The sequence below is a fragment of the Arachis ipaensis genome, chromosome B1 (assembly GCF_059453495.1).
Source record: "Arachis ipaensis isolate K30076 ecotype BB chromosome B1, ASM5945349v1, whole genome shotgun sequence".
Taxonomy (NCBI): domain Eukaryota; kingdom Viridiplantae; phylum Streptophyta; class Magnoliopsida; order Fabales; family Fabaceae; genus Arachis; species Arachis ipaensis.
Window position 1 is genome coordinate 26,516,723 of NC_142436.1, and position 72,089 is coordinate 26,588,811.

At 37.6% G+C, this 72,089-nt stretch overlaps 2 protein-coding genes, 1 non-coding gene and 1 pseudogene across 3 annotated transcripts; 1 reads left to right on the forward strand and 3 right to left on the reverse strand.

Moving 5' to 3' along the window:
- Positions 1-7,680: 7,680 nt before the first annotated feature.
- On the reverse strand, positions 7,681-10,149 carry LOC107627824 (uncharacterized). The gene is made up of 4 exons (XM_016330646.3): positions 9,941-10,149; positions 9,455-9,626; positions 8,273-8,343; positions 7,681-8,187 (listed from the first exon to the last, which is right to left on the reverse strand). Exons 1-4 carry the CDS (start codon positions 10,097-10,099, stop codon positions 7,978-7,980), a joined length of 612 nt encoding a protein of 203 aa, XP_016186132.1. The 5' UTR covers positions 10,100-10,149; the 3' UTR covers positions 7,681-7,977.
- Positions 10,150-21,890: 11,741 nt separating this feature from the next.
- On the reverse strand, positions 21,891-22,754 carry LOC148576024 (uncharacterized; annotated as a pseudogene).
- Positions 22,755-42,484: 19,730 nt separating this feature from the next.
- Positions 42,485-43,339, reverse strand: LOC107648715 (uncharacterized). Its single transcript, XM_016352537.1, has one exon. It carries the CDS (start codon positions 43,337-43,339, stop codon positions 42,485-42,487), a length of 855 nt encoding a protein of 284 aa, XP_016208023.1.
- A 12,461-nt stretch (positions 43,340-55,800) lies between these two features.
- On the forward strand, positions 55,801-55,904 carry LOC148576025 (small nucleolar RNA R71). Its single transcript, XR_015903804.1, has one exon. It is a non-coding gene; the product is annotated as a small nucleolar RNA R71 (small nucleolar RNA).
- The last annotated feature ends 16,185 nt before the right edge of the window (positions 55,905-72,089 follow it).

The window sequence follows — 72,089 nt, forward strand, 5'->3', positions numbered from 1 at the left end:
TAACTCAATTAAGAAATATAAAACAAGGCTGGTGGCTAAGCATTGTCATCAAGTTGAAGTGATTGATTACTCCCAAATATACAACATTCTACCAACCACTATTAGAATTGTTTTATCAATATTATTATTAAAAGGGTGGCCCTTGCGCCAATTTAATTTCAATAATACCTTCTTAAATGACAATTTATGAATGTTTATATAATGCAGCCCCAAGACTTTTTTACATCTGATTCTACTATTATCTGCAAGTTAAATAAGGTCTTTTATGGTCTAAAACAGGCTCCCAGGACCTAACTCACTACTCTTCGAGACACACTTTCTAATTTTGGTTTTGTTAACACCACGACTGATCCCTTTCTCTTTGTTCGTTTTATAGCTACTTCAACTTCTTTTTTACTTGCTTATGTTGATGACATTCTCATCACAGGTGACACTACCAAGGAATTGGAATCTTAATTTCACAACTATATGCTAAATTTTCACTCAAAGATGTTGGTCAACTGCATTTCTTTCTTGGTCTTGAGTTCAACTTTTTAAAATCTGATGATCTTCGTGTCTTAACAAGCAAATATATACATGATTTATTAAAATGTGCTAACATGGATAAGTCTAATTGCATGCCTATACCTATGTTGCCCTCCGTGAAATTAACATATCAAGGAATTAAACTTTTTGATGATATACTTGCTATCGTTTCATTGGTAGTAGACTTCAATATGTCACTCTAACACATTCTAAAATTGCCTTCTCTATAAATAGAGCTAGCCAATTCGTGCATAATTCACTGCTTCAACATTGGAAGGCTGTCAAATGAATCCTTTGATATTTGGCAGGTATGACAAATCATGGAGTTCTTCTTGCTTTTGCAGATGCAGATTGGGCAAATGACCTTGATGATAGAAGATCCACCACTGGCATATGTATTTATTTTGGAAGCAATCTAACTTTTTAATGTAGCAGAAAACAACAATCTGTAAGCACTGAGGATGAATACAGGTGCTTGGTTGATGCTACAATTGAACTTTTTTTTTATCTAAAAGTTACTTACAGAACTCAGAATTCAATCTCCATTAGCTTTAATAATTTATTGTGACAACTTAGGTGTAGTATTCCTGTCTGAGAATCCAGTTTTGCATAGTAGAAGTAAGCATTTCGAAGTTGACTTAAATTTTGTAAGGAAAAGAGTCACTAAAGGTCAACCACACATTGTTCATATCCCTGCACATGCTGAAATTGCTGATGTATTCACCAAGCCACTTCTAACATCTACTTTCATTGGTTTTCTTAGAAAACTAAGGGTGTCTCAATTATCACCCATTAGTTTGAGGGGGTGTAGAGAATAGAGATGCAATAGCTATAACTTAAGCTATAAATACAACGTATTTGATATTAGTCAAATCAATAGTCATAATTAATTCATTTCTAATTCAATTTTTCTCAAGTACTTTCGAGTACTCTTCTTCTTCTTTATTTCCTGACATCCTAAAAACTTGTTTCTATAAAATTGGTTTGCTAGGTTTATGAAACTAACACCAATATTCTAATCTTTCACAACTCTTGAACCATTCTCACATCGAGTTTGCATTACGTCTGCTTGATCTTTATCATTTTTGTTGGAGAAATTAGTTTACAATTTCAAAGATGATACGATTGCAATTGTTGTACAAAATTGATACATGTTTTGAAAAATATTTTAGTAAATGATTTTTTAACAAAATTAAATAAAGGGTTAAGTACGATTTGATTCCTAAGGTATAGACTGAAAATTGTTTTTGTCCCTAACCTTTTTTTGTACACAAAATCGTCCCTAAGGTTTAACTTAGTTTAAAAACCGTCCTTCTTCACCAAAATACCCTTCTCCTTCTTCACCAAAATACCCAGTTTTTATTCTTCTTTTTCTTTTTCTCGAGCAGCATCTCTTCCTTTTTTTTCTTCTCTTCATTATAGTACCAGCAACAACAACAATAAAATCAAAAGTAAAACCAATGTAATAAACATAAAAGATAAAATAAAAAATACAAAGCTCAAAGAATTGATTTTGTTTTCTCAGATATACAAATCTCAGAGAATTGTGGTACTGTACATTGCAGCTTGTTTTCTCTACTGATAATAGGGGTATACCTAGGTCGGCCCACACCGGATGGTCCTAACCCAGACCCGACCCAAAATATATAGCAGGCCTACTTTTTAGACTCTAACCCGACCCTAGACCTGATGAAACCTATACACCTTCAGGTCGGATGAAAACTGGATAAAAATTGGGTGAAAACTGGGCCTTTAGCATGTGGAAATCTCCAAATCTCCAACCATTATTTTACAATTTACATAGTAAAATTTTCTTAAAAAATTATAACAAGAACCAACTATTCTCTAAAATTAAAGCATAACCACAATCAATACTAATATTGTCTAATAACACCAAACAGTTAAGTCACATACAAATAACACAAAATATTATGCGTTAGTCTAAAACATAGAACTTTAACTTATAATCTTTATAACATAAAACATTAACCACAGAAGAATAGTCATCATCCATTAATTGCTATTAATGTTGTCAACTTGTTCCTTGTGATATGGATGCATTGTAAAACCTACATAACATATAAAATTACTCATTTTTATATAAGAGATTATTACTTCAAATAATTAAGTCACAATAACAAAAATATTATAAATGTACCTTCAACAATCCTCTGACTGCTATCAAATTGATCAAACTCTTGATCTCCAACTCCTTGTTTAGAAGGGCACAACTAACTTTGAATGCATATCAAAGCTTCAGCCATGAATAGTGACAAAGAGCTGCAGAAGACATAAGCACACGTCCGCCAGTGCTAAAGTATGATTCAGAAGCAACGGTTGAAACCGGAATACCTAAGACGTCACGAACTATGAGAGAAAGAATCCTATATTTTGAAGCATTTACTTTCTACCAAGCCAGTATATCAAAATTCTCATCTTCCACAGTATCATTGGCCAGATATTTCTCCACATCTGACTTGCTATCTGCATTAGCCTTCTCTCTTTTTTATTTTTTTCACATATTCACTCAATTTTTAAAAACTTCCTTGGCACCAGTTGAGACTTTAGTATGGTCATCCAAGACATCTCTAGATGAACTTCCACCATCCTCCCTTCCTTTATCATTTGCAACCTCCTTTTCATAAAACTTATATAAGGTCTCCAATGTAAGTTTAACAAAATCAGTCATACTAGTAGACACTTACTTGTCATAAACATTCTCCAAACACCAACAGAGATAATCTAGTTTGTAACGAGGATCTAATACAACAACAATAAGTAACAATAGGTTAAATTTGTCAATAGGTCTCCAATATTTATGATATTTATTCTTCATAGAACATGCCATAGTTCCTAACAATTCAAAATGATTTTGGCTCCAAGATGTTAATTGAGAAGCAATAGATGCAATTTCATGAAAATATTTGTTTGATGTAACATGAAAAGAATATGAGAAACTCAAAGTTATCTCGTAGAAGATTCTCAAAAACTCAATGAATAATCTAGCATGTTGCCAATCAAGTGATATAGGTGGACCAACTTTCCTTTTTCCTCCACTATCCTCTCCAAACCATTTAAGAAAATCAGGTTCTTGATCATAAAGTCTTTCAAAAGCTTTTTCAAATTTCTCAGCATGTTCCAAAATTAGATAGGTAGAATTCCACCTAGTTGAAACATCCAAGCACACAAGGCTTTTAGATTCAATCAACTCTACTTCAATGTAGTCTTTAAATTTTTTAGTCCATTGAGAAAAGGACCTAACATACCTGACAGCATTTCTAATGCTTTCAATTGAAGTTTGTTGCTCTTTAATTTCTTCATTCACTATCAAATTAAGAACATGATCACAACATCTCACATGCATATACTTTCCTCCACACACCAACCCTTTTCACAAGCATTTCTCAAATTTTCTTCCTACTGTATCACCTCTGTGGTTCTCAATCTGACAGAAATTTATAATTCTCTTTTGTAACTTTCATTCTTAATCAACGAAATATACAATCAAGCTCATATAACTATAATTCTGATTTGATGTCCAGTAATCTGTTATCAAGCAAACCTGAGCACATGACTTTGTCAACCATTCTTTTAGCTTTTTCTTCTCATCTAAATAAAGTTGAAAGCAATCTCTTAAGACCGTCACCCTAGATGGTACCATAAATATTAGCTCAAATCGATTTAGCATTTTGCAAAACCCAATCCCCTTAATAACTTTAAACGGCATTTCATCAAGTACAACGAACTCAGCTACAGGCTTCTTACAATCTTCCAAGTTATAACCCCTTAAAGGCTTTACATAGTTCCCCTTCTTCATCAATTTTAGGCATATAATCATGAAGTGCCCCTGCTCCCCCACTTTAGTAAATATCCACTTATGAACACTCTTTAAGTTCTTATTTAGAGAATTTGTGCCATGTTTAGTAGGGTGACAACTATATTTTTTCTGGCAACGAATACATTTATCCTGGTGCTGTCCCTTTGTCTCAGTCAATAGAAGTTCAGTAAAATGCTGCCAAACATACGATTTTTTTCTTTACGAACAACTTCTAGATCTTTATTGTTTGTATCTTTGTTTTTTTCATCTACTTGTGGTGTACTAGGTATAGTAGGAGTTGTGGAGGCATTAATAGTAAGAGCAGGAGCAGGAGCAGCAAGACTTTCACCTTCAATTTCTATTGCTTTGTTCTCTTCGGTGATTGGTGGAGAAACACAATTATCTCCTCCTCCCATTGTTTGTATCCTAATCAGAAATTCCAATAATCAAATCCCTAATCAGACATTTTAATCATCAAAATCTCTAATCAGAAATTATTATCCAATAATCAAATCCTTAATAAAAAATTTAAAATATTAATTATTTACCCGAGCTTGAGCAGGGGCCAGAGAAGAGAAGAAGAAGAAGACCAGCGGCAAAAGCAGTCGGCGTCGTCGTTCAGGTCTTGATGGTCAGAGAAGCTCCGTTGCCGTTTGCAGTTGTCGTCGTCGTCGAGGGACGTCGTCACCGGTAGGCGAGAACTAGTGCACCACCGTTGTGACTTCAAGGCTCGGGAGCGGTGATGGGCGCTGTCATGGTGGCTCATGAGAGATAGAGAGAGGGCTGAGAGGGAAAGAGTGGAACGGTTGGTGAGAGGCACAGAGAGGACTGCAACGGGAAGGCTGACGGGGCGCCATGACGGCCTGAGGGGAAGATATGAGAGGGGACTGTGGCAGGGTGTGTGGAAGAGGGCTTGTGAGATGTGAGGTGTGACTACATGAGGCTAATGGCTCATGGTCGTGGCTATATGAACGTGTGCCCTAGTTCATTGTTAATGATGATTCTCACTGGGTCGGGTCCGGGTGACCCGAGGTATGGCATGGCCCCGGTTTCATCCCTCTCTCTAGTTTTATTTTTTTTTCTCGAGTCAGCCACGAGCCACTTCGAGTTCAGGCCATCATGCTCCAAAATCTTTCGGGCCCGGGCCGGACCGGGCCATGTACATCCCTAACTGATAAAGCACCAGAAGATCAAAGAAATCAGAACACAAATAATCAGAAGAACAAAACACAAAGAGATCAAAGAAATAGAAGAACAATAAAATCAGAAGAACAATGAAACACAACAACAGTGAGATCAAAGAAACAGAATCAGAAGCACAAAAAGTCAAAAACAATGAAATCATAATCAGAATCAGAAGCAAAAGATCAAATCAGAGACAGAAAAAATTAGAAGCAGAAGCAGAACGAATCAAAAACAAAATCGGAACCCTAGGAAGGACCAATGACGAGGAGGAGCAGCGAGGACGCGAAGCGGCGATGAGGACCAGAAACACCGGCGGCAGCGGCGAGCCCGACGGCGACGAGGCAGACCTCTTCCTCTCCTGGCCGTGCGTTTTCTCTCTCTTCACGAGCTATTCGAATGCGGCAAGGCGTGGGGGCAAGGCTCGCGCCTCCTGTCTTCCTCGCGAGCTCTCTCTCCCTCTGGTTCTGATTTCCGATGACAACGGTGGTTCCAAGCCTCGTCGGCACTGTCTCCCTTTTTCCCCTCTTCCTTTCTTTCTTTCTTCTTCCCTTCCCCTCCTCCTCCTTCTTCCCTCCCCCTCACAATTCCCTTTCCCCTCCCCGTTCTCTTTCTTTTCTTTTCTTTTTTTATTTATAATTTTTTTTGGTTAGGGATAATTTGGTAACAAAAATTAAAATTTTGACAAAAAGGACGATTTTAAAATTAAGTTAAACCTTAGAGACGATTTTATATGCAAAAAAAGTTAAAAACAAAAACAATTTTCGACCTATATTTTAGGAACTAAAATCGTACTTAAACCTTAAATAAATCTTACGTGGTAGTTTAAATTTGACTATTATTCGCTGATAATATGTAATGTTAATGAACATATATGATTGATTCCGTTAGCTACAGAAGAAAATTTATCATGGTACAAGAAGAATCGAAATGGATGGTCAATAAGAAATTAAGAACCACACAGATCCATGTTGAAACTTGGGGACAAGTAAGTCTATTAACATTTTTAGAAAAAAAAATGTAAGAAAGCTATTTATACATACGTGTTTTTTTTTTTTTTTTATATAGAATTGTATTTGTTTTCACATTTTGAAATAATCACCTACTCAACAATCGGGATACTGGTCCACCATCAACAGAAATTATCCTCAAGTATGACTAAATCTTACTATCTATTCTATAAAATATTATAACACTTCTAGTATTTTTTTTTCATCCAAATTATACTATACCTTGCTAAAATTCTTATTAGCTTAAATATCAGAATCCTTTTAGATACTCTCACTAGTCACTATTGTCTAGTCGAGAACGGAGAAGTAACATTAAGCGGTTAAAAATTCTCTTAGGTCCATTCTCTCATCTTTATTTCAGATACTACCTCTGAATAGTTTATTACTTTTTATACAAGAAATGTTGTATTTTATTTTATTCATAAAAATTAAATTTGTTTTGGTATGCATATTTTTTTTTATTCCAATGTTAAGCTTGATTTTATTTATTTATTTATGGTCATATAAATATACTCACACACCCACTCACACACACTAACCTAGCCACTACTCCTAGGATTCTTTGGGAAAGCTTTGATGGCTAGATCTTTTACGTCTAAAGCCTAAATTCTTTTTGCTATTTTTTTTTTTTGGTGGTCTTGTCTGAAGCCTTGTTCCAACCAACACGATAATCCTATTTAGTTTTGTCTTGGTGAACAATTCCTTGGTTTTTTTGGGCTTGGTGAACAATTCCTTGTTTTTTTTTTGTTTATGGTCAGGAACAATTCCTTGTATATATTTTTGGACGGAGGAACAATTCCTTGTTAATGAACCTAGAGAAAGCCGATGCCAAACATTGGTTTTGGATGAGCCCATAGAGACTAGTTAAATAGACTCATAGCCTCAAGATAAAAAACTATTACTTACAAGGCTTACCAAAACATTGACGACCCATAAATAAGAGTAGAATAAGAAGATATGATTTACATATCATTTCTTTTCTAACTATGAAATATTATCTCATTAGTTTATTTAAATAAATGTCGGAATTTAATTCAATTTTTTGCATGTCATGGATCCTGCGGAAACAAAAAAAAATAATAATAATAATAAAATAACTGCTTTTTGTTTTGATTCCTCCAAATTTTTCTTTTGAATTTAGGCTTGCAAAAATTAAAGGTTGATTATTTTAATCCAGAATGTCAATTTGTTCCATTGAGTTCTGACGTGATATATTAATTGTCCATGCGCGAAACTAGGATCTTGGCCCTCATACATGGTAACTGTTACACTATTACATTCATTCAATTGGTAATGTGTAGGAAACCTCCATTCTAAATTGTAAAGTTGAAAATTCAGCTGCATTTAATAGTTCTCAGTTATCAACTTCACATGAAGCTGTACAACAGAAACACCAAGTTAAGTAACATGATCTTTTCTGAAGACCATTTCAACGATGATACATTACCGACGCAGTTCATTCGCCATGGAAGGCAGCCACCTCTCCCCTCTAATCTTTTTCAAATTGTTAACTCTTTCCTCCTCTCTCTTGGCTTTAGCTTTTGCTGCTGCGACTTTGGCTTCAAATTTAGCCAACGATTTATTGTTCGCGTCATTTGCTGCGGCAATTAAATCTTTCCCTTCGACAGCAACAGATTTAACCCGCCTTTTAAACTGTTGACTCAGTCCATATAAGACAAACAGGCAATAAGACAAAAGAGACATGTATGTATAGATTTTAAGATTTTAACTACTAGACCTTCTTTGATTTCTCATCAATATCATCTCCAGGAAGTAATCTGGGTCGTTTCTTTGGTGGTTCGGGTTCATCTGCAGGCACATATATACATATAAGCCTAAACCTTAAACCGTAAACTACATACAAAATGCAATGCAATTGTCAATATTGGAAATAAATCACAAATTTGAGTATTATTATTTTTATCATTAAACATCATAAAGTGCATCAGTTTCTCAGCATGCTAAAGACAAAAATCGGCATGGTAACGATAAGGGTGGACAAACACATCATTAATTAGTTGCAAAAGTGGACGTTCTGCTAAGGTGGGCGACCCACATGTTTTCGATCTTCAACTTCAAGTGGTGTTTGTAAGCAACTTATGATTAGACTGTATTCAATTTGCCTTGAAGTGAAATGCTGAGATGGTAAGATGAAAAATAAAAGTGAGAGAAAAGTGGTTTGTTTATTGACTTAGTGTTAAACAAGGATTTTATAATGTACTAATATAAGCATAAAAAGTTTTAGTTTTCCTGTTTAGATGTTAGATTGAATTCATCGCTTCAAATTTTTGTTTTAGATCCCTAAACCAAGTAATTTAGATGAAAACATGAAAACCAGTATGAACCGAACTATAACACTTGTAAAACTTACATAATTATATGATCCACTGGTTAGCAAGTACAATGATTGTGGTTCAGTTGGGCAACAAGTTGAGGCAGACCAAATAAGAAGCCATAATAGCAGAGGCCCTAGGCATGCATGCTAGTACTTGCACAAAACTGACACTTGACAACTTCTCAGAAACTCAATGCTTAACTAACTAACAAAATAGATAATTGATTGTCATGCAACATCACAAAACAAAACAAACAATAAAAAGTTCAAAGAAAAAAAAAAAAAGAAAAGAAATTGAGAACGACACAAGACTATTATCATTTGAAATTTTTCTGATGGGGTCAACAAAACAATAGATTGCAGAGTACATCCTGGGGATCCACCTTCTCAACCATTAGAATCAGGTGCGTGTTCTATTTTCTGAAAAAAGTTAGTACTATTATTATGAAATGCAGCTTTTTTGCAACATTACAGATATTAAATAATTAAAGATAGAAACCATAAATATATATTGAAAATTTCAAAACCAACCATGAATAGACAAGTAAGCCACTAGAAAAGGGGTCATTTGATTCAGTGAGTTACCAAAATGATCAAACACTATTCCTGGTTGGCGAACATGCTTGAACAAGCGAATGCCAGGTTCTCTTCCTTCTTCTTCTTGGTTGATCTTGGGATCTTCATCATTCAGAACAGGGTCAGGTTCCTTCACTATCTCTATAGTCTCTTCCAACATGTCATGTAGAAGCTTTTGTGCCTGCCACGAGTATCATCATCACCATAAGACCAAGAAAAAGGAACTGGGAAACGTGGAACATAACACCCACTCATTAGAGTTTTCTTTCAAAAAAAAAATAAATTCCTAAGCCGACATATTAGATATAAACCATTCCTATATTTTTATCTAAATTTTAAAAGAAAAAGACAAATAAATGAAAATTCCTAATTTCTTTATTACGAAACAAATAAATTCCTCTAACCATTGTAAATAAGAGAAAGGACATATATGTCCTCAGCTTGCAAATCTGAGTTTAGAAACAGAAAGAAACGAAGGTGGTGCAGGCTACGAACCTGGAGTTGGTAGTGCTTAAGGTGTGGGGCTCTGGGCTTGCGTTCTTGGGGAGCATTGGGATTGGGGTAAGTGGTGGTTCCGGCAATGGAATTGATGGCTGCTCTCCATGCCGCATCACCATCTTCTTCGCCACTGCTGCTGCTGCCTCCTGCTTCCATCCAACTTCAACTTTCCTTTAGGAATTAGGACACTGCAAACAATTCTCTTCACCTAAGCATAATTGGGCTTTCTTTTTCTAGGGATACCACTTATTGGGCCTTATTTTTAATGTTTTTTTAAGAAATCTAAAAGACAAAGAGGGCTTAAAACATAGAGGGTATTTTAGTTATTACCTATTAGATGGAGAAAACCATCTTCAGACCATAAATAATTGACAAAATAATCTTCCGGCCCAAATACTATGGGAATGTGGTTTAGTGGCTCATCAGTCATCACCAAACTCATAAACTGACAGATCGTAAGTTTTAGGCTCTGTTTGAAAAATTTTAAACGTAATTTTTTTTATTTATAAAAAATAATAATATTAATATTTAATACAATTTTTAAGATTAAATTATAATTTTATAAAAAATTATTTAAGTATTTATAAAAAAATAAAAAAAATAACTTTTTTATAATAAAAAAATTTTTATTATATTTTTTTTAAAATAAAAATTTTTAAAATTAAAAAATAAAATACAAAATAATTTATTTATAAACTATTTTTAATATAAATAATTATTATTTAAATTATTTTTTTTAAAAAAATTTAATTAAACTATTTACTTAAACTAGATCTTAATCTTTTTGGGAGTTTCTTGTGGCAAAGCAAGGAGAGCTAATTGGAAATTTCCTTGAGATGGGTTGCTGACCTGGTCACTTTTTAATTTTTTTTTAATACTTGTGAGAATAAAATATAATTTTTTATCAATAATTTTATAAGTGGAACCAAAAATAAATATAAAAAAAATAATAAAAAATTAAATTAAACATCTAATTTTTTTTTATTAGAGAAGATCTGCTCCCCTATCTAGGTTTCCGATTCATTTTCTTTCACTTTGTGAACTTTCTTTTTAGTTCATAAGGGTTTCCTTACTTGGTTATGATTTAAGTTCATAATTGTGTACCTTATACCAAATTATCTTTCCACATTTCATAATTACTAATTAAACTATAGATGTTTTCTGTAAAATGTTGCCATACAAAATAGATATATTATATATTCAAATGAAATTATGTCTAATTTATAAATGTATTTGATTAAACTTTATGATAACTTGATAAGTAATTCAACCAATGATCCATGGTTTCATCGATTATCTCAATCGATTTTAAGAACTATGTGTAGAATTTCTCAAGGGCAAGGAGCTGCTCCCCAAAAGGAATTTGGGTGTACATAATACACTTTAGATTTTTCCAATGGAAAAGATGACAAACAGTAAAATTATTTTCTCTACATTTTTTTATTTTTGTGTCAGGAAATGTACAATTGTGTATTGATTAATTGGTTTAGTAGAATCATTTTGTCCCAAGTATTAATTGGTTTAGTAGAATCGTTTTGTCCCAAGTGATTTTTCTTTTCCTCTTCACTGGAAATTACAACTTGCAATCATGGTCTATTTCTAGCTTGTCAGAATTTCATAATTTGCTTCTGAAATTTAGTTGATGGACTCATGAGAAAGTGATGTTATGTTTACGCCACTTTTTACTACTATTTTTTTTTCTAATTCTTTTGAAATAATTATTTTTTCTTTGGTCTCTTCTTGTATTGGGTGGATGCTCGCAAAACCAATAATCTAAAAGTTACTTCTCATTGATTAATTCTATGATATTAATTACATTTTAAGATATTGAATACATTATAAACTTGAAAAAAAAATCCGATAAAGAAAGATAATTTTAATAATAAAGATTTTTAATTTGTAGACCTTTTATCCAATATATTATCTATTATTTATTACATTATTTATTATCTATCTATTTATTATATTAAAATTAGGTTTATACACTTAATATGAAGCATATATAACATAATGCTAAGAGTATTTTTTAATTTATTTTATTTAATTCATTAAATTCATTTTATTATAATAAATTAATTTATTATAATTTATTAAATAATTTAATTAAATATTTAAATATCACATAATTTATTATAATTTATATAAATCAATTAATTATAATTCATTATATCAGATAATTAATTGATTAATTTATAAAATGTATAATAAAGTTATAAATAAGGGTAATTCACCTGGATGAAATAAATGGAATTCAAAATTACACATATATCCTAAACTAGAATTAGTTATACGCCATATCTTAAATATTTCTATATAAATCGAATCAAATTGACTTGATTTATATTATTTTCATGTAATCAAACTAACTTGATTTGATTTACTATGTGTATCATGTACCAATAATAAATCAAATCTTTATACATAGTAAATCAAATTAAGTTAATCGTTTATTTAGTTTTTATTTACTTTAAAACATAAATGTTGATAAAAAAAAAACCTCCATTTGAATTCAATAAAATATAAAAAAAATCTAAACGAATAAAAATAGAAATTTAATTTTTGTGTTTAAGTTCAAATTTTAAAAAATTTATATTTTTACAAATTTATAAATTCAAAACAGAAGAATAAACTATTTCTAAAAAATTATTAAAAATTAATTTTTGACTCATTAGAATATAAAAAATCATTACTAGGACTTTTAATGTTAAAAAAATTATTATAAAATATAGTCCTTTAAAATAGCATATGAATTAAAATTTAAATTTTTTAGAAATAAAAAATAACAAATAATTATATAATATAAAAAATTAACTATATTTATAAAATATATAATTTAAAAAATAATTAAAAAAATTATATTAATTAAATTATTATTTAATTTATAAAATTAAGTATAAACTTACGATTTGATAACGTTAATTACTTCTAACTAAAATTTAAATTTTTCAGCGTATAACGTCCTTGTCCTATTTTTCAGTGAGTGTCAGTGTTTCTAATTTATTTTAACAACATTAATAAAGGCGAAAATATTTTCAGGCATAGTTATCAAAATCGAACCGGCAATTGACCCGGTAAAGTTATTGGATTATTAGGTTAATGATTCAACTGATGGATTAGTAGTCGAATTGTTTAACCCGATAATAATTAATAAATATATAAAATTATAATACAATATTTATTAAAAAATAAAAATTAATATTTAATATTTCATATTATTTAAATTTAAATAAATTATATATAAATTTCATTAGCTTATTACTTTAATATGATATATATATAATTTATATAAATTATTAGCCTTTAATTTAATAGGTCTAATCTAAAAAAAAGTTACATATAAATAAAATTAATCTTACACATATGAACTAGTGTATGGTTGTAGCTTTAGAGCATTTTCATGTGAACTTTGTTATTATATATTTTATTATTAGCTTATAAATCTCAAAGAAAAATGTCTAGCTTTGTGGCAAGAGTGTTGGAACCTTTGTGACATTTACTTTTCTAAAACTTTAATGTTCTATATTCGAACAATTTGCAAGTAAAAGTTTTATTTTTAAAACAAAAAAAGCTCAACACATAAAGGTGGAGCATTTAGAAAGTCCAGAGTTACAATACAAACACTAGAAAAGAAATCATAGTTATCTTTGACATTGCCATCAACGACTAGACGGAACAAAGTCAACCCACTCTTTGTAGCTCCTAATCCACTTGGTAATAATTTCCGCAACGCCTGTTTCTTGATTCCTGAAAATTCTGGCATTCCTTTCTAATCACATATTTTAAATGATAGCAAAAAAGTCAATCAGCCACCTGTTACGTTCGTCTTTTCTTATAGGAGCTCCTGTCCAGCTCTCAAAGTTTTGCTTAATGGTTCATGGAATAGACAAAAGTTTATTATAGGCGTATAACTAAGTACACCACACCTGCCACGTAAAATCACAGCCAATGAATAAGTGGAAATCATTGGGTTTTCGGTCGAACCGGCCGGTCCGATCTGGTTCTAATAATTATGTTTTCAGGTGTGACATTTACTTTTCTAAAACTTTAATGTTCTATATTTGAACAATTTGCAAGTAAAAGTTTTATTTTTAAAACAAAAAAAGCTCAACACATAAAGGTGGAGCATTTAGAAAGTCCAGAGTTACAATACAAACACTAGAAAAGAAATCATAGTTATCTCTGACATTGCCATCAACGACTAGACGGAACAAAGTCAACCCACTCTTTGTAGCTCCTAATCGACTTGGTAATAACTTCTGCAACGCCTGTTTCTTGATTCCTGAAAATTCTGGCATTCCTTTCTAATCACGTATTTTAAATGATAGCAAAAACGTCAATCAGCCACCTGTTACGTTCGTCTTTTCTTATAGGAGCTCCTATCCAGCTCTCAAAGTTTTGCTTAATGGTTCATGAAATAGACAAAAGTTTATTATAGGCGTATAACAAAGTACACCACACCTGCCACGTAAACTCACAGCCAATGAATAAGTGGAAATCATTGGGTTTTCGGTCGAATCGGCCGGTCCGATCTGGTTCTAATAATTATGTTTTCAGGTGTGACATTTACTTTTCTAAAACTTTAATGTTCTATATTCGAACAATTTGCAAGTAAAAGTTTTATTTTTAAAACAAAAAATGCTCAACACATAAAGGTGTAGCATTTAGAAAGTCCAAAGTTACAATACAAACACTAGAAAAGAAATCATAGTTATCTCTGACATTGCCATCAACGACTAGACGGAACAAAGTCAACCCACTCTTTGTAGCTCCTAATCGACTTGGTAATAACTTCTGCAACGCCTGTTTCTTGATTCCTGAAAATTCTGGTATTCCTTTCTAATCACGTATTTTAAATGATAGCAAAAAAGTCAATCAGCCACCTGTTATGTTCGTCTTTTCTTATAGGAGCTCCTATCTAGCTCTTAAAGTTTTGCTTAATGGTTCATGGAATAGACAAAAGTTTATTATAGGCGTATAACAAAGTACACCACACCTGCCACGTAAACTCACAGCCAATGAATAAGTGGAAATCATTCTCAGTTTCTTTTTTATATAAAACATAAATCATATCCCTGTGATCAATAATGCCCAATCTAATCAATATTTTCTTAGTATTGACCCTACCAACTAACACAAATCAGGTGAATAGCTCAACTCTTAGTGGTACTAGTCCTCTCCATATAGATCTAGTGAAACTATAACTCATAATGTCCTCCGGGAGAGTCTCAGCTTGCAAAACCTGCATAAATGAGTTAGTAGAATAAATTTCTGATCTATCAAATTTCCATACTATTCTGTCCTCCCTCTCACTTGTTAACCTGACAGATTGTAGAACTCTATGAAGTTGGTTAACTAATTCTAACTCCCATTGAAAATAGTACCCTTTTCCAATGAAAGTTCCATATCCACTCCAACCCATCCTAGAACCAACAGTCTCCTATTACAGATCCGACTTGGTTCGAAATCGAGAAAAGCTATGAAAATACATCCTGCAACATACTACATGGTAGCCAATTATCTTCCTAGAAACGAATTTTTCTATCATCTCCTAACTCTAATGATAACCCTCTGACCATCTTATCTCTCGTTTGCTGTTTTCTTATCTGTAACTGACAAATGTCCCTCCACGAAACTTTATTTTAGGAACTGGCTGACAAAAAAAAAAGAACATTTGGATTCAAGTTATTGCAGGAGCACACAATTTTCTTTTATAATGGGCAATCCTCATTTGAAAACCTCCACCATCACTTGAACAATAATGCTGTATTCTAGAACACTGTATCGTCCACGTTCAAACCCCCAAAAAACGATATAGTCCTTTAATTATGAATAAAGAAATAGCAATAGATAACGTTGAAAGAGACCATATAAACAGGTTAAAGAGAAATAAAGAATAAGAAACATTGAATAACTACAAAGAAGTATGTTACATATGTTGTTTAATAGTTTTTTATTTATTATTTTTAATAATTTTTCGTTGGTGAGTTAATGTGTCGAGATTTTTTTATTTATTTACCATATGTTATATTATTTGTAAGTCTTACAAAAAAAAAACTATAAGAATTTTTTTTAGTACTAAAAAGTAAAAACAATATAATTGTTTAAAATAAACATATGAAAAAATAACAAATTCACTACAAATTATATATTTATTTTTTTGAAACTAATAACAAAAAAAAAAAAAAAAATCAAGTCAATTCTTTTTATACATAAAAATTTGAGCCAAATAAAAAACTTCTTCATAATAATTTGTAATTTGATTAAAAGTCATTGTAAACATAATTTTTTCTTTATTTATAAATGGTTTTTATTTTATTTATGCTCCAGAATAAAATTATTTTCTAAAAATATATATAATTATAAAGTAAAATAACTAAATTTACATAAAGTATGTGAGATTGGCATGGAAATTTTTTATAATTTTAGTTTATTGGCTACTAATTTAAATTGCATAAGCACGATGATATATAGTGTTCCCTGGCTGACGTTCAATGCCAGCTCTGCTGCCAGGATGGGCGTTAAATGCCTAGTGAGGACTTTCTCACTAGCATTCAGTGCCAGGCTTGCTGCAAGGTTGGGCATTGAATGCCCAGTGATATGCTCTTCACTGGCGTTCAACGCCATCATAGTCTCTCCAGATTCGGCCTCAGCCTCTATGCTGATGGCCTTGTATTCTTCTCTTGGGTTTACTTCAGTGTTACTAGGAAGAGTGTCAGGAGGAGTCTCAGGGATCTTTTTGCTCAGTTGACCAATCTGTACCTCCAAATTTCTGATGGAGGATCTTGTTTCAGTTATAAAACTATGAGTGGTCTTAGAGAGGTTGGAAACCAGAGGGAATAAGTCAGAAAGGCTCTGCTTAGGGGTTTCCATATGTTCCTTGATTATTATTGAAGCCTTGCTGAGGCTTCTGTTGATCCTTCCATGAAAGGTTAGGATGATTCCTCCATGAAGGATTATAGGTGTTTCCATAGGGTTCTCCCATGTAATTCACCTCCTCCATGGTGGGTTGATCAGGATCATAAGCTTCTACTTCAGAAAAAGCTTCCTGAGTACTACTAGCTACACCTTGCATTCCAGTCAACTGTTGAGAGATCATATTGACCTGTGGTGCACGAAATTGTGATCTCTAAAATGGCACCAACAACTTGGTACGCACGAATGTAATCTCAACTCTTTGTCACAACTCCGCACAACTAACCAGCAAGTGCACTGGGTCGTCCAAGTAATAAACCTTACGTGAGTAAGGGTCGATCCCACGGAGATTGTCGGCTTGAAGCAAGCTATGGTCATCTTGTAAATCTTAGTCAGGCAGATTCAAATGGTTATAGGATTTTGATGATTAAAATATAAATAAAATATAAAATAGGATAGAAATACTTATGTAATTCATTGGTGGGAATTTCAGATAAGCGTATGGAGATGCTTTGCTCCTTCTGAATCTCTGCTTTCCTACTACCTTCATTCAATCATTCATACTCCTTTCCATGGCAAGCTGTAGGTTGGGGATCACCATTGTCAATGGCTACCGTCCGTCCTCTCAGTGAAAATAGTCCAAATGCGCTGTCACCGCACGGCTAATCATCTGTCGGTTCTCGATCATGTTGGAATATGATCCATTGATCCTTTTGCGTCTGTCACTACGCCCAACACTCGCGAGTTTGAAACTCGTCACAGTCATCCCTTCCCAGATCTTACTCGGAATACCACAGACAAGGTTTAGACTTTCTGGATCTCAGGAATGGCCGCCAATAATTCTAGCCTATACCACGAAGGTTTTAATCTTAGATTAGAAACCCAAGAGATACACATTCAAGCTTGTTTGCATGTAGAATAGAAGTGGTTGTCAGGCACGCGTTCATAGGTGAGAATGGTGATGAGTGTCACATAATCATCACATTCATCATGTTTTTGTGTGCAAATGAATATCTTAGAGAATAAATAGGCTTGAGTTGAATAGAAAAACAATAGTACTTTGCATTAATTCATAAGGAACAGCAGAGCTCCACACCTTAATCTATGGGGTGTAGAAACTCCACCGTTAAAAATACATAAGTGAAAGGTCTAGGCATGGCCGTGAGGCCAGCCTCCATTGTCTAAACGTTCCCAAGATGGTCAAAAGACCAAAAATGATCCAAAGATGAAAAGATAATAGCAAAAGGTCCTATTTATAGAGAACTAGTAACCTAGGGTTTACAGAAATAAGTAAATGATGCAGAAATCTATTTTCGGGCCCACTTGGTGTGTGCTTGGGCTGAGTGTTGAAGCTTTCACATGTAGAGACTTTTCTTGGAGTTAAACGCCAGCTTTGGTGCTAGTTTGGGCGTTTAACTCCAGCTTTTATGCCAGTTCTGGCGTTTTGACGCCAGAATTTTTATGCTGACTTGGAACGCCAGTTTGGGCCATCAAATTTCGGGCAAAGTATGAACTATTATATATTTCTGGAAAGCCCAGGATGTCTACTTTCCAACGCAATTAAAAGCGCACCAATTGGGTTTCTGTAGCTCCAGAAAATCCACTTCGAGTGCAGGGAGGTCAGAATCCAACAGCATCTGCAGTCCTTTTTCAGCCTCTGAATCAGATTTTTGCTCAGGTCCCTCAATTTCAGCCAAAAAGTACTTGAAATCAAAGAAAAACACACAAACTCATAGTAAAGTCTAGAAATGTGAATTTTGAATAAAAACTAATAAAAATATACTAAAAAGTAATTAAAACATACTGAAAACTACCTAAAAATAATGCCAAAAAGCGTATAAATTATCCGCTCATCACAACACCAAACTTAAATTGTTGCTTGTCCCCAAGCAACTGAAAATCAAATAGGACAAAAAGAAGAGAATATACTATAAATTCCAAAATATCAATGAAACTTAGCTCCAATTAGATGAGCGGGACTAGTAACTTTTTGCCTCTGAACAGTTTTGGCATCTCACTTTATCCTTTGAAGTTTAGAATGATTGGCATCTATAGGAACTCAGAATTTAGATAGTGTTATTGATTCTCCTAGTTTAGTATTGTTGATTCTTGAACACAGTTACTTTATGAGTCTTGGCTGTGACCCTAAGCATTTTGTTTTCCAGTATTACCACCGGATACATAAATGCCACAGACACATAACTGGGTGAACCTTTTCAGATTGTGACTCAGCTTTGCTAGAGTCCCCAATTAGAGGTGCCAGGATCTTAAGCACACTCTTTTTGCTTTGGACCACGACTTTAACCGCTCAGTCTCAAGCTTTTCACTTGACACCTTCACGCCACAAGCACATAGTTAGGGACAGCTTGGTTTAGCCGCTTAGGCCAGGATTTTATTCCTTTGGGCCCTCCTATTCACTGATGCTCAAAGCCTTGGATCCTTTTTACCCTTGCCTTTTAGTTTAAAGGGTTACTGGCTTTTTCTGCTTGCTTTTTCTTTTTCTTTCTTTTTCTTTTCGCCATTTTTTTCGCAAGCTTCTTCTTTTTCAGTGCTTTTTCTTTCTTCAAGAATCAATTTTATGATTTTTCAGATCATCAATAACATTTCTCCTTTTTCATTATTCTTTCAAGAGCCAACAATTTTAACATTCATAAACAACAATATAAAAAATATGCACTGTTCAAGCATTCATTCAGAAAATAAAAGTATTGCCACCACATCAAAATAATTAAACTAGTTTCAAGGATGAATTCGAAATCACGTACTTCTTGTTCTTTTGTTTTTAGATCATTTTTCATTTTAAGAAAGGTGATGGATTCATAGGACATTCATAGCTTTAAGGCATAGACACTTAGACACTAGTGATCATGTAATAAGACACAAACATAAATAAAACATAAAGCATAATTTTCGAAAAACAGAAAAATAAGAACAAGGAAATTAAAGAACGGGTCCACCTTAGTGATGGCAGCTTATTCTTCCTCTTGAAGATCTTATGGAGTGCTTGAGCTCCTCAATGTCTCTTCCTTGCCTTTGTTGCTCCCCCCTCATGATTCTTTGGTCTTCTCTAATTTCATGGAGGAGGATGGAATGCTCTTGGTGCTCCACCCTTAGTTGTCCCATGTTGGAACTTAATTCTCCTAGGGAGGTGTTTATTTGCTCCCAATAATTTTGTGGAGGAAAGTGCATCCCTTGAGGCATCTCAGGGATTTCATGATGAGGAATTTTCTCATGCTCTTGTCCATGAGTGGGATCTCTTGTTTGCTCCATCCTTTTCTTAGTGATGGGCTTATCCTCATCAATGAGGATGTCTTCCTCTATGTCAATTCCAGCTGAATTGCAGAGGTGACAAATGAGATGAGGGAAGGCTAACCTTGCCAAAGTAGAGGACTTGTCCGCCACCTTGTAGAGTTCTAGGGATATAACCTCATGAACTTTTACTTCCTCTCCAATCATGATGCTATTGATCATGATAGCCCGGTCTATAGTAACTTTAGACTAGTTGCTAGTAGGAATGATTGAGCATTGGATGAACTCCAACCATCCCCTAGCCATAGGCTTGAGGTCATGCCTTTTTAGTTGTACCGGCTTCCCTCTTGAATCTCTCTTTCATTGAGCGCCCTCTTCACAAATGTCTATGAGGACTTGGTCCAACTTTTGATCAAAGTTGACCCTTCTAGTGTAGGGGGGCGTGCATCTCCTTGCATCATGGGTAAGTTGAATGCCAACCTTACATTTTCCGGACTGAAATCTAAGCATTTCCCCCGGACCATTGTAAGCCAATTCTTTGGGTCTGGGTTCACACTTTGATCATGGTTCTTGGTGATCCATGCATTGGCATAGAACTCTTGAACCATTAAGATCCCGACTAGTTGAATGGTATTGGTGAGAATTTCCCAACCTCTTCTTCGAATCTCATATCGGATCTCCGGATATTCACCCTTTTTGAGCTTGAAAGGGACCTCAGGGATCACCTTCTTCTTGGCCACAACTTCATAGAAGTGGTCTTGATGGACTTTTGAGATGAATCTCTCCATCTCCCATGACTCAGAGGTGGAAGCTTTTTCCTTCCCTTTTCTCTTTCTAGAGGTTTCTCCGGCCTTAGGTGCCATAAATAGTTATGGAAAAACAAAAAGCTTTAGCTTTTCCCACACCAAACTTAGAAGGTTTGCTCGTCCTCGAGCAAAAGAAGAAAGAATAGAGTAGAAGAAGAGGAAATAGAGGAGATGGAGGGGGTTTAGTGGTTCGGCCAAGGGGGGTAGTGGTGTGTATGTTGTATGAAAATGAAGGTGGTGAGTAGGGGTATTTATAGAGTAAGGGGGAGAGAGGGTTCGGCTATGTAGGGGAGGGTTTTGGGAGGGAAATGGTTTGAATTTGAATGGTGAGGTAAGTGGGGTTTAATGATGGATGGATGTGGGTTGGTGAAGAGATTATGGAGAAGAGGGTAGGATTTGATAGGTGAGGGATTTTTTTGGGGAAGAGGTATTGAGGTGATTGGTGAAGGATATTTGGGGAAGGGTGTTATGGGAAGGTGTGAAGAAGAGAGAGAGAGATGAGGTAGGTGGGGATCCTGTGGGGTCCACAGATCCTGAGGTGTCAAGGATTTATCATCCCTGCACCATGTTGGCATGTAAACGCCCCCTTGATTGCCAATCCTGGCATTAAACGCCAGGTTGCTGCCCATTTCTGGCGTTTAACGCCAGCTTTTCTCCCTTTTCTGGCGTTAAATGCCAGCTTTGTGCCCATTTTTGGCCTTAAACGCCCAGAATGGTGCCAGACTGGGTGTTTAACGCCCATTCTGCTACCCTTACTGGCGTTTAAACGCCAGTAAGCTTCTCCTCCAGGGTGTGCTATTTTTAATACTATTTTTCATTCTGTTTTTGCTTTTTCAGTTATTTTTGTGGCTTCACATGATCATCAACCTACAAAAAACATAAAATAACAATGAAAAATAAATAGATATAATAAAATTGGGTTACCTCCCAACAAGCGCTTCTTTAATGTCAATAGCTTGACAGTGGACTCTCATGGAGCCTCACAGATACTCAGAGCATGATGATGGCCTCCCAACACCAAATTGAGAGTTTGAATGTGGGGGCTCTATTTGACTCTGCATTGAGAGAAGCTTTTCATGCTTCCTCTCCATGGTTACAGAGGAAGATCCTTGAACTTTAAACACAAGGGTATCCTCATTCAAGTGAAGGACCAATTCTCCTCTATCAACATCAATCACAGCTTTTGCTGTGGCTAGGAAGGGTCTGTCAAGGATGATGGATTCATCCATACACTTTCCAATGTCTAGGATTATAAAATCAACAGGGATGTAGTGGCCTTCAACCTTTACCAAGACATCCCCTACAAGTCCATAAGCCTGTTTTCGTGAATTGTCTGCCATCTCTAGTGAGATTCTTGCAGCTTGTACCTCAAGGATCCCTAGCTTCTCCATCACAAAGAGTGGCATGAGGTTTATACTTGACCCCAGGTCACACAGAGCCTTCTCAAAAGTCATGGTGCCTATGGTACAAGGTATTGAGAACTTTTCAGGATCCTGTCTCTTCTGAGGTAATCTCTGCCTAGTCAAGTCATCCAGTTCTTTGGTGAACAAGGGGGGTTCATCCTCCCAAGTCTCATTACCAAATAACTTGGCATTTAGCTTCATGATTGCTCCAAGATACTTAGCAACTTGCTCTTCAGTAATATCTTCATCCTTTTCAGAGGAAGAATACTCATCAGAGCTCATGAATGGCAGAAAGAAATTTAATGGAATCTCTATGGTCTCTGTATGAGCCTCAGATTCTCATGGTTCCTCATTAGGGAACTCCTTGGATTCCAGTGGATGTCCATTGAGGTCTTCCTCAGTGGAAATCACTGCTTTTCCCTCCTCTATGCATTCGGCCATGTGGGACGTGTTTATGGCCTTGCATTCTCTCCTTGGGTTCTCTTTTGTATTGCTTGGGAGAGTACTAGGAGGGAGTTCAGTGACTTTCTTACTCATCTGACCCACTTGTGCCTCCAAATTTCTAATAGAAGACCTTGTTTCAGTCATGAAACTTTGAGTGGTCTTAGTTAAATCAGAGATTATGGTTGCTAAGTCATATTGGCTCTGCTTAGAATTCTCTGTCTGTTGCTGGGAAGATGATGGAAAAGGTTTGCTATTGCTAAACCTATTTCTTCCACCATTACTGTTGTTGAAGCCTTGTTGAGGCCTCTGTTGGTCCTTCCATGAGAGATTTGGATGATTTCTCCATGAAGGATTATAGGTGTTTTCATAGGGTTCTCCCATGTAATTCACCTCTTCCATTGTTGGGTTCTCAGGATCGTAAGCTTCTTCTTCAGATGAAGCTTCTTTGGTACTGCCTGTTGCTGCTTGCATTCCAGACAGACTCTGAGAAATCATATTGACTTGCTGAGTCAATATTTTGTTCTGAGCCAATATGGCACTCAGAGTATCAATCTCAAGAACTCCTTTCTTCTGATTTGTCCCATTATTCACAGGATTCCTTTTAGAAGTATACATGAATTAGTTATTTGCAACTATTTCAATGAGCTCCTGAGCTTCTGCAGGCGTCTTCTTCAGATGAAGAGATCCTCCAGCAGAGCTGTCCAATGACATCTTGGACAGTTCAGACAGACCATCATAGAAGATACCTATGATGCTCCATTCTGAAAGCATGTCAGAAGGATACCTTCTAATCAATTGCTTGTATCTTTCCCAAGCTTCATAGAGGGATTCACCTTCCTTCTGTCTGAAGGTCTGGACTTCCACTCTAAGCTTACTCAATTTTTGAGGTGGAAAGAATTTGGCCAGAAAAGCACTGACCAGCTTTTCCCAAGAGTTTAGGCTTTCCTTAGGTTGTGAATCCAACCATATTCTAGCTCTGTCTCTTACAGCAAAGGGAAAAAGCGTAAGCCTGGAGACCTTAGGATCAACCCCATTGGTCTTGACAGTGTCACAGATTTGCAAGAATTCAGCTAAAAATTAATGAGAATCTTCCAATGGAAGTCCGTGAAACTTACAATTCTGTTGCATCAGAGAAACTAATTGAGGCTTAAGCTCAAAGTTGTTTGCTCCAATGGCAGGGATTGAGATACTTCTCCCATAGAAGTCGGGAGTAGGTGCAGTAAAGTCACCAAGCACCTTCCTTGCATTGTTGGCATTGTTGTTATTTTCGGCTGCCATGTCTTCTTCTTGTTTGAAAATTTTTGTTAGGTCCTCTACAGAGGTGATTTAGCTTCTCCTAGCTTTCTCTTCAAGGTCCTTTCAGGTTCAGGATCAGCTTTAATAAGAATGCCTTTGTCTTTGCTCTTGCTCATATGAAAGAGAGGAGAAGAAAGTATGGAATCCTCTATGTCACAGTATAGAGATTCTTTGAGGTGTCAGAGGAAGAGAAGAATGGAAGGATGAGGTAGAGAAGAGAGAATTCGAACGTATCAAGAGGGAGAGAGTTCGAATTGCACATTGAGGAGGAGTGTTAGTCCCTTAAATAGAAGAATATGAGAATGGGGGAAGAATTTTAAAAAAAAATTTTTAATTAAAATAAATTTTGAAAAATTGGTTGAGGATTTTCAAAAATTAAAATTGAGAAAGTAGTTAAGTGATTTTGAAAAAGATTTTGAAATTAGGAATAAAAAAGATATGATTGAAAATTATTTTTGAAAAAGATGTGGTTGAGAAGATATGATTGAGAAAATATGGTTTTAAAAAGATATGATTGACAAACAATTAAAAAGATTTGATTTTTAAAATTAATGTCTTGGCTAACAAGAAATTTAAAAGATATGATTCTAAAATTCAATTATTGAACCTTTCTTAACAAGGAAGAAATTTTTGAATCAAATCACTAATTGTTAGCAAGGATTTTCAAAAATAGTAAAAAAAATGGAAAGGATTTGATTTTGAAAAGATATGATTTGAAAAAGATTTGATTTTGAAAAATTATGAAAATTTGAAAAAGATTTGAATTAAAAACAAAATCTTCCCTCCTGTGCCCTCCTGGCGTTAAATGCCCAGAATGGTATTCATTTTGGCGTTTAACGCCCAAAATACTACCTTTTTGGGTGTTTAACGCCCAGCCAGGTACACTGGCTGGCGTTTAAACGCCAGTTTTCCTTCCTCGCTGGGCGTTTTGAACGCCCATCTTTTTCTCTGTAATTCCTCTGCTGCATGTTCTGAATCTTCAACTCTCTGTATTATTGACTTGAAAAGACATAATTTTGAAATTTTTTTTGGATTTTTAATGATGAGGAACAATCAAAATGCAACTAATCATGGAAAACTAAGATCAAATAAACAATGCATGCAAGACACCAAACTTAGAAATTTTCATATTAGAGACACTAACAAATTGAAAATGCATATGAAAAACAACAAGAGACACCACACAGGAGAGTTTAAAGATCAGAACAAGGAAATCATCAAGAACAACTTGAAGATTAATGAAGAACAAAATTCATTCATTCGAAAAATACAAGGAATTAAATAAAACATGCAGGACACCAAACTTAAAAATAAACACTAGACTCAAACAAGAAACACATATTATTTTTTATTTTTATGATTTTATTTATTATCTTTTTTTTTTGTATTTTTTTTCGAAAATTATTTGGAAAAATAAAATAAGAAATTCAAAATTCTTAATGAGAATTCCAGGAATCATGCAATGTTAGTCTAAAACTCCGGTCCAGGAATTAGACATGGCTTACTAGCCAGCCAAGCTTTCAGTGAAGGCTTCGGTCCAAAACACTAGACATGGACAATGGCCAGCCAAGCTTTAGCAGATCATTACATTCAACAGCAAGATTGATAGAAATCAACAAGCTCTTGTGATGATAAGTTAAAACCTCGGTCCAAAAGATTAGACATGGCTTTACAGCCAGCCAGACTTCAACATATCATCATGAAACTCTAGAATTCATTCTTAAAATTCTGAAGGACAGAATAGAAATTTTTTCGAAAATAAAAAATAGAAAGCTTAAAAATAAAATAAAATTACCTAATCTGAGCAACAAGATGAACCGTTAGTTGTCCAAACTCGAACAATCCCCGGCAACGGCGCCAAAAACTTGGTGCACGAAATTGTGATCTCTAAAATGGCGCCAACAACTTGGTACGCACGAATGTAATCTCAACTCTTTGTCACAACTCCGCACAACTAACCACCAAGTGCACTGGATCATCCAAGTAATAAACCTTACGTGAGTAAGGGTCGATCCCACGGAGATTGTCGGCTTGAAGCAAGCTATGGTCATCTTGTAAATCTCAGTCAGACAGATTCAAATGGTTATGGGATTTTGATGATTAAAATATAAATAAAATATAAAATAGGATAGAAATACTTATGTAATTCATTGGTGGAAATTTCAGATAAGCGTATGGAGATGCTTTGCTCCTTCTGAATCTCTGCTTTCCTGCTGCCTTCATTCAATCATTCATACTCCTTTCCATGACAAGCTGTATGTTGGGGGATCACCGTTGTCAATGGCTACCATCCGTCCTCTTAGTGAAAATGGTCCAAATGCGCTGTCACCGCACGGCTAATCATCTGTCGATTCTCGATCATGTTGGAATAGGATCCATTGATCCTTTTGCGTCTGTCACTATGCCCAACACTCGCGAGTTTGAAGCTTGTCACAGTCATCCCTTCCCAGATCCTACTCGAAATACCACAGACAAGGTTTAGACTTTCCGGATCTCAGGAATGGCCGCCAATAATTCTAGCCTATACCACGAAGGTTTTAATCTTAGATTAGAAACCCAAGAGATACACATTAAAGCTTGTTTGCATGTAGAACGGAAGTGGTTGTCAGGCACGCGTTCATAGGTGAGAATGGTGATGAGTGTCACATAATCATCATATTCATCATGTTCTTGTGTGCGAATGAATATCTTAGAGAAGAAATAGGCTTGAGTTGAATAGAAAAACAATAGTACTTTGCATTAATTCATAAGGAACAGCAGAGCTCCACACCTTAATCTATGGGGTGTAGAAACTCCACCGTTAAAAATACATAAGTGAAAGGTCTAGGCATGGCCGTGAGGCCAGCCTCCATTGTCTAAACGTTCCCAAGATGGTCAAAAGACCAAAAATGATCCAAAGATGAAAAGATAATAGCAAAAGGTCCTATTTATAGAGAACTAGTAACCTAGGGTTTACAGAAATAAGTAAATAATGCAGAAATCCATTTCCGGGCCCACATGGTGTGTGCTTGGGTTGAGAGTTGAAGCTTTCATATGTAAAGACTTTTCTTGGAGTTAAACACTAGCTTTGGTGCCAGTTTGGGCGTTTAACTCCAGCTTTTATGCCAGTTCTGGCGTTTTGATGCCAGAATTTTTATACTGACTTAGAACGCCGGTTTGGACCATAAAATCTCAAGCAAAGTATAGACTATTATATATTGCTGGAAAGCCCAGGATGTCTACTTTCCAACGCAATTGAGAGCGCGCAAATTGGGCTTTTGTAGCTCCAGAAACTCCACTTCGAGTGCAGGGAGGTCAGAATCCAACAGCATCTGTAGTCCTTTTTCAGCCTCTGAATCAAATTTTTACTCAGGTCCCTTAATTTCAGTCAGAAAATACCTGAAATCACAGAAAAATACACAAACTCATAGTAAAGTCCAGAAATGTGAATTTTGAATAAAAACTAATAAAAATATACTAAAAAGTAATTAAAACATACTGAAAACTACCTAAAAACAATGCCAAAAAGCGTATAAATTATCCGCTCATCAACCTGCTGGGTCAAGATCTTATTCTGGTGGATATTGTTGTTTTGCCAACCCCTAGGCATTTTCTATTTGGGGCCTTCCTCTTTGGTGGATGGTGTACATCCAACACCAAACTTATGTTTGGTCTTAGGAGGGATTGAGTTGATTTCAATCAAGGGGGGAGGCCTGAATGCTGAATCTTTTATGTAAGTGCCTCCCTTGAGAACCTTCTTTTCAGAATTGCTGCCTTTTAAATAGGCCACATAGGGGGTTTTCTTCTCCAATACCTCTACAAAAGAGATATTGAGTTGCAGCTTCTTGGAGGTTACTAAGAGATGATTCAGTTGCTCATCTTCAGGCTCTCTCTGCATGTCAATGAGAAGTGGCTCTTGGGGATCTTTCATCTCTGTAAGGGCGTGCTCAATGGCATCCTCAAGATCCTCCTGGTTCTCGATTGCCTTCAGTCCCTTAGTAGTAGGCTCCTGAGGTTCGGCCTCCTTGGTGAAGACTACTGTCTCATCTTCTTTTAAGGTCTCCTTTCCAGAGAGCATCAGACTCTATGTGAAGGCCCTACAGGGATGCACCTCCTCAAACAACTCAGTGGGGGAAGTATTAACCAGCTCAGGTGTCCACTGGTCGTAGGTGTAAGTGTCTCCTTGAGGGTGGTCACCACCCATAGCACTAGGATCACTATAACTCTCAGCAGGGGGTGCGGTTATAGTTTTCCTGTCTAGAACTTCTGTCCCGACTGGGGTCTGAACATTTGTTACTAACTTAGCCAATCTTTGCGAAGGAGAAAACCTGTTCAGAAATTTGTTAACAACCTTATCCTAGTTGTTCACACTTCCCTTGGGTACATTATACCACCAATCTTTTGCTCGATCTCTCAGCGCAAATGGGAACAGTTTTAGCTTGTGGAATTTAGGGTCCACTCTATTGGTGTCTGCAGTGTCACAGAACTGTAGGAAGTCAGAGATGAATTTACTGGGGTCTTCTTGTGGGTGTCTGTGAAATCGGAACTTCTGCAACACTAGGGCGATCATTTGTGGGTTGATTTCAAAGTTGTTAACTCCAATGGCAGGTATAGAGATACTTCTGCCATAGAACTCATAGGAGTAGTCACCAAGAACCTTTCTCGCCTCTCCTTCATGTTCGGCCATGTCTTCAGCTTCTTTCTCAAAATTTTTTGAAAGGTTTCTTCCGGAGTGTTGTGCTTTAATTTGTTGTAAGCTTCTCCTTAAATTCCTTTCAGGTTCAGGATCAAGATTAAAGAGAGGTTCTTTATCCCTGTTCTTGGTCATAAACAAGAAAAGAAAGAAAAGAAAGAAAGGAAGCTTCTATGTCTGATTTGAGTATAGAAAGCTTCCAGTGAGATGTGAAGAAAGAAGAGGAAGATAGAAAAGTGAAGATGAAAGAAGAGAGACGAGAAGAGTTCGAATAAATAGAAGTAAATAGGAGAAATAGAAAAGATAAATAAGAATTAAAATTTTTTGTTTTTGTTTTATTTATTTATTAATTTCAAAAATTAAGGTTAATTAATTAAAAAGAATTGAAAATTAGTTATTGATTTTCGAAAAAGAAGAGAGAGATATAAAAGGGAATTTTCGAAAATTAGGAGAGAGAAGAATTAGTTAGGAAGTTTTGAAAAAGAAGAAAGAGAAGATAAGTAACTAATTAAGAAAGATTTGAAAATAAGATAAGACATAAGATTAGAAAAGATTTCAATTTTAAAAATTGAAATTAGAAAAGATAAGATAAGAAACTAAAAAGATTTGAAAAAGATTTGATTTTAAAATTTGAAATTAGAAAAGATTTGAAAAAAATTTAAAAGAAAGATAAGATTTGAATTTTGAAATTTGAAATTTGAAATTTAAATTTTGAAATTTTAAATTTTGAATTTTGAAAAAGTCAACAAGATAAGATAAAGATTTGAAAAAGATTTGAATTTTGAAAAGGTTTGATTTTGAAATTTGAAATTTGAAATTTTGAAAATTGAATTTTAAAATTTGAATTTGAAATAAGATAAGATAAGATTTATGAATTTTAAATTTTGAATTTTTGAATTTTAAAGAAAGATAAAAAGATAAGATAAGATTTTGAAAAAGATAAGATTTTTGAAAAGATTTGATTTTGAAAAGATGTGAATTTTGAAATTTAAAACTAAGATAAGATAAGATAAGATAAATGATTTGAAATAAAATCTGAATTTTTAATTAAAATTTTTGAAAATTTAATTAAAAGATAAGAAAAGATATATTTTTCTTTTGATTTTTGAATTTAATGAGGAAAAAGAAAAACAATAAAAAACACCAAACTTAAATTTTTAGATCTAACGGGAGGGTGTGCAAAATTTAACAAGAAAAACACAAAGAGATACCAAACTTAAAAATTTTAAGATCAAAACAAAAAGAAAAACAAGAAAACTTTGAAGATCAAGAAGAACACCAAGAACAAAACTCAAAAAATTCAAAGAACACAAGAACATGCAAAAACACCAAACTTAAAATTTTTGAAAACCAAACACAAAATTTTCGAAAATTATAAAAGAAAAACACAAGAAGACACCAAACTTAAAGATTGACACAAGATTCAAACAAAGAAATTATTTTTGAAAATTTTTTGAAACAAAGACTTAAAGAATTCGAAAATTTCAACAAGAACAGAAACAAAAGACTCAAACCAAAAAACAAAGATTAAACAAAGAAAAGAATTTTTTTTTAAAAAAGTTTTTAATTTTTTCGAAAATAAAGAAGAAGAAAATAAAAAGAAAAGCTAACAAAATTAAAGACAATACCTGATCTAGGGAACAAGATAATCCGTCAGTTGTCCAAACTCGAACAATCCCCGACAACGGCGCCAAAAACTTGGTGCATGAATCCCCACGCTTTGTACAACTAAACCAGCAAGTGCACTGGGTCGTTCAAGTAATACCTGAATGAGTCAGGGTCGATCCCACGAGGATTGTGGTTTGAAGCAAGCGTATGGTTATGTTGCAGATCTTAGTCAGGCGGATAGAAGAGTTGTTGGATTTGAATGTATAAAAGGGAAAAAAGTGTATAAAATACTTTGTGAATTAAATTATAATCAGGGATAGGAAGATGGTTAAGGCAAGGAGATGCTTTGTCCTTCTGGATTAACTCTGGTATTACTGTCTTCTTCAATTATCAATGATTTCTTCTATGGCAGGCTGTATGTGATCAACACCATATGGCCGCGGTCGCCAATCTTCTCTGCTTTAGATCAAAACACCATATGGCCGCAGTCATCCAATATGAACGGGGTTGAAGCTCTAGCAGTCTATTTCCTTGGTGATCCTACTCAAAACGCCACAGACAAGGTCGAATCTTCCGGATCAGAGAATACTGCGCCTTTGGGTTCTAGCCTCTACCATAGACACCCTAATCTCTCCATACCTCGGCTGAAATGGTGTCTCGAGAAGTCCCCAACGAAGTCATGGATTAGCCGTCTAAGAGATGTATAATCAAGCTGGCGGTTCAATACTTTCTAGTCACGTATTCACACGAACCTAAGAAGACATGGGTGGTTGTCAGGCACACAGTCTTAGTATGAGGAATGGAGTTAATTGTCACGGATCATCCCATTCATCATGTTGAAGAACGAATATACATCTTAGAATTGAATCACACACGGATTGAAGAGAATCAGTAATACTTTTATTAATTCATAGAACTCAGCAGGGCTCCTCCCCTCAACCTAGGAGGTTTAGAAACTCATACTGATAGAAAATACAATGATAAATAAAATATGGTGTGCGTCCCTTCATGAGAGGTGTAAAAGTTCTTTAGATACTAAACTAATAACTAAGGATTACATAAGAAATGGTAAAATAGTCTTTAAATCCACTTCTGGGGCCCACTTGGTGAGTGTTTGGGCTGAGTTTTGATGAGATCCACGTGCTAGGAGGCCTCTAGGGCGTTGAACGCTGGCTAGGGGGTCCTCTTTGGGCGTTTGGACGCTGGTCTCCTCCTTTGGGCGCTGGACGCTTGGAATGGGGGCAGGATGCTGGCGTTGAATGCCAGTTTTGGACCTTCTATTCTGAGACAAAGTATGGTCTATTATATATTGCTGGAAAGCTATGGAAGTCAGCTTTCTATAGCCATTGAGAACGCTCCATTTGGACTTCAATAGCTCGAGAAACGCTCTTCCGAATGCAAGGAGGGCAGATCCAAACAACATATATAGTGATTTCTCTGTCTCTGAATCAGACTTTTACTCCAGCTCCTCAATTTCAGCCAGAAAATACCTGAAATTATACAAAAACATAAAAACTCAAAGTAGAATCTAAAAATATGAATTTAACACTAAAACCTATAAAAACTTAATAAAAATCAAACAAAACACGCTAAAAACTATATGAAAACAATGCCAAAAAGCGTATAAAATATCTGCTCTTCACCCCTATAACGGAACATCTTTGGTTTGAAACCGAAAAAGTCTTGGAAAAGTATCTTTTAGAGTACCACTTTATAGCCAGATGTCCTCCCAAAACCAAATCCTTCTACCGTCTCCTAGTTCCATAAACAAACCTCTAATCAATTTTTTCCTTAAGTGATGTTCATCGATTTATAACTGACATATATCCTTCGAATGACCCATTTATAGGTATCGGTTGACTAGTTAGCATCTCTGAAGAATTCAAGTTATTGCATGAACACACAATCTTTTTCTATAATGGACAATCTTCTTTCGAGAATTGCCACCACCACTTAAACAAAAGAGACGTATTTTGAATCACCATATCACCAATGGTATCCCAGTTTTCCTATCCTCCTTACTCCACAAGAAACTCCTCTGCAATGAAATTAGCTTCTTCACCACAGATTTAGGCATCTTGTATAAACTAAGATAATACATAGGCAGGCTATTAAAAACAGACTTAATTAGAACCAACCTACCAGCTTTATTAAGAGTTTTCGCTTTCCACATGCTAAGCTTTGCTTCCACCTTGTTTATCATTGATTTCCAAGTCTTGGCAAGTCTTGGATTCGCTCCTACAGAGATACTAAGATATTTTACTAGTAATGATGCGTTCTTGCATCCTAACAACCTTCACATCTTTCGTGTCCATTCATGCCCACAATTAACCAGAATCAGGCTAGACTTATCAGAATTAATACTCAACTCTGATATCATCTCAAAACATCTCAACAGCCTTTTGTAGTTCCTGATAGTTTTCTCATGTGGAGAGTAGAACAGAATAGTATCATCTGTAAATTGAAGATGGGACAATTTAATATTATCCCTTCCAAGCATCAGAGGGAAAATACGCACATTCCTTACTGCCTCCCCAACCATATGATATAGCACATCCACCACAAGCACTAATAAAAATGGAACTGTCAGAACCTTTAGCTTCTCAGTAAAATGAACATCCCCTAAACCCCTCCATTCCTCCTTTACCATTCTTAGAAAACTTTCATGTGTGAACTAAGAATCTAAACTCTAAAAAGTTCTCGAACCCTCTCCTACCCTAGTATCCTCCACAACCAACAAGCAACTCCTCTAACCACTCCAAGCTCACCGGCACTTTATCAATACGACTATATGACTAACCCCTGAACCATGTAAATAGACGATCATTTAGCACCAGATCCACCAATTCTGTATCATGAACCCAAGTTTTAAACTCTTCTGCAGAAGCGATCAACATGGTAGCTCCTTTCCTTTCCTTCACTCGTAGATATTCATTAAAAATCACCCATATAGTTAAAAGGTACTTGACATATTCCTGACGAAAAACTCAATTCTTCCCATACAATTAACTTTTCTTTCCTCACATGCGCACCATATACCAGACAAAAAGCACAATTAAAATTATGTTTTATCAACACTCCTTCAATACACAGCCATCTAACCCCTTTTTAACAATTACTTATCCTAAACCATCCCATCCCACATTAATACAAACCACCAGAAGCACCTTTTGAGCCCACAAATTCCCAGCATACTGCATCACTCTCCCATATTTAGGTCACATCAAATTTAGTCACCACCTCTTTTTTTGTCTCTATCAACCCCAATATATTCAAGTTATATTAATTTTCTTCTAAATTTTTTTATCATACTCAATTTTTCAACACCCTCAACCCCCTAACATTTCATGAATAAAAATCATTTAAAATCATTATTACACACCTTTTTCCATTTTTCAGGCAACTTCTCCGTACTTTTTCCTTATGTTTTGCTTGTCTTCTTTTTTGTGCAATCTTCTTATTCTGTGCTTGAAGGATAGCCATGATATCATCTTCATCATTGTACTGCACCGCTCCAAATTCCACTACCAAATTACAAGCCTCCCAATTTTCATTCATGTCCTCCTCCCATTGATTCTATTTTGCTACAGATTCAGCTTCACTTCCTTCAACATTACCCTTCACAACCAAAGTGGTGCCACCACTCATCCTCCCGAAATCCCTATGCAACCGTCGTTGTCTTTTGTCGTCACCGAAGAGGAGATTGAATGTGTCTTATCTCCGATAGTTGCACCGTTAGCCTCCCGACAACCAACATTCTCTGTCGCGGCTAACTCCTTCGGACGCTCGTCAACTAGTTCAAGCCACGGCATCAACGAGATGCACCGAGCCATAGCTGGCCGCACATCACCATTGAAGATCACTAATGTGCAGTCGTTGTTGTTACTGCTATCCAGAGAAGAACTCTGTTGCTCCATTGATTGTGAAACCCGGTCCACACCCAACCAAGCCTTCCCTCCAACACCTGAGCTTTTATTTTGTTGGCCCAATACACACTTACAAGTGACATTATGATGCCCAGCTTTCTTGGGCTTACTAGCACCCAAAAGCCCTTTATTGTTGCTTGTTATTTCCATCTCAGCCATTACACGGCTTGAATCATATTTTCAAGATACTATTTTTTTCGAATAATCATCAGCACTAACTATATGAGATCCCACTAAATCAGCCTTTTTGTAGGTGATTTAATTGCAGATTGCACCATTCGCTGATTTGAATGAAATTTACTCCACTCATTCAAACCATCGTATAGAATTACTACCCTGCCCTTGATCTGTTCTTCCTCCCTAGCCTCCTACATCACCAACTCCGCCGCTGCATCCCATCCCGGCAACAACAATGTTCTCTTGCTGCCACCATCTTCCCTGCTACTAGATTTACGTAATGCGATTCTACTAGCAATCTCCCGTTTAATACCTTCCACAGAGTCCATATTCAAGAACCGCGTTGAGTCATAGACCTACGTGCCAACTTCCTTGACAAACACATCGAATCCACTTGTACCTAATATGACGTGTATCCATTCGTTAATAACATCCAACATGAATGTGTCAATTAGAATTCGTCCATCACTAAACAATAAACAAGATTTTGCTACTTCGTCACACTTTACAACCTCCCCCCCATTGTTCACCAATCGTTCGAAAAGTATCTTCTGATCAAGCATGTAGTCGTACCCCAAAGCACTCCAACCACACCTTCTTACTGTCACTGTGCTCGTTCTTCTCCCATCTTCACACGCTATGAAAATTTTCAATAGGTCATTCATTTTGAAAATGAGTGCCTTTTCTATATTTCAAAGGCTATCAAAAGTCCACAGAGCTTTGTACGCTCCCATCTTACAAACTTGAATCACATTAGGCCATTCCTTGCGTACCCTATCATTCAACTTGCCAAAGTCTATAGCCTTTGTCGTTCCACCAATTATACCCTTTTGTAACTAGTGCAAATTATCTCTTACCACTGAAACTTCGACCAACTTTGTCCAACCATTCCCATGTGAATCCGTCATGTTTTCTGCCTTATTCCTTAATACAACACGTCCTACACCTGGTGAAGGATTTTTGCTACTTTCTAATCTTTTGTCATCAGTGTGTTCCTTACAAATATTAACTTCCTTCTTCTCTTGAATTCCATCACCCCTCCTATATTTAGCCTCTCCCACATAGACTTCATTTTCTCTCAAAGTCATACGATTCATTTCTTCAATTGCCTTCAGAGCTCATCCCTTAGTGGTATATTGTACAAAGGAAAATAAATAGATCTTTTCATTCCTCTGCTTCCGTGATAGATATATGCCATTAATCTGCCCCGTACAACCAAACAAACTAGATAATTATTTTTTCAAAATATCTTCCGGTAAGTTATCCACAAAGACAGTGAATAATTCCTTCTCCAGTCGATGATACTCCTTTCGGTTTCAAACCCTTTGATTCTTTCCAAGGGGTTGTCATTGCCTATCTCTAACCCACCCGGTGTTTCTCCACCCCCTCTCTCTCACTCTCTCTCTCGCTCTCTACCTCTTATCGTTTATTTTTCTATTTAACTTTAAACCCTCCTACAACTTAGTGAGTTACTTGAAAAATTAATAGAGTTATTTGTTATTTATTTATGATATTTTGTCTCTTGGATTAATTTATCTGCTTAACCACAAGTAGTTGATTTAATAGTTAATTTTGATGTGATGTATTGTGTCGCTTGGATTAATCGTGACTTGGCTCACACACAAGCCATATGTAGCCAATTCATTAATTTGATTCTGATGTGCCACGTTATTAATTGAGTTAATACTAGTTAATTTAGTAATTAATTTAACAGTGATATGATACTTGGAATGACTTTAGCAGTTGTTCGGTATGTCGGATACCGGACGGATCGGGTGGGTATCCCGGTCAACAAGGGGGAAATCGTCTGGACGTACGTCTCCGGGTAGGAGGGTAAGCGAGGTCCCGAGCTCTTCAGATGTGGAAGGGGGGTGTCACCTGCAAAGACACTCCGACACCCAAATCAGTGAAGTGTGCAGGCAAAAAAGGGGGTGATTGGTATGTGACGTACCTTGGGGAAAGGGTAGCTCCTTCCCCATATATACTGTGTCAGAGGTGGGCCCTGCAGGGACAGGCCCACCTTCTTTGAGGCCTCCCTTGCACAGCTGTGGCGAAGCTGTCAGGAACGCGTGTTCGGGTCAGAATCTGAGCGTTTCACCCCCGACCGTTCGGGTCGGGTGCTGCTCGGGTCGGGCCGGCCCGTAAACTGCTTGGGCCAGGCCATAACAGTGCCCCTGACGCGCCAGTAATGACCGTGAGGATAGTTGGTGGCGCGTTATCTCCTTTCTCGTGTGGCGTCGCTAGGCCGGCCGTCCGTTGGGTGGACGTGCCTCTTGTGCGCGTGTCTGTTCGTTGTTGGAACGACCGTTTATCGCCTCGTTCTTCGCGCAGGGCATTTAATGCTCATAATGGGCTGGAAAATCCCGTATGCAAAGACTATTTTGCCCTCAGGTCTTTCGCGCTTCCTGGGTGGCAGTTTTAAATAGTTTTGCTTTGATATTTCCCTTTACACTCTTGCTCCTACTTTCTCATTCTTCTTTACCCAGAAAATCCCACAGCATCCCAGAGCTTCGTTCTAGCATCTCTGTGCATATTTCCTCCTTCCTTTTCAGTTGTCGCAACCGATTCAGGTAATCTTTGATCCTCTCTCTTTTCTGCTTTATTGTCGTACGTTTACTACTTGCATTAGCTCCATGTTCTTGCTGTTTTTATTTGATCCTTGTTGCTAGATGGCTTTCTAGTGCCAAGTAAATGCGTTAGGGGAGGGGTACCATTCCAGGGTAGGCTTTTAGGTGGCTTGCATGATAGGTATAGCTTTAGCCATGCTTGGTCTTAACTGTTGAATAGGATGGACATAGTTTCTGGGTTTTTCCTGGACTCCCGACCTCATAGACTAATAGAGTGGTACCCCCACTATGGGTATGCCTCGCGTCATTTTTCAGGCTTCTGCTTCGGCCGTGAACTATGACTCCTATGCTTGGATGACCTCCGATGTGAAGGACTCGCCGAATTAGATAGATCTGGAGGAGTTGACGGAGTTTCGACAAGCCGGGTATCTGTGCGGGGGGACAGACGAGGAGGCCAATTATGACTTCTTCGTTCCTGCCCCCATGAGCGGCTGTATGAGATTAATTTTTGCTTGCCCCGGGTTGCTGTCTGGATTTGGTTTTACAAAGCCATGTTCACCCAGGTTGGCGTTCGCATACCGTTTTCCGACTTTCAGATGTCACTTCTTAATCGGATATCCGTGTCGCCGTCGCAGCTTCATCAGAACAGTTGGGCTTCTATCCGCTGTTTCGAGATGGTTTGTGAATATCTTGAGTTGCCGGTGTCGGTGGATGTCTTTCTCTTTTTCTTCAACCTTACCAACCCTTCCAAACAAGGGAAAGCGAGGAAAGGGTTCCTGTCTTTCCAATCTGCCCAAGGTCGGAGGGTATTTGGCTTGTTCGAGGACTCCTATCATGGGTTCAAAGACAAATATTTCAAAGTTCGTCCCGTCAAAGGTCGCCATCCCTTTTGGTTGTCGCTAGAAGGAGAACGCCTCATCCCGACGTATTGGAGCTTCGGGGCGGGGTCTAACACCTTCATTAAGGTGACCTACAGGGGGATGTCCCCTGTAAACAAGAGAATTGTCGATGTGTTGTTTGCAATTTTTGGAAGGAACCCTGTGAACCCCTACCTCCTTATGGGTGAACGGGAGGCCGACAGGAATTATATTTGTGAGCTGTTTTGTCTTGTACTTTTGCCTCGTTTATTATTTAATTTGCTCTTGCCGACTTCACGACTAACGTATTTGTTTCTCTATTGTAGTGGAGATGTCTGCTTCGGTAACCGGGCTCGAAAGTTTAGTCAAGACCTTCTTGGAGGATAGCGACGAGGAGAAGGCTGACGAGAAGGATGCCGGGAAGTCGGAAGGCCCTACCGAGGAGAAGAAGAATCAAGCTGTACCTTCTCCACGGGACGCCGAGATGTCTGATAAGAACTCTGTCAGGGTGCGAATTTCTCCCGTTCTCGATGAGGCGGCCGTTGTTGGGCACTCGTCTCCTTCTTGTCAAGAGGATGATGACTTGAAACTTATCCCCACTCCTAAGAGGCGAAGGGCATCCTCCAGCCCGGAAGGAACCCTTACCGTGATGGAGAGGAATTTTAACGCTGCCGCCTTCCTTGACTCCCAGCTGATACCTGGCACGGAGGAACACTTCCATGGCTCCAAATTGGCAGGCTAGGCAAGGTGGATGTATCGTACTCTGCTCCGCGGGGCTGTGATAGCTCGGAAAGCCGAGTTTGAGTTGTCGGGGATGCAGGCGCTTCGGAGGAAACTTGGGTCTTCTGTCAAGGCGAACAACGATTTCAAAGTTCAAGTCGAGTCGCTCCAGGGGCAGCTGTCTGAGGCAGGGGAGAACTCAAGGCTGCTGAGGAGAAAGCTGCCTCTGCTGAGGAGAAGTTGAAAACCTCTGATGAGATGTGTCCCATTAGGTCGAGCGGGAGATGACTCTTGAGAGCCAGTTGAATACCGCGCAGGCTCGGGTGGCTGCCTTGGAAAAGGAACGTGACCAGGCCGTCTCGTCGGCTAGAACCGCTCAAGCCGAGGTCAAAGAGCTTAAGAGGAAGCACAAGGCGACCAAGGAGCAAAGAAAGAACGCGATCTTCATGACTGAGGAGGCTCTTAAGGCTCAGGTGAAGATCGTGGTCCCAGACTTCGATACGTCGGCTATTGAGGTCTTCAAAACGATTCAGGACGGCAAGATTGTTGACATGCCCCGAAAATGAACTCTTGTAACTTCGGTTTTTGTATGGATTTGTTGAAAACTTTGTTGCAACTATTAATTTTTATACTTTAGTGGTCGTCTGGTCGGCTTATGGTTATTGCCTAGTCTTGCTTGGTAGCATTTTCGTTTTTGTTATCGTCTTTCCGGTGTAGACTTATTGTGTGTCCGTTTTTGTTACCGTCTTTTCGATGTGGACTTATTGTTTGTGTCCGTTTTGCCGATTATGTTGGTAACTCGATTGAAATCGTCATGGTCTTATTATCACGGCCGTTTGTTATGGCTATGGCTCAGTTGGCTCCCGGGGTGATCAGTCCCGGGTTGCCATTTAAGAACGCGATGGTGTGGGATACATATCGGGTGATAGTAGATGAAAGAATTCAGATAAGTAAAAAGTAGTCGTTAGCTAGACAAATCCATGAACATGGTAGGCGTTTGATAAAAGTAAATCACTGGAATTTAACATTTGATAAAAGTAAACATCTATCTAGCTCGCCGGGCCGCTTGGCCGGTGTGCCCAAGCTACGAGTAGAATCTCCTCAAGTTACCTGCATTCCATGTTCTCGGGATTTCTTTGCCGTCGAGTCTTTCCAGCTTGTAGGCGCCTTTGCCAAGCACCTCTTTGATTCTGTAGGGACCTTCCCAATTTGCCGCCAGCTTTCCTTCTCCTGGTGTCAGCAGCCCTATGTCGTTGCGTCGCAAAACGAGGTCATTCTGTTCAAACTCCCTTCTGAGCACTTTGGTGTTGTAGCGCAGCGCCATTCTTTGTTTTAGTGTTGCTTCCGACAAGTGAGCCATTTCCCTGGCCTCATCCACTGGGTCCTTCTCAACTGCCTCTTCCACTCCTTACAGAAGTAACCGCGGGCTCGGCTCACCGATTTCCACTGATATCATCGCGTCGACCCCGTATGTTAGGCGGAAGGAAGTTTCGCCTGTGGAGCTTTGCTCGGTTGTGCGGTAGGACCATAGAACGGAGGCAAATTCGTCGGCCCAAGCCCCCTTTTTGCTGTCTAGCCGTTTCTTGAGGCCTAGCAAGATGATTTTGTTTGCGGATTCTACCTGCCCATTCATCTGGGTTGCTCTACCGAGGAGAACTTCTGCTTTACACCCAGGCCGGTAAAGAATTCTGTGAATTTCTTGTCGGTGAATTACGTCCCGTTGTCCGAGATGACAACTTCTGGGATGCCGAACCGTGTTATCACCTGCCTCCACATGAACTTTCTGCAGTTGGCTGATGATATGCTGGCCAGCGGTTCAGCCTCTATCCATTTTGTGTAGTAGTCAACGGCAACTATGAGGTATTTGACTTGTCCGGGGCCGACCGGGAAGGGTCCCAGTAGGTCGATCCCCCATTGTGCGAAAAGTCGGGGGGACGTCAGCAGACTCAACTCAGAAGCCGGTGCTCTGTGGAAGTTGGCGTTCTCTTGACACTTGTGACATTTTCTCACAAAATCCCTGGAGTCTTTCATCATTGATGGCCAGTAATATCCAGCTCGGATGAGCTTCCTTGCTAGGGTTTGCCCCTGATGTGGGGGCCGCAGCATCCCTCATGGACTTCTTTAAGTACGTAGTCCGTCTGATCGGGATGCAGGCACTTCAATAGAGGTTGGCTGAGTCCCTTTCTGAACAGTTGTCCCTGTATGGTCGCATATTTGGCTGCCTCCCTCCTTAACGTTTTGGCTGCTTTCTCATCGTCAGGTAGTTTGTCGTGTTTCAGGAAGTTTGTGATGGGGTCCAACCAGGAGGGGCTTGATTTTGCCAAATGTAGGGCAACCGTTGGCTCCTTTACCATGCCCTGGATGAGAGACCGGTTGTCCGCTCCCGGCTTTATGCTTGCTAGCTTAGATAGGAGGTCTGCCCGTGTGTTCCTCTCCCTCGGAATGTGTTAGACCGTGACCTCCTGGAACTGCCTGGTCAATTCTCTAACCTTTTCTAAATACTTTTGCAGCAGTGGGTCTCTGGCTTGATAGCTTCTGTTCACTTATGAGGTAACGACCTGTGAGTCGCTGCACACTTCCAGTCTTGTCGCCCCGACTTCCCGGGCTAGGGCTAGTCCACCCAAGAAGGCTTCGTATTCCGCTTGGTTGTTCGATACGGGGAATTCGAACTTGGTCGACTGCTCGTATATGACCCCAGTCGGGCTCTCTAAGATGACCCCTGCACCCCCGGACGTTTGGTTGGAGGCCCCGTCTACATGGAGCCTCCACCGTGTGCCCGTTTCCTCAGGTAGGTCCCCTGTTACCTCTACTAGGAAATCTGCCATCGCCTGCGCCTTGATCGCATGTCGGGGCTCATACTGCAAGTCATATTGGGAGAGCTCGATGGCCCAGGTCATTATCCTTCCTGCCAAATCAGGTTTTTGGAGCACTTGGCGAATCGCTTGGTCTGTTCTCACGACGACACGGTGGCCCTGAAAGTATTGTCTCAGCCTTCGGGAGGAGGTTAGGAGCATCAGCGCCAGTTTCTCCAGTTTGCTATACCTCAGCTCTGCTCCTTGTAGCGCCCTGCTTACGAAGTAGATCGGTTGCTGAGCCTTCCCTTCTTCTCGTACCAGTACCGCTGCAAGCGCTTCCTCCGTTACGGCTAGGTAGAGGTAGAGTAGTTCTCCGGCCTTAGGCTTCCCGAGAACCGGAGGTGTTGCTAGGATTTCTTTGAAGTGGTTGAATGCTTCCTCACATGCAGGAGTCCATTCGAATGCTATCCCCTTTTTCATCAGATTGAAGAAAGGCAGGGCTTTTGCTGCCAATGCGCCGAGAAAACGGGATAACGCAGTCAACCTTTTTGCCAATCGCTGGACGTCTTTGATACAACCCGGGCTCTTCATCCGGAGGATCGCTTGGCACTTTTCAGAGTTGGCTTCTACCCCTCTTTGGGTTATCATGAACCCTAGGAACTTTCCGGCCTCCATGGCAAAGGCGCACTTGAGCGGGTTGAGCCTCATGCCGTGTTGCCGGAGGGACGCGAACACGCCCCCCTTTCTTGTGACATCTTCCTTCTCCTTTGGGCCACTGGTTGGGCTTCCAGCTTGACGGCCAGACAATGTGACATGAGTTGGGGATCTATCCCCGGCATGTCGGCTGGCGTCCAAGCGAACAAGTCGGCATTGGCTCTGATCATCTCCATCAAAGGTTCCTTCAATTCATGGGGGAGATTTCTGTTTATGAATGTGAACTTTTCCTCCGCGTTCCCAACCCTAAATTTTTCCAGGTCCCCTTCTGGCTCGGGCCTGGGCTTGTCATCTACTCTGGCATCCAGGTCGGCGAGGAACACCCCTGATGCTTCTTTGGATTTTTTCCTCAAGGAGAGGCTGGTGTGGTCGCAGGTGACTGCCGTTTCCAAGTCTCATCTAATGGATCCTATGGATCCGTCATCAGTAAAAAACTTCATTACGAGCAGTTTTGTACTGATCGCTGCTCCAAGGTTATTGATGGTTTTCCTCCCCAGGATGATGTTGTAGGCTGTGGAATCCCGCAAAACTACAAAATCTGCCATTATTGTCCTTCGCTTCTGTCCTTGTCCCACGGAGGTCGGGAGGGAGATAATCCCATCCGACTTGATGAAGTGGTCGCCCAACCCTACCACACCGTGCTGGTGGGTCGCTAGGTCGGCGTCACGCAATCCCAAGGCATCAAATACGTTGCAGAACATGATGTTTGAGTCTGCCCCTGTATCCACGAGGATCCGTTTGACGAGACCGGTTCCAACTCTGGCCGTGATGACCATGGGGGGACTTTCCAGGACCTCGTCAAACCATTGGTCTTCTGGACCAAAGGAGATGGATGGGAGCCTCTGGAAACTTCTCGCATATGAAGAGGAGACTGCCAGGACTTTGGCGTCTTTCTTCTGTGCCGATCTCGACCTCGGGGCCGAATTCCTCGCCGTTACTACGTTCACCACCGTGAGACCGTGGTCGTCTCCCTCCGGTTCTTGGCGTTGCCTTGTCACCTGAGACCTGTCCTCGCCCTCGTGGTCACGATTCCGTCTCCTCGGCTCTCTAATGAGGTGGGAGAATTCAGCAAGCTTCCCGTCCCTAATTGCTTGCTCTAGCGTATCCTTTAGGTCGAAACAGTCTTGGGTCTTGTGCCCGTATCCCTTGTGATATTCGCAATAAAGGCTTTTGTTTCCCCCTGTTTGATCCTTCAGAGGTCGGGGTTTCGACAGTATTCCCTTCTCGGCTATCTGTTGGTAAACTTCCATGATCGGTGCCGTGAGGGGGTGTAATTAGTGAACTTTCCGACTCGGGGAAATGACCTTGGTGCCTTACTCGGGCCGCCGTCCCTGGTGTTTTCCTTTTGTCTTTCTCTGCTCTCGTGGTGCCGGGTTTCGTTGTAGGAGGGTTGCCGTTTGTTGGCATCCACGACCCGGCTGACTTCCTCATCATTAATGTACTCCTTAGCTACACATTGGATCTCCTGCATACTCCACACCGGTTTCGTGGTAAGGTGCTTTTTGAAGTCCTCGTTCAGGAGTCCGTTCGTCAAGCACAAGCTTGCAACTGAGTCTGTCAACCCATCGATTTCCAGGCACTCATCGTTGAATCTGTCTAGGTATTTCTTGGTTGACTCGTCGGGTCGCTAAATCACCCCAAGCAGGTTAATTGGGTGCTTCGCCTTTGCGATTCTGGTCGTGAATTGGGCTAAGAAGGCATGGCTGATGTCCGCGAAGCCGGTCACCGAGCCCTGCGGGAGGTTATTGAACCACCGTATTGCAGGCCCTGCCAGGGTGACCGGGAAAGCGTGACACCTTACCTCATCTCCCACTCCCTCCAGGTTCATCCAGCGGATCTTGCGTTCCATCGTATCTCATGTCCGTTGGCTTGTCAAAGTGTTTTGGCAGCTGGACCTCGAGTATGGAACGATGAAATGGGGTCGCTCCCATTATCACAGGTCCCCGCATTCTCGTCGTTCTCCCTTCATCATCCTCCCGACGAGCGTCTTCGGTTCCGTGATCTGTAGTACGCCGCCTCTCACGTCTGGCATAAATGACGGGGTCATGGTGTCTTCTCGTGCGTCCTCTTTTCCCAGCGCTCTCGGACTCAACCTGGGGGCTGGGCGTGCGTCTAGAGTGGCTCCTAGAGTGAGAGCGGGAGTGGCTTTGTTCTGGGGTGTGCTGGTCATGCTCCCTGTCTGCTAGCCGGCGTTCCAAGTCTTGCATCCTGTGGCGTAGCTCTTGCATTATTCTGGCGTGGTTGTCGCCAGTTCCCCCGAAGGGGCGTCTCTCGTGAGATTGTGTTGTGCGCCTTAGAGGGGATCTTGTACGCTGCTGGGAAGTAGTCACGGCAGCGTCCCCTCCGGGCTCGGCCTCGCGGCCTGTTTCACTTTGGACCAGTATGAAGTCCATGGATGATCCCCACAGACGGCGCCAATGTTCGGTATGTCGGGTACCGGACGGATCGGGTGGGTATCCCGGTCAACAAGGGGGGAATCGTCTGGACGTACGTCTCTGGGTAGGAGGGTAAGCGAGGTCCCGAGCTCTCTAGATGTGGAAGGGGGTGTCACCTGCAAAGACACTTCGATGCCCAAATCAGTGATGTGTGCAGGCGAAAAAGAGGGTGATTGGTATGTGACGTACCTTGGGGGAAGGGTAGGTCCTTCCCCATATATACCGTGTCAGAGGTGGGCCCTGCAGGGATAGGCCCACCTTCTTCGAGACCTCCCTTGCACAGCTGTGGCGAAGCTGTCAGGGACGCGTGTCAGGGACGCGTGTCCGGGTCAGAATCTGAGCATCTCACCCTCGACCGTTCGGGTCGGGTGCTGCTCGGATCGAGCCGGCCCGTAAACTGCTTGGGCCAGGCCGTAACAGCAGTAAAATTGTTTTGTCTAGAAGTGTTTGATTTTTATAATTGTTATTTTGTATAACATATTCTCCACATGCATGTGAATTTATATTATATCTTTTGACTCCCTACTTATAGTAATTTAATTAATATGATATGTATGTTTAAATCAAATTCATGGTTCTTAACAATTCTTGTAAAATTTTTCATGAATAGCACTAACCAAAATAGTTGAATCGCAATTCAAAAATCAAATCGCTCGACCAAATTTTGAATCGCAAATTGTATCGAATAGTAAGATTCATAAAACATAATATATATATATATATATAATATCATAAATAAAATAATATTATTAATATTTTAGACCGAGAATATACAAAACCATTAAGATACTTGCAATTCTCCCAAGTAATATCTTTTTTCATCTTTTTTTGGTGCCATTGATAAGGATTATCAAGTAGAAAGAAATAAAGTGGCCAAATATGGATGGTTTGATGGGCTTGAAGAAGAAGAAAAAAAAAAGAAAAAGAATGAGGTAAATGAAAGTCGGTGAAGTTAAAACGTATATAAGAAGAAAGTAAAAAACCAAGAGACACAAGCGTTGTCTTTTAGTGTTTTAAAATAAGTTGGAACTCAGCTTCGATTATGATGGTCCCAAAATGTCTAGACTATTAAATGGTCTTAGTAACAAAATATATCTTTTAAGTCTTTTAATAATTGGCAAATAGTCTTTATTTAATTTTATTTATTAATTGATCGTTCATTATTTAATTTTAAAATCTATCCTATATTTTAAAAATTATTATTTTATTATTCATCATATATCTTATCTTTAGAATTCTATCATTAAGTTGTATGAAATCAATCTCTAAATTAATTTTATTTTGATTTGGAAACTCCAGTCTTATCTTTTTCATTCTTAAGATTAATAATTTCATAATCTATCATCAATTTATTTTTTAAGTATCCAATTATATAATTGTACTCATTTATGAATCTCCTTCCACTGTGATTATCAATTTATTGCCACGATGATCACTGTTTATGAATTGGCAGGTATGCGATCTTCGCAATTGCAGAAATAGCAATCTGCAGAAAACTAATTGATTTTTTATTGAAGTAATCGATTGGTTAGTGAACAAAAGTCCTCTCTTTTACGTTGTTCAAAAAATAATCAATTTTTACATTCAGCTAATCAACTGTTTTACGAAGAATATTTTATTTTGGAATTGCTCATTAAAAAAAATCTATTTTTTATTGCCGAAATTGATTGATTTGTGAAGAAATATTTTTTACAAAAATCGATTGTTTTGTGAGAAAAAGTTAATTTTTGTGCAAGTAAATCGATTTTATTACCTATCCAATTGATTGGTTGAGGGATCCAATTGATTGGTTGAAGAAAACAACTGATTAGTTGAATTATTCAGTTGATTGGCTGAAAGAAATAATTGATTAGTTGAATTATCTAATTGATTGGTTGAAGAACACAATTGATTATATGTACTTTGAATATTTTTTTTATACAAACAACTACCAATTTGAAAGATTTATCTAAGGCTTCGCTTATCATATGGATTTTATTTTGTTTAGTGTTATGTGACCTAGTTTATTGAATCAATTTTTTTTTTTGAATCGACAATTTTAAGGTGTCAGATATATTTAAAGAGGGTAGTGAATGGATGGGTGGTACACGGAATCGTGATCTCACTTTTCACATAACTTCGTGCAACTAACCAGCAAGTACACTGGGTCGTCCAAGTAATACCTCACGTGAGTAAGGGTCGATCCCATGGAGATTGTCGGCTTGAAGCAAGTTATGGTCATCCTTGTAAATCTCAGTCAGGCGAATTAAAGTGGTTTTGAGGTATTGATAATTAAAATATAATTAAAACAAAAAATAAGATAGAAACACTTATGTAATTCATTGGTAGGATTTCAGATAAGCGTATGAAGATGCTTTGTTCCTTCTGAACCTCTGCTTTCCTATTGCCTTCATCCAATCATTTATACTCCTTTCTATGGCAAGCTGTATGTTGGGGATCACCATTGTCAATGGCTACCGTCCGTCCTCTTAGTGAAAATGGTCCGGCTACGAGCTACGTAGGGCTAATCATCTGTCGGTTTTCACTCATGTTGGAATAGGATCCATTGATTCTTTTGCGTCTGTCACTACGCCCAACACTCATGAGTTTGAAGCTCGTCACAGTCATCCCATCCCAGATCCTACTCAGAATACCACAGACAAGGTTTAGACTTTCTGGATCACAAGAATACTGCCAATTGGTTCTAGCTTATACCACGAAGACTCTGATCTCACAGAATGGAGGGCTCTGTTGTCAGGAGAAGCAACCATGCGTCGTGAACCAGGAGGCTAAGAGACATGCATTCAAGCTCGTTTTCAAGTAGAACGGAAGTGGTTATCAGGCACGCGTTCATAAGTGAGAATGGTGATGAGTGTCACTTGATCATCACATTCATCATGTTGAAGTGTGAATGGATATCTTAGAACAAGAATAAGAATGAATTGAATAGAAAAACAGTAGTACTTTGCATTGATTTATGAGGAACAGCAGAGCTCCACACCTTAATCTATGGAGTGTAGAAACTCCGCCGTTAAAAATACATAAGTGATGAAGGTCCAGGCATGGTCGAATGGCCAGCCCCCTAAACGTGATCAAGAGATCATAAGTGATACAATGATAGTCTCAAAAATGATCTAAAGATGAAAATACAATAGTAAAAGGTCCTATTTATAATGAAATAGTGACCTAGGGTTTACAGAAATAAGTAAATGATTTAGAAATCCACTTCCGGGGCCCACTTGGTGTGTGCTTGGGCTGAGCATTTAAAGTTTTTCGTGCATAGGCTGTTTCTGGAGTTAAACACCAGCTTTGGTGCCAGTTTGGGCGTTTAACTCCAACTTTTATGCCAGTTCTGGCGTTTTACGCCATAATTCTTTGGGTTGACTTTGAACGCCAGTTTGGACCATCAAATATTGGGCAAAGTATGGACTATTATATATTTCTTGAAAGCCCAGGATGTCTACTTTCCAACACAATTAGGAGCGCACCAATGGGGCTTCTGTAGCTCCAAAAAATCCACTTCGAGTGCAGGAAGGTCAGAATCCAACAGCATCTGCAGTCTTTTTTCAGCCTCTGAATCAGATTTTTGCTCAGGTCCCTCAATTTCAGCCAGAAAATACCTGAAATCACAGAAAAACACAAAAAATCATAGTAAAGTCCAGAAATATAATTTTTATTTAAAAACTAATAAAAATATAATAAAAAGTAACTAAAACATATTAAAAACTACCTAAAAATAGTGCCAAAAAGCATATAAATTATCCGCTCATCACAACATCAAACTTAAATTGTTGCTTGTCCCCATGCAACTAAAAACAAAGTAGGATAAAAAGAAGAGAATGTACAATAAATTCCGAAAACATCTATGAAGATCAGTCTTAATTAGATGAGCGGGACTATTAGCTTTTTGCTTCTGAACAGTTTTGGCGTCTCACTTTATCCTTTGAAGTTCTGAATGATTGGCATCTATAGGAACTCAGAATTCAGATAGTGTTATTGATTCTCCTATTTCAGTATGTTGATTCTTGAACACAGCTACTTATTGAGTCTTGGTCGTAGCCCTAAGCATTTTATTTTCCAGTATTACCACCGGATACATAAATGCCACAGACATATAACTGGGTGAACCTTTTCAGATTGTGACTCAGCTTTGCTAAAGTCCCCAATTAGAGGTGTCTAGAGCTCTTAAGCACATTCTTTTTTGCTTTGGACCACGACTTTAACCGCTCAGTCTCAAGCTTTTCACTTGACACCTTCACGCCACAAGCACATGGTTAGGGACAGCTTGGTTTTGCCGCTTAGGTCAGGATTTTATTCCTGTGGGCCCTCTTGTCCATTAATGCTCAAGGCCTTGGATCCTTTTTACCCTTGCCTTTTGGTTTAAAGGGCTATTGGCTTTTTCTGCTTGTTTTTTTTCTTTTTCTTTTATTTCGCCTCTTTTTTTTCTGCAAGCTTTTCACTGCTTTTTCTTACTTCAAGAATCAATTTTATGATTTTTCAGATTATCAATAACATTTCTCCTTTTTCATTATTCTTTCAAGAGCCAAAAATTTTAACATTCATAAACAATAAATTCAAAAATATGCACTGTTCAAGCATTCATTCAGAAAAACAAAAAGTATTGCCACCACATCAAAATAATTAAACTATTTTAAAATTCGAAATTCATGTACTTCTTTTTCTTTTTCAGAAAACATTTTTCATTTAAGGAAGGTGAAGGATTTATAGGACATTCATAGCTTTAAGGCATAGACACTAGTGATCATGTACTAAGACACAAACATAAATAAGACATAAAGCATAATTTTCGAAAAACAGAAAAATTAAGAACAAGAAAATTAAAGAACGAGTCCACCTTAGTGATGGCGGCTTGTTCTTCCTCTTGAAGATCTTATGGAGTGCTTGATCTCCTCTATGTCTCTTCCTTGTCTTTGTTGCTCCTCCCTCATGGCTCTTTGGTCTTCTCTAATTTCATGGAGGAGGATGGAATGCTCTTGGTGCTCCACACTTAGTTGTCCCATGTTGGAACTTAACTCTCCTAGGGAGGTGTTAATTTGCTCCCAATAGTTTTGTGGAGGAAAGTGCATCCCTTGAGGCATCTCAGGAATTTCATGATGAGGAATTTCCTCATGCTCTTGTTGAGGTCCATGATTGGGCTCTCTTGTTTGCTCCATCCTTTTTTTAGTGATGGGCTTGTCTTCATCAATGAGGGTGTCTTTCTCTATGTCAATTCCAGCTGAATTGCAGAGGTGACAAATGAGATGAGGGAAGACTAACCTTGCCAAAGTAGAGGACTTGTCTGCCACCTTGTAGAATTCTAGGGATATAACCTCATGAACTTCTACTTCCTCTCCATTCATGATGCTATGGATCATGATAGCCCTGTCTATAGTAACTTCAGACCGGTTGCTAGTAGAAATGATTGAGCGTTGGATGAACTCCAACCATCCTCTAGCCACGGGCTTAAGGTCAAGCCTTCTTAGTTGAACCGGCTTTCGTCTTGAATCTCTCTTCCATTGAGCGCCTTCCACACAAATGTCCATAAGGACTTGGTCCAACCTTTGATCAAAGTTGATCCTTCTAGTGTAGGGGTGTGCATCTCCTTGCATCATTGGCAAGTTGAATGCCAACCTTACATTTTCCGGACTGAAATTTAAGTATTTCTTCTGGACCATTGTAAGCCAATTCTTTGGGTCCGGGTTCACATTTTGATCATGGTTTTTGGTGATCCATGCATTAGCATAGAACTCTTGAACCATTAAGATCCCGACTTGTTGAATGGGGTTGGTGAGAATTTTCCAACCTCTTCTTCGAATCTCATGTCGGATCTCGGGATATTCACTCTTTTTGAGCTTAAAGGGGACCTTGGGAATCACCTTTTTCTTTACCACAACTTCATAGAAGTGGTCTTGATGCACCTTTGAGATGAATCTCTCCATCTTCCATGACTCGGAGGTAGAAGAAATTGCCTTCTTTTTCCTCTTTCTAGAGGTTTCTCCGGCCTTTGGTGCCATTAGTGGTTATGAAAAATAAAAAGCTTTAGCTTTTCCCACACCAAACTTAGAATGGTTGCGCGTACTCGAGAAAAAGAAGAAAGAAAAGAGTAGTAGAAGAAGAAGAAATAGAGGAGATGGAGGGTTGGTGTAGGTTCGGCCAAGTTGGAGAGAAGTGTGTATGATGTGTGAAAATGAAGGTGGTGAGGAGGGGTATTTATAGGATAAGAGAGAGAGGGTTTTCGGTCATGTGTGGGTGGGTTTGGGAGGGAAGTGGGTTGAATTTGAATGGTGAGGTAGGTGGAGTTTTATGATGGATGGATGTGAGTTGGTGCAGAGATTATGGTGAGGAGTTTTTGGGAAAGAGGTATTGAGGTGATTGGTCAATGGTGGGGTGGGAAAGAGTATTATGGAAAGGAGTAAGGAGGAGAGAAGAAGAGAGAGAGTTGAGGTAGGTGGGGATCCTGTGGAATCCACAGATCATGAGGTGTCAAGGATTTCTCATCCCTGCACTATGTTGGCGTGTAAACGCCCCTTGGAGTGCCAATCTTGGCGTTAAACGCCAGGTTGCTGCCTATTTCTGGCGTTTAACGCCAGCTTTTCTCCCCTTTCTGGCGTTAAACGCCAGCTTGATGCCCTTTTCTGGCGTTAAACGCCAGTCTGGTGCCCTTTTCTGGCATTAAACGCGCAGAATGGTGCCAGACTGGGCATTTAACGCCCATTCTGCTACCCTTACTGACGTTTAAACGCCAGTAAGCTCCTCCTCCAGGGTGTGCTGTTTTTTTAATGCTGTTTTTGATTTTGCTTTGACTTTTGCAGTTGTTTTTGTGACCTCACATGATCATCAACCTAAAGAAAATATAAAATAACAATAGAAAATAGAAATTTAACATAGATAAGTAAAGATTGGGTTGCCTCCCAACAAGCGCTTCTTTAATGTCAATAGCTTGACAGTGGGCTCTCATGGAGCCTCACAGATACTCAGAGCATGATGATGGCCTCCCAACATCAAACTTAGAGTTTGAATGTGGGGTCTCTGTTTGGCTCTGCATTGAGAGAAGCTTTTCATGCTTCCTTGATGCACGGAAAACTTGTCTCATAACAAATTTTCCTTTGGCAAGTGTACCAAATTGTCGTCAAGTAATAACTCACAAAAGAGTGAGGTCGAATCCCACAGAGATTAACGGATTAAGCAATCAATGGTTAATTGATTATCCTAGTTAGATGGTTCAGATTTGAATGATGAGCAGCAGGAAGTGTAAATAACATGAATGTAAAGGAAAAACTATAAAATGCAGAAAAGTAAAATAGCAAGAAAAGTAAATGTAAGAACTAAAAATAAAATGAACATTGGGATCAAGAGATATTGCAATCCTCCGGATCAAGTTCATTCTCATCTCTTCCTCAATCAATGCATTCATTGATCTCCTTGGCAATCTTAAGTGATCGAATTACAATTCCTTGTAATTCAATCTCTCAAATCTTGATCAATAGCCAATTCCTTGGTCAATTGCTCATGAGAAGAGATGAGGTATGGTCACTGATTATACCACATGCATTTCCCAAATCAAGTGTTGGAAGGATTATAGTCACATATCCATCCACACTCAATTTGGTCCAGCATGAGAAAGCATTTCTAGCATGATCTCTTCATTCCTCTTTCAAGGTTCAGAAGAGATCCAAGTATGAATAGCTTCTTTTCCAAGATAACTACCCAATTAGATGAAGATCGAAAGCTCTCTAGTAAAATCAAGAGGAAAGAAAGAAGAAGAAGAATAAGAACTACACTTAATCCATTGAATCACAATAGAGCTCTCTAACCCAATGTAAAGAGTTAGTTGATCATTGCTCTACAAAAATAGAAAAGAAAGAAAGTGCAGAAAAGTAAAGATGAAGATTTAAACTGAAATTGAAAATTCAACATAAATAAAAATTACAACTAAAAGAAAGAGAAGGAAAAGTGTGTGAGGGGAGGGAGTCCGAAGACCCCTCTTCAATTCCCCATTCCAGAATTCTCCCCTTTTCCAGATTTTTTTCAATGTAAAAAGACTAAGGCCTTTATATAGGCTCTCCTAAATTACAAAATGAAATTAAAAGCAAATTACAATTAAATAAAAATTTCTATTCTAGATGCTTCTTGTGGTCTTGATTGGTTGACAATTGTGGGCTTGCTTGCTTGAGCTTTGAAGTGGATTTGAGAGAGAAGTGAGTCAAGTTAAGGTCCAGGTGCTAAAGTTAGCCACACTAACGCTACAAGTGTGGCGTTAGTGCTAAAGTTATTGTGGCTAACGTTGCACTTGCTGCCCAGTTGGTGTTTTTGGGGCTTAAAAGATGCCTCTTTTTGTGCTCCAATTTCATGCCCACTATAAAGTATTATATATCGTTGGAAAGCTCTGAATGTCAGCTTTCGAACGCAACTGGAATCACCTCAATTGGACCTCTGTAGCTCAAGTTATGCTCCTTTGAAGTGGACATGGTCGCTAGCATAGTTGCCAGCGTTACTGGAAAACTTGAGTGCCAATAACGCTAGCGATCAGGGCTTCATTATTTCCAGTTTTTGGAGCTCAAACTTAGTGTCTACCCCATACTATTATATATTTTTGGAAAGCCCTGGATGTCTACTTTCCAATGCCTTTGGAAGCGCATCATTTGGAGCTCTACAACTCGATTTACACTTCTTGGAAGGTGAAGAGGTCAGTTGGCCTTAATACAGGTTGATACCATGTTCATCATTGCACTTTCGGGGCAGTTTTTCTCCCTCAAATTTAGTGTCAACCATGTAGTGTCATATATGCTTGGAAAGCTCTGAAATCCTACTTTCCAATGCCACTGGAATCACCTCATTTGGAGCTTTGTGGCTCAAGTTATGCGTGTTTGAAGAAGGCATGGTCAGGCTGCCAGGTGGGACTTTTGCCCACGTTAACTACCACGTTAACGTGGGAGTTAACGTGGCTCATAGTGGCTTGTGTGGGCTCATTCCAACGTTAGTGACAATGTTGGGTGTCACTAACGTTGGCGATCACCTCCCTTCTTCACGTTAGCTTCCACGTTAACTAGGTTAACGTGGGAGTTAACGTGGCTTATTGGGGCTTGTGTGGGTTCCTTCCAACGTTAGTGACAATGTTTGGTGTCACTAACGTTGTCGACCACCTTGCTTCTTCACGTTAGCTTCCACGTTAACCTACGTTAACTAGGTTAACGTGGGAGTTAACGTGGCTTATTGTGACTTGGCCAACGTTAGTGATAAAGTTGAATGTCACTAACGTTGGCTTCCCCTTTACTTCTTAACGTTAGAGGCCACGTTAACTAAATTAATGTGGCAACTAACGTGGCCACTTATGAGCTTGGTCCAACGTTAGTGATAATGTTAAGTGTCACTAACGTTGGCTCCATTTCCTTTCTTCAAAGTTAATACCACTAACTTTTCTCACTAACGTTGGGGCTTTCCTTCCTTCCACGTTAGTGCCTACGGTAGTGTAACTAACGTAGCCACTAACGTGGCTTCTTCTCTTCTTCTTTTGGCCTGAAATCAATCAAACAAAGTGCATCAAAGTCTTGCTCTTAATCATGGGATCATGCATCATCCAATTTATCATATAATTCATGCAAAATTCTCTTGAAATCATGTAAAGTGCATAATGTATGCTTGAATCAAGATGTAAGTGAATATCTACCCAAAACTAGCTTATTTTCCAAGAAAATGCATGAAACTACCTTAAAAATAGTAAAGAAAAGGTCAGTGAAACTGGCCAAAATGCCCTGGCATCATTCCTCTCCATGGTTACAGAGGGAGATCCTTGAGCCTTAAACACAAGGTAGTCCTCATTCACTTGAAGGATCAACTCTCCTCTGTCAACATCAATCACAGCTTTTGCTGTGGCTATGAAGGGTCTGCCAAGGATGATGGATTCATCCATATTCTTCCCAGTGTCCAGGATTATGAAGTCATCAGGGATGTAAAGGCCTTCAACCTTCACCAAGACATCCTCTACAAGTCCATAAGCATGTTTCCTTGAATTGTCTGCCATCTCTAGTGAGATTCTTGCAGCTTGTACCTCAAGGATCCCTAGTTTCTCCATTACAGAGAGGGGCATGAGGTTTATACTTGACCCCAGGTCACACAGAGCCTTCTCAAAGGTCATGGTGCCTATGGTACAAGGTATTGAGAACTTTCCAGGATCCTGTCTCTTCTGAGGTAATTTCAGTTGAACCGGATCATTCAGTTTATTGATGAGCAATGGAGGTTCATCCTCCCAAGTCTCATTACCAAATAACTTGGCATTTAGCTTCATGATTGCTCCAAGGTACTTAGCAACTTGCTCTTCAGCAATATCTTCATCCTCTTCAGAGGAAGAATACTCACTAGAGCTCATGAATGGCAGAAGAAAGTTTAATGGAATCTCTATGGTCTCTGTATGAGTCTCAGATTCCTTTGGTTCCTCAAAGAGGAACTCCCTTTTGTCCAGAGGATGTCCCATGAGGTTTTTCTCACTGGGACTCACGTCCTCCTTACTCTCTCCAGGTTCGGCCATATTGGTCATGGTTATGGCCTTGCACTCTCTCTTGGAATTTTCTTCTGTATTGCTAGGGAGAGTGCTAGGAGGAGTTTCAGTAATTCTCTTACTCAGCTGACCCACTTGTGCTTCCAAATTTCTAATGGAGGATCTTGTTTCATTCATGAAACTGAGAGTGGTCTTGGATAGATCAGAGACTATTGTTGCTAAGCTAGAGAGACTCTGCTCAAAATTCTCTGTCTATTGCTGAGAAGATGATGGAAAAGGCTTGCTATTGCTAAACCTATTTCTTCTACCATTATTATTGTTGAAACCTTGTTGAGGCTTCTGTTGATCCTTCCATGAGAGATTTGAATGATTTCTCCATGAAGGATTATAGGTGTTTCCATAGGGTTCTCCCATATAATTCACCTCTTCAATTGCAGGATTCTCAAGATCATAATCTTCTTCTTCAGAAGATGCTTCTTTAGTACTGCCTGTTGCAGCTTGCATTCCAAACAGACTCTGAGAAATCATATTGACTTGCTGAGTCAATATTTTGTTCTGAGCCAATATGGCATTCAGAGTATCAATATCAAGAACTCCTTTCTTCTGAGTTGTCCCATTGTTCACAGAATTTCTTTCAGAAGTGTACATGAACTAGTTATTTGCAACCATTTCAATGAGTTCCTGGGCTTCTTCAAGCGTCTTCTTCAGATGAAGAGATCCACCAGTAGAGTTGTCCAATGACATCTTGGACAGTTCAGACAGACCATCATAGAATATGCATATGATGCTCCATTCTGAAAGCATGCCAGAAGGACACCTTCTGATCAATTTCTTGTATCTTTCCCAAGCTTCATAGAGGGATTCGCCTTCCTTCTGTCTGAAGGTCTGGACTTTCACTCTAAGCTTACTCAATTTTTGAGGTGGAAAGAACTTTGCTAAGAAGGCATTGACCAGCTTTTTCCAAGAGTTCAGGCTTTCTTTAGGTTGTGAGTCTAACCATGTCCTAGCTCTGTCTCTTACAGCAAAGGGGAAAAGAATAAGTCTGTAGACCTCAGGGTCAATCCCATGGGTCTTAAAAGTGTCACAGATTTGCAAGAATTCAGCTAAAAACTGATGTAGATCTTCCAATGGAAGTCCATGATACTTGCAATTCTGCTGCATTAGAGAAACTAATTGAGGCTTAAGCTCAAAGTTGTTTGTTTCAATTGCAGGAATTGAGATGTTCCTTCCACAGAAGTCAGAAGAAGGTGCAATGAAGTCACCAAGCATCTTCCTTGCATTGTTGGCATTGTTGTTATTTTCGGCTGCCATGTCTTCTTTTTCGAAAATTTCTATTAGGTCCTCTCCAGAGAGTTGTGCTTTAGCTTCTCTTAGCTTCCTCTTCAAGGTCCTTTCAGGTTCAGGATCAGCTTCAACAAGAATATCTTTGTCTTTGTTCCTGCTCATATGAAAGAGAAGAGAACAAGAAAGTATGGAATCCTCTATGTCACAGTATAGAGATTCCTTGAGGTGTCAGAGGAAAACAGGAATAGAGGGATGAGGTAGGTAGATAAGAATTCGAACATATGAAGAAAGAGAGAGAGTCCGAATTGCTAATTGGGGAGGAATATTAGTCCTTAAATAAAAAAAGGTGAGGAGGGGGAAAGAATTCGAATTTAAATTAAAATAAAAGAAAAATATTTTCGTTTTTATTTTAAAATGTAGTTAGAATTCGAAAATTAGAAAGGGAAATAAAATGAAATTTAAAAACTAAATAAATTACTTAACTAAAAAGATTTTTGAAAAAATGGTTAGTGATTTTCGAAAATTAGAAAGAGAAAAGCAGTTAGGTGGGTTTGAAAAGGATATGATTGAAATAGAAAACTTTCAAAATCAAACAAAAAGTCAAGTAGTTAATTTGAAAAGATTTGAAAATCAATTTTGAAAAGATAAGAAGTTAGAAAAGATTTTGAAATTGATTTTGAAAAAGATATGATTAAAATTTATTTTGAAAAAGATTTAAAACGGAAATTAAAAAAAATATTTGATGTTGAAAATTAAAGTTGATTACTTGACAAACAAGAAACTAAAAGATATGATTTCAAAATTTAAAAATTGAACCTTTCTTAATAGGCAAGTAACAACTTGAGATTTTTGAATCAATCACATTGAATATTAGTATTAATTTTGAAAAATTATGAAGATTTGAAAAAAATTTGAATTAAAAACTAACTTACCTCCCTTGTGCTGTCCTGGCGTTTAACGCCCAAAATACTACCTCCTTGGGCGTTAAATGCCCAGACAGGTACCCTGGCTGGCGTTTAAACGCCAAAATTCCTTCTTCACTGGGCGTTTTGAACGCCCAGCTTTTTCTCTGTGATTCCTCTACTGTATGTTCTGAATCTTCAATTCTCTGTATTATTGACTTGAAAAGACATAATTTTGAAAGTTTTTTTTTTGAATTTTTAATGATGAGAGAGAACAACAACAAAATGAAACTAATAATGAAAAACTAAGATCAAATAAACAATGCATGCAAGAACACATTGAATGTCAAGATGAACAATCATATTATTTTTTTTTTTAAAAGAAAGACATGCAAGACACCAAATTTAGAAATTATTATAATAGAGACACTAACAAATTAAAAATGCACATGAGAAACAACAAAAGACACAAAGCAAGAGAATTTAAAGATTAGACTGAAGAGAATCATCAAGAACAACTTGAAGATCAATGAAGAACAAAACTCAATGCATGGATTTTCGAAAAGTTAAAGAAAAAAAATCAAAATATGCAATTGACACCAAACTTAAAATTTGACACTAGACTCAAATAAGAAACACAAAAATTTTTTTCTGGTTTTTATGATTTTATTAATTTTTTTTTGTATTTTTTTTTTCGAAAATTATTTGGAAAAAGAAAAATAAGGATTCAAAATTTTTAATAAGAATTCCAGGAATCATGCAATGTTAGTCTAAAGCTTCAGTCTAAAAAGATTAGACATGGCTAGCCAAGCTTCAGCAGGACATTACATACAACAGCTAAATTGATGGGAATCAAAAAGGCTCCTGTGATGATAGAAGCATCATCTGAAACTCTAGAATTCATTCTTAGAAATTCTGAAGTCATAGAATAATTTATTTTTTTTTGAAAATTTTTTCGAAAATTAAAATTAAAATTAAAATGCTTAAACATAAAATAAAATTGCCTAATTTGAGCAACAAGATGAACTGTCAGTTGTCCAAATTCGAACAATCCCCGGCAACGGCACCAAAAACTTGGTACACGGAATCGTGATCTCACTTTTCACATAACTTCGTGCAACTACCAGCAAGTGCACTGGGTCGTCCAAGTAATACCTCACGTGAGTAAGGGTCGATCCCACGGAGATTGTCGGCTTGAAGCAAACTATGGTCATCCTTGTAAGTCTCAGTCAGGCGAATTAAAGTGGTTTTGAGGTATTGATAATTAAAATATAATTAAAACAAAAAATAAGATAGAAACACTTATGTAATTCATTGGTAGGATTTCAGATAAGCGTATGAAGATGCTTTGTTCCTTCTGAACCTCTGCTTTCCTATTGTCTTCATCCAATTATTCATACTCCTTTCTATGGCAAGCTGTATGTTGAGGATCACCGTTGTCAATGGCTACCGTCTGTCCTCTCAGGGAAAATGGTCCGGCTACGGGTTACGTAGGGCTAATCATCTGTCGGTTCTCACTCATGTTGGAATAGGATCCATTGATCCTTTTGCGTCTGTCACTACGTCCAACACTCATGAGTTTGAAGCTCGTCACAGTCATTCCATCCCAGATCCTACTCGGAATACCGCAGACAAGGTTTAGACTTTCCGGATCTTAAGAATGCTGCCAATTGATTCTAGCTTATACCACGAAGACTCTGATCTCACGGAATGAAGGGCTCTGTTGTCAGGAGAGGCAACCATGCGTCGTGAACCAGGAGGCTAAGAGACATGCATTCAAGCTCGTTTTCAAGTAGAACGGAAGTGGTTGTCAGGCACGCGTTCATAAGTGAGAATGGTGATGAGTGTCACTTGATCATCACATTCATCATGTTGAAGTGCGAATGGATATCTTAGAACAAGAATAAGAATGAATTGAATAGAAAAACAGTAGTATTTTGCATTGATTTATGAGGAACAACAGAGCTCCACACCTTAATCTATGGGGTGTAGAAACTCCACCGTTGAAAATACATAAGTGATGAAGGTCCAGGCATGGCTAAATGGCCAGCCCCCTAAACGTGATCAAGAGATCAAAAGTGATACAAAGATAGCCTCAAAAATGATCTAAATATGAAAATACAATAGTAAAAGGTCATATTTATAATGAACTAGTGACCTAGGGTTTACAGAAATAAGTAAATGATGTAGAAATCCACTTCCGGGGCCCACTTGGTGTGTGCTTGGGCTGAGCATTGAAACCTTTTTGTGCATAGGCTGTTCCTGGAGTTAAACACCAGCTTTGGTGCCAGTTTGGGCATTTAACTCCAACTTTTATGCCAGTTCTGTCATTTTACGCCAGAATTCTTTGAGTTGACTTTGAATGCCAATTTGGGCCATCAAATCTCAGATAAAGTATGTATTATTATATATTGCTGAAAAGCCCAGGATGTCTACTTTCTAACGCAATTGAGAGCGCACCAATTGGACTTCTGTAACTCCATAAAATCCACTTCGAGTGCAGGGAGGTCAGAATCCAACAGCATCTACAGTCCTTTTTCAGCCTCTGAATCAGATTTTTGCTCAGGTCCCTCAATTTCAGCCAGAAAATACCTGAAATCACAGAAAAACACACAAACTCATAGTAAAGTCCAGAAATATGATTTTTATTTAAACAATAATAAAAATATAATAAAAAGTAACTAAAATATATTAAAAACTACCTAAAAATAGTGCCAAAAAGCGTATAAATTATCCGCTCATCAATGGGCAGTATGAAGGGGATGATATGGATGATTAGTTTGAGGAGAATAATGATGCTACTCATGACCAACAAGAAGACCTAGTATGTGATCAAGATATGATGGATGAACAGTATGAGTCTAAACAAGATTTAGGAGATGAATTCATCAAGGAGGAGTATTTTCTAAAATTCATCCGTCAAAGAATTCCTTTGATGCTGCGTATGTGGTTGAATCTGTGCAAGACATTGCAATTCTAGATTTCACTGAAATTTGTGTGGAGAAAATTGGAAGATATCACTTTGCTACTTTATGGTTTGCATTTGATTTTTATCTGAAGTACTCAAAGTATAAGGGATTTAGTACAAGAAAGAGTACAACTTTCAAGAACAATATTGGTGAGGTTTAAAAACAAAAATTTGTATGTCATTGGAAAATATTCAAAGAGAAGAAGTATTACATGATAGAATATAGGAGGAAGGAGCCTAGATTAGAAACAAGAACTGCATGTGAAGCCTGAATAGATGTTAAACTTGTTCTTGAAACTGGAAGGCGGCATATTTTTTATTTCTCTGACGAACATAAACATGATCTATTTGGATATACAATTCAGTGCTATATTGTCTGCCCATAGAAAAATGTTAGAGGCAGATATTATGCAAATGATGAACATGCTGAAGTCTAGGATTAGTACCTCACAGATATTTGGTCATTTGGCTTGTCAAGTAAGGGATATGAATTTGTTGTCTATGCTCCTAGGAATATGTACAATGAGATTGCTTAGAAAAGGCGTCAAGTTCCTGGTGATGCAACACGGATGTTAAAGAAGTTAGAGGATACGTGTTTGAAGGATCCACAATTATATTTCAAGGCATGTCATAATTCAAGAAGTTTGTTGCGTAACTTGTTTTGGTCTGATAAGATTAGCCAACTAGACTACCAACTCTTCGGCGATGTTATTGCTTTTGATGCCACGTACAAGAAGAACAAGTATAGTTGTCCACTAGTTATATTCATCAAGGTTAACCACTACAACCAAACAATTGTTTTTGCTACTGTGTTAGTTGTGGATGAAATAAAAGATACATATATTTGGCTTTTGCATCAGCTCATGTTGGCAATGAAAAGTAAGACTCTGACCTTAATAATAACTGATAGGGGCGACCATGGCAATTAGGAATGTAGTAAGAGATGTATTTTTGGATGCCATACATAGATTGTCTGCTTAGCACCTTATTCGAAATGCGACTGGCAATATTGAAAATTCATCATTTACATATAAATTTAGAAAAATCATGTTGGGAGACTACGAGATTCCTGTGTTTAAACGTAAGTGGTTTCAACTAATTAAATAATTTGGTGTTGAAGATAAGCCCTAAGTGAAAAGCTTGTATAAAGAGAAGCATATATGGGCTACTGCATATATAAGAGGTAAGTTTTTTGCTGGTTTTAAAACCACCTCAAGATGTGAAGGCTTGCACTTAATTGTAGCAAGGTATGTGAGGTTGCGGTATAATTTAACAAGTTTTGTAGAGTATTTTCAATGGTGTATTGTACACTTGCACTTTAAAGAATTTAATGTTGATTATAAATCTACGCGTGGGATGCCCGTGATGCAAACTTGTGTAGTGCTGTTAGAGAGATTTGCTGCTGAGGTATATACTCATGAGGTATTTCTATTATTTCGGCAATTTTTTATAGAGCTGAATTAATGTGGGTGCTAAATACAAAGAAAGGCGATGATGATTGCTCAAAGTACGTAGTGTGTAAGCATGGAAGACCCAATTTTCTGTAGACTATTGAATTTTGTCAAGAAGGAATGATATTCATGTATTCTTCTTTAAGAATGGATTCATTTGAAATTCCTTGTGAACATATTGTAAAAGTTCTGGTTCACATAGACATTTGTGATATTTCCCAGTCATTGGTGTTAGATAGATAGATTAAAGAGGTGAAATCAACACTTCATGAGCCAAGTGGGTTCACTAGGGATGCAGTTGTTATTAGTCATCAAAGTGTCTTGATGGAGTTTTCTAAATATTGATTATTATTGCAGCTATAAGTTACAGAAAAGTTTGAAGAGACATGTGACATTATTATGGGGTTGTGCTCATCTTACAAGGTTGCAGATGAAGCCAGTAAACAACCTCAGTGAGGTGTGGCTAAATTGAGAAATTTGTATATACATCAAACCAATATAGGCTCAGGACAACCATTTAAAAAGAAACAAAAACATTGTAGTATTTGTCAGATAGAAGGACATAAGAAGACAACATGTCCTTGACAAAAAGATATAGACAACAACATTATAAAAAATGAAGCTGATGAATTAAATTATGGTAATACATATTTTGAATCTACTGCTGATTTAAACAATGATAATTAGCATCCTTAATCCATTTAATGTTAATTTAATTTAATAGTTCATATTTGTTAATTCTTAATTTTTCAAAACTTACACATGCGCAACTCTTTGATATATTACATTTATTTGGATATATTCATTTCATAAAATTTGTAACATTTTCTGGTCATTATATGTGTGAGATACTGATTATATAATCCAATAGATTAGAAGAATATTTAATTGATTGAATTTATACGTATAAATTGATTTTTTTTTCGCTTCAAAATCGATTATTACTGTAGTAATGGTAGTAATGATTGATAAACCCTAATTTTGTAGTTTATATTATGTAGAATTTGGGGGGTTTTCTCAATATTTTTCACACTTATTCACAAAAAATGCATGGTTTGTGTTCTCTTCCTATTATTGCTTCATGATGAAAAACATGCTTCTTTTGTCCTAAAATTGCTATATTTTGATCCTCTTTTATTACCATTCGATGCCGTGATGTGTTTGCTAAGTGATTTCAGAATTTATAGGGCAAGAATGGCCTAGAAGAGAGAAAGAAAGCATGCACAAGAGGAAGGAACACGAAGATTTGGATTTTGGGAACTTCAGCATGGGCGCGCACGCGCAATTCACGCGCACGTGCACTTCACGCGCACGCGTGGATGTAGATAGCTGGAAGCGGCGTGCGTAAATTGGCGCATCTGCGCGGATCAGAGAAATCCCACCGACGCGCACGCATACATGGCGCGCACGCGTGGATCACAAAAGCAATCGGCGCGCACGCACGCATGGCGTGTACGCGCGGGAAGCTGCACGTGACCTCATTAAAGGAAATCGTGCCTGACGATTTCTGAGGCTCAAGAGGCCCAAATTCAAGCTGGTTTTGCATGGAAAAGACCCAAGGATGCTAGGGGAAAGGGGGGGATCATTCATTCACACTTAGACCCAATTTTTAGCTAGTTTTTGGTTCTTGTTCTTCTAGAGAGAGAAACCATTGTTCCTCTCTAGATCTAGCTTTAATTTGATCTTTCCTTATTAAATTCTGAATTAGATCTTGTTAATTACTAGTTTTAATTGTTTAATTTGAATTCTCTAGTATAATTGTGTTTAGATCTTGTGTTAGTTTTATGCTTCCTTGTTATTTGTCATTTTATACCCATTTCATGAATCTTGTGGATCTTGATTTGATAATGTTACATTGATGATTTCCATGATTAATTGTGTTGTTTGAGTGATTGTATGTTGATAATTGTTAGTGGGTACTTGTTAGTTCCGATTTAATTGTAATTTGAATAGGTCTTTTATTAATGCTTACCATGTGTTTGATGAAATGTTTCCTTTGATTATGGAGTAGTTCTCTTTACTCTTGGCCTAGGCTAAGGGAACTGGGTAAACTTGAGTCATTGGGTCTAATGGATTTGATGATTCGGAAACCCTTAGTGGTCAATTTGATAGCCATTGACACTAGCCTACTACTAAGTTAATTAGTAGTTAGGTTGGACCTTATGGGTTGATGTTGACTAAACCATTTAACATACTTCAAGTATAGAAGTAAACTTAATGAGTTTGGTTCCTCATAATTATCAAGATATGGTTATTAGACAAGGATAGTGACCCCAATTCCCATGTCTAGTCAAGAGTTGCTTTTATCATTCATATTTGAAAACCCAAAAATCTTGATTGCTTTGTCTTAGTTATAGTTACTTGTTTAGTTTAGAATAGAATTACATTGGATGTTATTTTATTAGTTTGAAATTATTTACATCTTGCTTTAGTCAATTGAATTAGTTTCTTGCATTTCAAAATTACTTGCTTGTTAGGATTTCTAGTTTAATTTCTTGCTCATGACTTGCAACCCCGGATTTCTAATCAATGTTGAAGCATATGTTTGCCCATTCCTTGTGAGACGACCTGAGGTTTGAATAATTCGGTTACTTTTATTGGAGTTTGAACTTGTGACAACTAATTCCTTCTAAATTTGATACTTGCGGATTATTTGTCGGTTGAGGACTATACTTGCAACGCGAAAAATCTTGTGAAATTCCTTATCGGTGGTATCCGTGAGCAATCAATGATCTCACACGTCTTTAAACTCAATTGATTGTACTTTTATACTAATCGATTGGTTTTATGGACAGCTTTATGATGTTTAGATAAATCAATTGATTGGAATGGATGAGCAATTTTGTTGCCAAGAAAGGATCCTTTGTTCCAACATTATTGCCTATTTTAAATTAAATAGTTAAAGATTAAAAAAATATAATGTCAAAATATTAAATCAAGGTTAAAATAAGTTGCATTAGCCTTACTAGAGTATTATTAACATGTTTATAACTATTAATTTTGTCATAATCAAAATGGGTGTCTAAATGATAGATTGTGCAATCCTCAAAAAACTACTATTAGATATTAGTGGTCACCATCTTTAATGAAAATATATATAAAGCATAAAATACATATGAGTCAGTTGCACATTATGTATGTTAAAAAGAAAACTATATAAATGAAAGAATAAAGGAAAGAATAAACAAAAAAAATACTTACAAATTTCAAATTAATATTAAGTTGCATAAAATTATAAATGTATTGTTGCATCCTCTTGTTTAAATTTATCTTGCCGAAAAATCTACCTACAAAATATGATAGGTATGGGTAAATGTTAGTATATGATCCAATTGATAGTTTTTCAAAGTACATTCACAATTTATAATTAAAAAAAATATATTTGTTTAGGTGTTATGGAGCATACTACAAGTTTCAGTGAAAGTTGGCATATTGTCTTAAAATTTATATCAGATTGTTTATTAGTGCACCTTAATGTCACTAATTCAAAAATTTAAAACATAATCCAAATTTATTACTCGATTGTCCCAAAGTTTCATATAAGACTTCGAATTTTTAGAAATTATATTTTTATATTTATTTATGAGTTTAAAAGAAATTAATTTAATCATCTCTAATTTCTATTGAATTAGTATTTATTTGAATATAATTTACAAGTTGATAATAAGATTGTATTTAAAAATAATTATTTTGTATTTAATTTAGTTTTAAATTATTAATATATCCTTTTATTTTTATTAAAATTACTACACTACCTTAACTCCAAAATCCCAATTTCATTACACAACACAAATTCTAATTTGACCTAACACACTCCCTCACACACACACCCCAAACCCTAGCCGCTACCCCCCAATTGACAAAAAGGAAAAGAAAATAGAAAGAGAGAAGGGGGAGCTCGAGGGGGAATGAGAGGAGGAAGAAGGGAAGACGATGCTGGAGGGTGTCACTGCCACTGTTACTACTATCGTGTTATCGCTGGCTATGGAGAGAGAGAGAGAGAGAGAGAGAGAGAGAGATGAAATGCAAGGAGGAGAAAGAGAGAGAGCTCGCGGGTGAATGAGGGGTCATCACGCCAGCCGCCGTCTAGCTCGCCAGCCATCGAGATTGCCGTCGCCGTCATCCAGTGTCACCATCGTGTCATCATTGAAGAAGAGAGGGAGAAGAGAGCACAAACCAGTGGCCCAGGAGGAGGAGTCGCTACTGTTCGTGCCTACTGTCGCCACCAACTGCGTCGCCATCGTGCCTTGCCTCACCGCAGTCGAGTTCATTGTCGTCCACTGTGTTTGTTGCCAGAGGTGCAGAATGCAATGGAGGGGAGGAAGCCCATGCCACTATCACCAAAATGCATCTGCCATCACTGTTGAGCTACTCCGCCACCGTTCTGGTCACCGGAAACATGGCTGTGGCCACTGGAACCACTGCCAGAGCTACTACTTTTTGGCTCAATTGTTTCTCCTTAGTTACAGTAAGCATTTTCATTCCGAAATCCTTGAAATCAGTATTCTATTATTGCTTGTTAGAGATTCTGAGTTGTTGGTGACATAGGGTCGACTTCCGGTTCTTGCATGCTGAGTTTAACAGCTGTTGCATGCGATGTTAAACAACTGCACCGCCGCCGGAGCTCTCTGCCGCTGTTCTGCACACTGGAAGTCATCACCGGAGCTGCCGCTGCTCCACTCTCTCAAATGTTCATAACTACAGTAAGATGATCCTTGCTATAAAACCCTATAGTCATCATTTTGTTATATATTACTGAGGTTCTCGCGACATTAATATCTCAGGGTCGAGTTGAGTGGTGTTTTGTGGATGTTGCTGCTATGAAAAATAGTCGGAATTAATACCCCTGTTGCGATACAAAAATAGAAACGGAGTTTATCGCGTAGTTAGTGGTGATCGAGGTAGGGGCTTTTCTTAAAACATATTTTATATTATGGAATTTTTATAAATCGGTATTGATGCAAAAAATACATTTTTGATGATTATGTGACTCTTATAGATTGACTGAATTATTTTGGGTGAATGTGATTGTTCACTTGATTTAACTCTTGATTGATTGAGTTGGCATTGTGATAGTTAATGAAACCGTGATTTGGAAATCTAATTTATATTCAGAAATGATTTTGTATTTGGAAATTTGAAATGTATGTTTTATTGAGGAATTATTTGGTTTTGAACCCGTTGTAAAGGATTGATAAATGGTTTGGATGTGACTTTTGAAGGGTGGCAAAAGTCCGAGTTTTAGGGGAGGTGTTGTCGAAATTTTTATAAGTGTTTAAGTGAACCTTAATAATAAGGATTAATTTATTTTGGGTTTGATTAATTATGAAAAGAATTTTGTTTTGGGGGCATTTTAAGCAAAAAATGAAGTTTTGGACATGGGTATTTAAGTTTAAACGATTTTTGAGTTTTTGAGAAATAGTTTTGTGCTTGAAAAGAAGTTGAAGTTAGTTAATTTGATTGCAACATTCTGTCTTGAGAGATTTTAGAGGAGTTAAAGTATTTGAATTTGATTTGGTAAAAATGAAATGTATTTTGAGAGTTTTTGAAAATGTCTTGAACTTAAAAGTAAAGCAAAAAAAAGTTTTTGAGAAACTTGGTTCAATAAAAAATGAGCTATATGATTTATTCTAATTGAGGAGTTATGATTTAAAGATCTAAATGAATATAAAGAAATGAGGTTGGTTGCCGCTCCCCTAAAGTCCAGAGACCTTGTCGTGGGGTTTAATTAATAAATCTTGATTTAAAGTACTTAAGTGATTAATGTAAGGACAAATGATTTATGTCATTTCGATTAGTATTGTAATTGGTAAATAGAATGATTTTTGAGTTTTCTAAATGTGATTTGAACTGGATATGGTTTTGAAGTTGTTTTGAAAACTTTGATTGAGTAGAAATAAGTTTTATAAAAGGAAAATAATTTAAGAAAAAGGTGTTGAATGGTGTATTGATTTGATAAAGTCTTTGACACACTCCGTTGATGCGGTGTGATGTAATTCTTTGATACACTCCGTTGATGCAGTATGATGCAATTATCTAGATACACTCCGTTGATGCGGTTTGATGTGACATGTTCCATTGATGCGGTGTGATATAATTATTTGGATCCCCTCCGTTGATGTCGTATAGTGTAAGGCAAGGACAGTAGTTGAAGCTCGCTTGCGTGTTCTGGGCAAAGACAGTTGGTATTATCCTGCTTGCTTTTGGAACCTACGAGTAAGGACGATTGGTTAATCCTGCTTATTCGAGTCGGATCTGGCTACATAACCGACGCGTGATCTCATGGTCAGTATGACAGGCATGCATCATATGTGTAAGACCCGGAACATTTGAAAAATCTGATTATGTTCTATATTTAAATTATAAAGTTTAGCAGTTGTAAAAGAATAAGAATTTTATATAATTTAGTTTAAATAATTGAGATTTTAGAATTTAATATTTTGATTTTTATAAGGAAAGATAATTAATTATATTATTTCTAATTTTAAATTAAAATACTTAACTAAAAGCCAATTTGCAAATTGATAATTAAATAATATTTTAAAATAATTTTAAGGAATTAAATTAGATTTTAAATTTATACAATATACCCTAATTTTATTAAAATTTATCAAACTCCAATTTACTCAAAAAATTTGTAATTTCAAATTTACCTCAAATCAAATCCTAACCCTAAAATCAAACTCACAAAACCCCTTCACCCAAATGAAATCCTAACTGTTACCCTTTTCTCCTTCCCTTCAGCAAACACACACAAAACTCAACACACACAAAAACACAACACATCAGCAATTAAGAAAGAAAGAAAGAAAGAAAGAAAGAAAGAAAGAAAGAGGAAGAAGGGAAGCACGAAGAGGGAGAAAGGAACGAGAGGACGCCGCCGCCATCGTCATTATCAAAGCAGAGGAGAGGGAGAGGGAGAGAGAGAGAGAGAGAGCGCGTACGAGGGACGAAAAGACGCCACTTCCTTCGCGTCCATGGTCGTCTTCGCGGGGTCCATGTCGCCGCCGTCGTCCTTGCCATGAAGCCAGCATCACTGTCGTCCATGGGTGAAGCAGAAGAGAGAGTTCATGGGGAGAGAAGAGATGCGCGCATGGTCGCCGCCTCCGTGTCGAGCCGCGAGTCCCATCGCCGTCATTGTCATGAATGGCATCGCCATTGCTGTCGCATCTAGCCGCTGCCGTCTCGTGCTCCGTCGCCGCTGCTGGAGATGGGTTGCCGAGCCTCTGCCGCTAGAGAACGCCATTCCCCTCGCCAACGATCACTCCCGATAAGGGTTTTGAGTTGGTTTCCATTCTTTTTATTTTCTGGCGACATTATCATCACTACATGTTTTTATTACAGTTGCCATCACCGGAGTTCTGGTAACCGTTGTTGCTTGATGTGGCTACCGGGGCTGCCGCCAAACTAATTCAGAGACCGTTGCTATTTCGTTTTCTTATCACAGTAAGTATCTCTGTATCAGAAACCTTGCGTTAGTGTTCTGTTACATGTTATTAAGGTTTTCGTGATATTAATGTTTTAGGATTTAGTAACCGAGGTTGCATGTTGCGATTAAGGTTGTTTCTGCTATTGCGGAAGTGAGTGGAGCTGTGGTTGTGGCTGTCACTGATGTCAGGCCAAGAGGAAAAGGTTTCCTTTGACGCGTTTGGTTTATGGGTTTGACTTTTCGAGGTAGGATTTTTCTAAAAACTCAATTTTATAAATTAGAATTGTTATAAATGGATATTGATGTGAGAAATACACTTTTTAGTGATTGTATAAGTCTTATGAATTTGTTTAGATGAAAATGACTGTTATTTGGAATTGAATTATTAATTGATTTTGTTAAACTGGTGGTTGCTGGATAGGTTTTATTGAAATTTTGGAAATAAGTTGAATTATTAAAAAATTATTGATTTTGGAATCAGATTGATTTTGAACTGATTTGGTTTTGAACCCGTTGGAATATGGTTGAGGAATGGTTTGGTTGGAACCCGAAAAGGGTGGCAAAGTCCAAGTTTTAGAGGATGCGCTGTCGAAATTTCTATAAAATCTGATGCTTTGTTTGAAATATTATTTAGAAAATTGTGGATTTAAGAATTATATTTGTTGATTTTGAATTGGTTAATAAAATAATGAATTATGCTTGAGTTTGATTTATTAAGGAAAGTATTATATCTTGAGTACAAATTATTTAAGAAAAGAATTATGTTTTAAGGTTGATTTAAATATGAAAAGACCTATGTTTTGGAGTTTGATTAAAGAAGTACCTTTGGAGGAGTTTTAGTGGATTTAAAAGAAATTGAACTTTGATTATGAGTTTCGTTTTGTGACGTTTTAAGAAAAAGTTTAAAGTATTCTTTAAATTTTGATTTAGCAAAACTAAACAAATTCCGAATCTTTGGAAATGTTTTAGATTTAAGAATGAAACTGAAATTGGTTTTGGATTTAAATAATTTAGTTTTAAAATTGGTTCGGAACTTTTGACTTACATGCTTTGGTTTTGATTTAAACTCCATTTTAATTAATTCAAATTAAGCAAATATGATTTTAAGGATTTTTAAAGAATTTAAGAAATGAGATAGGTGATTCTCCCCTAATGTCTTGAGACTCTGCCGTCGAGTTTAATTAATAACTCCTGATTCAAAGTACTTAAGTGACTATTTTAAAAACAAATGATTTTTGAGGTTGGTTTGGGAAACTTTTTGATTGAGTAGAAATGAGTGTTATAAAAGAGAAATTATTTTGGTTTCAAAGTAAAGTGATTTGAGGAAAAAGTGATATATGGCATGAATGATTATTTGACTTGATGTGGATTGTTGAGGAAGTGCGGAAATGATGATGAATAAATGATATGAAATTATTACTTGGCTTATGCACTTCCAGTTATCTGAGATGATGATGAATGAATGATATGAAATTATTTCTTGGCTTGTGCATTATTTCCAGTTATCTGAGATACGAGTTTCCTTGGGTAGATACAGTGGCTAGCCACCACTCACTCTAGGTTGAGACTCAATACTCTGTTGACCCTACGTCGCAACATGTGGCCGAACACTTTAACTCTCCAAAAATTCTCCCAATGAGCTGAATTTAATAATGATTGAGAAAAAGCTATGCATAGACTCTTAGGGATGCGTGCACGAGGGATTGTCCAGGGTTAGCTACTGGACATGTCGGGTTGGTTTTATAACCGACAGATGAGACTCATCAGCCATAGGGCATGCATTCATCATATGAATCTATGTGACATTGTTTGGGTGTACATATTATAATTGGTTTGCCTATGTGAATAATTCTGTTTAATTGCTAATTGCTATGCTTGATGTAACTGCTCTTGATCGTGTTTGAACTTCATTACTTGTGTTTGTAACTGAAATTAGTTAGATTGTGGTGAATTGGATGTTGATTGAGTTATTTGGGCCTGAGGTCGTGTTTGATTATATGATGGGCCTGAGGTCGTGCCTGGTTTGTGTTTGAGGTCTAGTTATGTATGAAAAATCAAACTAGTTCAGCATAGACTTAGGTAGCGTTTGGTGAAGAGACAGAGACGGAAAGACTGAGACTGAGAGACAAAGACTAAGAGACAAAGATTGAAATAAATCTCAGTATTCTGTTTGGTGCAAAGTGGGAGACAGATTGAAATAAGAATGAAAGTCTAATTTAATTTATACAAAGGGTAAAATTAGAATTAATTAATTGAAATGAGGATATTTTAGGTATAAAATGTTATTAAAGTTTCAGTCTTCATCTCTAAAAATTTTAGTCTCCTGTGTCCCTACTTTTTGGAGGTACTGAAATACTGAAATTTTAGGGACAGAGACAGAAATTTTAGTACCAGTCTCTGAACCAATAAATATGATACTGAGTCTCAGTCTCTCAGTCTCAAACTTAGTACCTCAAAATAAACGCTACCTTAATGAACTTATACTTGGGACAGATTGGTCATTCATGTTGTCTAGGGAAAGCTTTTAAATTTTTTATAACTAAGGAAAAAGGTTTTCTAAGTCCCTGGGTAATTAACTAGTTTCTCTTTTGAAAAGGATTTTGGATGTTAAACCTTTGGTTTTCGAAAAGGTACATAAGACAAGCAACGATCACTATATTTTGAAAATAGATTTATTTTAGGTATCTTATTATAGCAATTCTTTAACCCCTTTGGTTAGGACCAGCGAAAATGATGTTCTCACCCTCTACAGGTTTTCCTTTTTAGGATATGGGTGATAAACCCCAATTTTGTGGTTTATATTGTGCTTATTTTAGGGGATTTCATCACCTTTTCCCACATTTATCCAATGAAATAGCATGGTTTTGTAATTCTCTCTTAAATTGTGCTAAAGTGTAAAAATATAGTTTTAGGCCCTTAAATTAGTGATTTTAATTCACTTTAATTCCATTTGATGCCTTGATGTATTTGTTGAGTGATTTCAGGTCCATAAGGCAAGTATTGGATGGAAGAAATGAGGAGAAAAGCATACAAAGTGGAGAATGCATGAGGAAACAA

Excerpts from the sequence above, each read along its gene's own strand:
- LOC107648715 (XM_016352537.1), bottom strand. The coding sequence starts at position 43,339 with ATGGAAGTTTACCAACAGATAGCCGAGAAGGGAATACTGTCGAAACCC.
- LOC107627824 (XM_016330646.3), bottom strand. The coding sequence starts at position 10,099 with ATGGAAGCAGGAGGCAGCAGCAGCAGTGGCGAAGAAGATGGTGATGCG. Across the intron at positions 9,627-9,940 it reads TTAAGCACTACCAACTCCAG|GCACAAAAGCTTCTACATGA; the intron begins GTTCGTAGCCTG and ends TACTCGTGGCAG. Across the intron at positions 8,188-8,272 it reads TTGATGAGAAATCAAAGAAG|TTTAAAAGGCGGGTTAAATC; the intron begins GTCTAGTAGTTA and ends CTGAGTCAACAG.